Source organism: Lactuca serriola, chromosome 7, assembly GCF_051521515.1.
Source record: "Lactuca serriola cultivar US96UC23 chromosome 7, Lser_US96UC23_V15, whole genome shotgun sequence".
NCBI lineage: Eukaryota > Viridiplantae > Streptophyta > Magnoliopsida > Asterales > Asteraceae > Lactuca > Lactuca serriola.
The window spans coordinates 135,317,322-135,389,410 of NC_136414.1; the positions used below are offsets into that span (position 1 = coordinate 135,317,322).

General features: G+C 36.5%; 3 protein-coding genes across 4 annotated transcripts; 1 reads left to right on the forward strand and 2 right to left on the reverse strand.

Moving 5' to 3' along the window:
- Positions 1–18,321: 18,321 nt before the first annotated feature.
- LOC145061532 (putative ion channel SYM8) lies at positions 18,322–23,418 on the forward strand. 2 transcript variants are annotated; one of them, XM_079009043.1, is made up of 12 exons: positions 18,322–19,164; positions 19,427–19,495; positions 19,567–20,196; positions 20,275–20,457; positions 20,570–20,629; positions 20,708–20,911; positions 21,042–21,290; positions 21,975–22,073; positions 22,174–22,368; positions 22,434–22,526; positions 22,595–22,858; positions 22,927–23,418. In XM_079009043.1, exons 1-12 carry the CDS (start codon positions 18,505–18,507, stop codon positions 23,143–23,145), a joined length of 2,925 nt encoding a protein of 974 aa, XP_078865169.1. In that variant the 5' UTR covers positions 18,322–18,504; the 3' UTR covers positions 23,146–23,418. The 2 variants fall into 2 exon arrangements, with proteins under 2 accessions (XP_078865169.1, XP_078865170.1); XM_079009044.1 differs by having other exon boundaries at positions 19,025–19,164; positions 19,354–19,495.
- Positions 23,419–44,838: 21,420 nt separating this feature from the next.
- Positions 44,839–46,025, reverse strand: LOC145062166 (glyoxylase I 4-like). Its single transcript, XM_079009794.1, has 3 exons — positions 45,754–46,025; positions 45,249–45,583; positions 44,839–45,130 (listed from the first exon to the last, which is right to left on the reverse strand). The coding sequence occupies exons 1-3, from the start codon at positions 45,966–45,968 to the stop codon at positions 45,039–45,041; spliced, it is 642 nt and encodes a 213-aa protein (XP_078865920.1). The 5' UTR covers positions 45,969–46,025; the 3' UTR covers positions 44,839–45,038.
- Positions 46,026–54,861: 8,836 nt separating this feature from the next.
- LOC145063549 (glyoxylase I 4-like) lies at positions 54,862–56,115 on the reverse strand. Its single transcript, XM_079011144.1, has 3 exons — positions 55,825–56,115; positions 55,310–55,644; positions 54,862–55,184 (listed from the first exon to the last, which is right to left on the reverse strand). The coding sequence occupies exons 1-3, from the start codon at positions 56,034–56,036 to the stop codon at positions 55,093–55,095; spliced, it is 639 nt and encodes a 212-aa protein (XP_078867270.1). The 5' UTR covers positions 56,037–56,115; the 3' UTR covers positions 54,862–55,092.
- Between the last annotated feature and the right edge of the window lie 15,974 nt (positions 56,116–72,089).

A 72,089-nucleotide genomic window follows, 5' to 3' on the forward strand; every position in this document is an offset into this window, starting at 1 on the left:
TGTGTTGTGATACTTGACATGACGTCATCCACCCCAGAACGTTTTCGCCGTTCCGGTTTTGGGGTGTGACAGATTGGTATCAGAGCATTGTTTATAGCGAACTAAGTATATCAATTCATAAAAGATATACAACCTATAAACACAAAGGGATAAAACACTCTGACCAAGAATTATACTTTAAAATATAACCATATTTTACCAAAGTAAAATAACATCCAAAATCTAAACACTCGAACAAAAGTATCACAAGAAGAACAAGAATAAAAGTCTTCGGATGTTGAGCATTATCGTCAAACCTGGGCAGTTATGTAATCGTAATGCTAGGATAAATGTAACCTGATCAACTACATTTATCCGAGATGCAATGAACGTGTGCTTGGGAGTGATAGTGGTGTACAACAGGTCTGAAACTTACCAACTAGGAATGCTAGAGCCAAACATAAAGTTAAAATACTATAGGAGTATTTTAGAACACTAAAAGATCCACACTAATCCCATAATGAAACTCAGAAGATAAGAATCAAACAAGAATTAAAATACCATAGGGGTATTTTAGAGTCCATAAACAACCTTGCGTGAATAACTAAAAAGATCCTTATTGATATACCTACAACTACAGAGGGTGTACTCCCAAGGTTATATATAATAAGGATCCCATAGGCTAAGAATGTGTGGTTTCGCTCTATTTCCTTTTCCTCGTTGGGATGTGGTTCTAGAGTAGTATCACATATTCGAAGGCCTATCGGATCTAAGCTATATATGATTTGTATACCCTGTGTAATCATAGCAGGACTCGATATGGATCATCCAGTGAAATGTTAATAATCTCTTAGGATTCTTTAGACATTTCCATTCTCGCGCGAACCCTGTAGACAACCCTATCCACTTCAGTGCTCGGCAGATGAGTTGATTCAGACCTAGAGAAGGTTCATTGAGAAGATTTCCTGTTCGGGAATAAATGAACTGGGTCGAGACTATTGACCTCACCAAGTGCCTATATCTGTTAGGGACATCGGTGAGGAATTCGCCTAAACTTCGGAGATTCACAGTCATCCATCATGACGTGAGGACACCCAGAGTTGGAATCAGAAGGAAGGCGGGTAGAAATTCAATATGTCTTCACAAGAAAAGAACCCTAGGTAACTACCCGAAGGAAACCAACGCCGATTCCAGTCAAAGATACGAGGCAGACCGAGGGAGCCAGTACATGGAACCCGAGAAGTGTCTTTTCCTCGTGTTCGTCACGCTAATACACCCATAAAATAATACAATTTAGTGAGTTAGTGGTTACACTACTCACGCTATGTGTTAGGTAAATCGTCGTTTCCCGTTGCCAAATACACGATTAGGGCAGATCCCCGCATCTCTATTGAGAGAATTCTAGCCATCTTCCCTTGTGAGCCTTTCTTTCCGCAGTTTTGTTCCGAACCGTTCTCAAATCTCTCCAGGCCGGAGAGTGAAACCTTTCCCAGTATAAAGGTAACTTAGTAGGATAGACTCGCATCTTATGGCCTTTTTCCGATACTCATACACCCACTTCGATTACCAGGACTACATCATAGGGATGTAGGTCGACACTCAGACGACCAGTACCCGAGGCACGGGAAAATTTATGCCTAATACGTTCAGGACAGAAATGTCCAAGGTTAACTATCGTCTCTCATTACCTTGTATTCCTTTCTGTGTAGGAAAACCATGCCACCGAAGAAGCGTAACCAATCCACAAGCAAGAAACCTACTCTCTTATTCGATGAAGCTACGTTCCAAGCTGTAGTCTCAGTAGCCGTAGCAGCTGTCATGGCTCACCTGAATGCTAACACCGCCAATGTTAGCAAGGGCCCTGTCGGGATTTCCAATCCTGGCAATGGACAGCAGCAACCAACACTTCCATACTCAGCCACCCAAGAACCTCACTCAAACCTACTAAAGAGAAAACTCAAGATTAAGGAGGGAAGTACCTCGGCTCAAGGACCTTCCGAAGGGCAACGAGCTGAGGCAGGCTATACCCCTGTCAATCCTTCCCTCCCGACTCCAAGAAGACCGTACCTAGGAGACCTTCCCCACTGCATCAAGTGCAGCTACCATCATCATGGTGCCTATCGGGAACTCTATTGTGCTAGGTGCCACATGCTGGGGCATACCGCTCGCGTCTGCAGAACCCCGGTTGAGTTCATTACATCAACCACTAATGTGGCGACCCGCACAGTTTGCCACATATGTGGTGAAATGGGACCCTTCAAGAAGGACTGCCCAACCGAAGGAAAGACAAGGACACAGGAGGAGCCTAACTCTACTTCTTAGGGAGAAGCATCAAGACACTCGTTAGATTTTGGTACGTCTCTCGATCTCGGATAACAAAAATAACAATAAAAGACTAATTCAAATGTAAATTCTCCCCAGTAAGGCGAAAGTCGCAGCACTGTTATAAGATTTAAAAATTCATCAGGTAAAACTATAATGGATAAACATATATGTTACGGCCATGTATATTTAAGATGGACAAACCTAGAGTGAGCGAATGCCGCCTCATTTCCTGTTCCTCGTTTGGTTGTGGATTTAGGGCGGAGTCGCTCAGTCAACAGTCCTCCCCACCTTAAATATACATGACTAGTATATGTGAGGCGATTATAGAAATGCCTTGTGAGGATTCCTTCATGAAAAGATACTCTATTCGGAAACACTTAGAAATCTCTATAGTTCCACGTCGACTCTATCGGTCCAAGTATCTGCGGTAGTGATACATAGGACGAAACCCGAGATGCCTAGAACGTGTGTGCCTGTTCGGCACATGACTCTATTGACCTTCATTATATATCATGTCGGAGTGTGCCAACTTCGACGACTCTATTGGTCATGGTTTGACTTCGTGCAACCATGCGTACATCCTTAGTGCTGTGTAAAAAGAACTTTCTCCATAGCCATGTCAGCAAATAAAGGTTCTCCCGAACCTAAAACCTAACACAAATAATCTAAACTAATGCGATCCGTCAATCGTCCCTCTTATCTCAAACCTTCCGAAGTAACCAAGAGAGGGTACCACGCGCCGTCGACCAACCCCTCGTAGTCAGATGAACACCGAAGTGAACGACATTGCAGATACTCCAAAAGACAACAACTATCCGAAGCGTACTTCATAGTTTCCCCAAAAAGACCCTTCGCACCTCGCACGTCAGGTTCGTAAGCATAGAGATTAGAACTCATGAGACTGACCACTATAACTAGGTATATGCGTAAAGGTGGCATATAATTGAGATCAAAAAGATTTAAGGTGTGTGTTTCCTCCCTATTCCCTGTTCCTCATTGGGTTGTGGGTTTGGGGTGGAGTCGCACAGGTGAACATCCTGCCGAGCTCAATTGTATACTGCCTGCATACACCCGGTATTTGTGGTTAGATGAAGCATGAGCTCTACCACGAACCTCTTCGCAAGACACTTTCACCCTATTCCATAACCTAGGAGACGGAGTCAAGATAATCACTGCGGGTTAAGCTAGTAAAGTTCCGAGTGATGAGACCCTATACTCACTAGAATTGACCTAGACCGAGAAAACTCAGAACCTCCGGAAGAGTAGTTGCAGTAGATGTTCGCACTACTCAGGCACCTCGTCCACCCAGTTATAGACAAGTGGTGCTTATCATCCTCTACCCTCTCGCAAGGAGGAAATCGTCTTCGCTCGGTAGACGAAGAATCACACTTTCCAAAGTAAACACTAGAATACCGAGAACCACAGGATAACCTTCGCAGCCAAGAATACTTGATCAAAGAGCGAAAGTAGTTGTGTTAAGCCTCATGACCCTGATCCCGAAGAGGTTATAGACTTGACACCAGTCCTGGTGTTAGTCGAAGGGTTATGCAGGAGCATACACTTTCCACGCTAGAATAAACCACAGTCTTAGAGATTCACTGGACTATTAGGTGTTCCACGAATACTATCTCACGCAGAGATAGTAGAACCACCTCCCGAGATAGTCCAACACTCGTCTGGTGAAACCTTATATACCCGACCTCCAGGGTTTCCGCATCTCAAGCTTCGTTAGTGCAGATTCCTTTTGCACAAGCTTGAGATAGACACTCTACAGCAAACCGATAACCATAGTCACGCAACCCACTCGATGATCTAGAAAGTCTCTATCAGCCTGTTGAAAGAAAACACGAAACCAAAGACCACTCGAGATTCCTAAGAACCAACCTGAAGGACTACACGCACAGTACGAGCGAGGACGTTGGGAACTTCGGAATGGCGATCACGCCAGTGATGATCTTGCCATAGAAGTACACTATGTTCTGAGTACTGAAAAGCTCTACCATTCCGAGAGCTTAGGACCATATGAGAATTCTCATGGAGATTTGGTCCAATCCTATTCAGGCCGCTACTACCTTCGGATATACCACAAGATTCACACCCGGTCGATCCACTTCTTAGACTTGATATGTGATTTCCCGACAACACTCTTTGTGCCTCACTCATCTTGATAGAATCCATTGAGAACCCTAACCTTGTAGATACACCAGTTGGAACCCACTAGCTACACGAGACGGAATCTGCATACCGTACGTGAGGGTCTGTTGGAATGTCAAACACAAACCAGAGATCATTTGGGAATGCGAGGACAACCGTATAGGAAGTACTCTCTTACCTCTACTTGGCCATTCATACATACTTCCTTGCCTAGACCTGAATTTCGGGACGAAATTCCCTCTAACGGGGGAATGATGTGACAACCCAAGTTGTTCCGTTACATTTCCCCGTTACCGTTAACGGAATATTCCAGTTTATAAAAATTCCGTTAATAAGGGGTCGTCAAATAAATAAATGTTTCATTTATTTATGTCGTTAAGTCGTGATAAGAGAAATAAAAACTCAAAATACACATTTCCATTTAGTTGGAAAAGTTAGTTTTTATTATTACGACCACTAAATCGGGTGCGACCAAAAGCCCCGTATAACAACAGTATCGGGTAGAATCCCACTGAGCCCCAACTCCAACCCCTATATAAGGGTGAGTGGAGTCCATTGGAGACTTTTTACACTCTCCCCTATCTCTCTCTCTCTACAACTTAAATTTGAGCCAAAAATCGTCCGTTTCAAGCCCCAAACGAGTAGGTAAACTATCCTAACTCGTTGTATAACATATCTAGCATACAAATTCGAGTTTAAAACATAAAATAGGGACAACATCATGAGTTTACGGCCCAAGAACACTCTTGGGCCGTGAACACCAATTAATGGGGTTTTTAAGCCCCAAAACCCCTCCAAATTGTCCCTAAGGCTTAGATATGACTTGTAGGCTTATGGAATCGAACTTAGAACACCTTGAACTAGCATTTGGAAGAGTAAACAAGAGTTTACTGCCCAAGAACATGCTTGGGCCGTAAACTCCTCTTCATGGGGAGTAAACTCATTTTTGAGTGTTAAAAATGCCCTTAAACACACCAATGGCCTTAGATTAAATTCTAGAATTGACCAACAACAAGTTAGGGACCTTAAATGCAACTAAAACAACTCCATAAGGAGTTTACGACCGTAAACCCCTCATGGAAGGGTACCTGGGCCGTAAACTCCCACAAAGGGGTTATTTGGTGCCCTAAACTCCCCATTTGACTTGGAAAAATGCTTAGGAATTTACCCACTGCCACTTAAGCCCTTAAAACACCAAACGAAAGAGGGTATAGGAGCTTACGGCCGTAAGCTCCCTTGCTTATGGCCGTAAACTCCTCAAAGGGGCCATTTCATGCTTAAACTCAATCACACTTTATGGTTTTGGACTTAGGATAATTCCATGAGCAAGTAGAAGCCTTAAAACACCCTAGAACACCCTCACCATGAGTTTACGGCCGTAAACTCATGGGGAGTAGTCCCTGGGCCGTAAACTAAGTGTTAAGGGTTTACTCTCGGAGAGTAAACTCCATTCCTAAGCCATACACACCTTTAGACGCTACCCGGGACACCCAAACACTTATCTAAAGTGTTTTCTGCTCCTTTGAGTGCGTATATTTGTTTAATTAGTATTAAATATACTAATTGTATGTGAACCTATGCAGTTAATAGCGCGCTATAGCGGTGCTATAGCGCCGCTATAGCGGTTAGCGGACATACAAGAAACACAATTTCAATTTAGCGGTGTAAAATCGCGGTTCTGCTTTTAGCGCCGATATTTGTCGCTATATCACCGCTTTTTGAGTAGCGCTATATTAGTTTAGCGCCGCTATTTTCTAGATCTTCTATTTCTTTCACAATATGGCCCAAAGTAAGCCCAATACAATGTTTTTATCGTAACCTAATTAAATGTATCATAAAAAATTCATCCGTTTTTTTTTTGTTTACCTAATGATCTCATGTAGGTAAACGACACCCTCTCCTGGTATGACTTATCTCTTACTTATCTTTTGACTTTTTTTTTCTTTATGCTGCCTATTTTTGAGTAATACTAATAAACTAATTAAGGATTAAAGATTAAACTTAATAACTTTAACTATTACGATTTACGATGGTACGTGTAATCGATTAATAAATATTAAGTAAAGAATAAAGATTAATTAAACATTAACTAAAAGATATATATATATATATATATATATATATATATATATATATATATATATATATCACCGCTAAAGCATCGTGAAAACCGCTATTTCAAATAGTAGACCTCGACCGCTATTTGGTTTTCGACCGCAATAACTGCATAGATGTGAACATATGTTATCATATGTTAAATAGGTCATTGTGTGTGTTCGAGACCTTGCGTGACACCGAACGCCCAAACGGCACCTTCGTCGAACCTACTTACACCAGCTGAGTTCATACCCCTGAATGAACCTTTCAATGTTTTTACATGTTTTAAAGGGGGGAAATACAAGTTAAACATGCCAGTTATCATATCAATCACACGTGATTGATAACCCGCATGCACAAGTTTTTACCACTGTACACTGTTTTTACCGAGTAGGACACTATAATGGTTTTCAATTGTTTCAAACTCTTACTTATACTGTTTTATCTAAATTCATTCCAAACTGGTTTATGAAAGATTTTCTAAGGTTTTCAAACATATTTTACAAAACAATACAAATTGCGATATTCTCCGGATATAAAGATTTTCATCAAAGTTTCCCTTTTACGACGTATACTTTTACTTGTTAAATATTGCTGCTTCGCTAATATTTATTTTTTACTCCTACTCTGTAACACTTTCACTTATACTTGTAGTCGCTTATACCTGATGGACGCTTATACTTATTCATACTCTTACTTAGAGATACACTTCTACCTCACTTATACTTGATATCGCCTCTACTTCACTTATACTCGATACGCTCTTACTTCACTTATTGTCGTCTCTACTTCGTGATACGCTTATACTTGTTCGACACTCTTACTTCACTTGTGACCACTCCAACTTCACTTGTTAGACATTCCTACTTCACAAAGATCACTTCTACTTGATACACACTCAGTCGTAGTTAGATATATATCGGTGCTTATATAGGTACATATAAGTAATGATTGAAAGACTTAGGAAGGCTCGTCTGCCCTATTTCCTTTTCTTCGTTGAGATGTGGTCTGGTGGGATTGGATGGCCGTCTGAAGGTAGTTTGACTCATTAGTTATACATTATGTATATGAGCATGGACATATAGGAATTCTCTAGTCAGTTCAGTTAAGAGTCTCTACCTCTAGCTTACACTTACATTAGAAACCCACTACTGGGAAGTCTCTAGTTTAGCACTTACACACTACCCACTATTTGGAAGTCTCAACCCACTATTTGGGATGAATCTTCAGGACACGGCCTTCTCCTTCGTCTAGTCGGTAACCAGAATCTCCTGTAGGGAGGGCGGACATTGTGTGTATAGATCTATACGGGATTGACAACCCCGCACCCAGACTGCTAGCTACAGTCCCGGCCTACCAAGCTAATGGGTGACAAATGTCACATCTTATAGACGCTTGTAGGGCGTCTGGAACTCTAGTCAGTATGGTTATGAGTATCCCGAGTTACCTTATAATTCTTTGGCCTTAAGGTAACGGTATTTCGCCAGCAATTTACATTGTATGCTGGTAATTCATTTCGGAGTCACACTGTTTTGACCTTACGAGACGTATCTTTCATTTGATACTGTCTGGGGTCTGCCTCCTCTGTTTTGACCTTACAAGACGTATCTCTCATTTGATGTTGTCTGGGGTCTGTATCCACTGTATTCACAGAATCCACTTTATTCACTTTGTTTACTGTTTTTGACCTTGCTAGACATATCTTTCATTTGATACTGTCTGCGGTTTGTATTCACTGTTTTGGACCTTACCAGTTGTACCTTTCATTTGGTACCGCCTGGGGTCTGTGTCTCCACTTGATTAGACTAAACCAGGCGTGTCGTTCATTCGATACTCTCCTGGAGTCTATGATTCATTGCCTTAGTCAGCAGTCCTCACTGCTGAGGCGTATGTTATTCCCTGATGTCGTTGCTTTCTTTAATAATCGAATTCAGTATTTTGAATTTTTGATAATGATAGCAATTTAGGGAAAACTACTTTTTACCACATAACACTGACCAGTCTTGGTAGAAGGCTGCTTTATTTAAAGAAAATATAGGATTTTCTGGAAAGAACTCTAATACACAGTAAACACTTAACTACTACTTCATAAAGTTGTTTGACAAAATGACACTAAATACTTATGAACTCACCTGCATTGTAAAAATGCTGATACTCGCTTTTCAAATAACTTGTATTCTCAGGTTAGCATTAGACAGGTACATCCCCGGAGCAGTTGATGAAGATGGCTTAGTGCCTCGTTGTACTTACATATATCTATCTGTATTACTTGTATTACTTTGGTGTTTTTTAATTTAACCATGTAAAACTATTACTATTAATGCAATGTTTTGTTGTACTTTGATTACTATAATGCATGTGTTGTGATACTTGACATGAGGTCATCCACCCCAGAACGTTTCCGCCGTTCCAGTTTTGGGGTGTGACATATTATAAATTGCATGCCTCTATATGTATAGTTATATAAGTAATGTTTAAAAGACTTAGGAAGGCTATCCACCTTATTTCCTTTTCCTCGATTTGGATGTGGTCTGATAGGATATCGGGTACTCGTCCGAAGGTCGTTTAAATATTAGTTATATATCATGTGTACATATATAGTCATAAAAGGGTCCTTCCAGTTCATCCAATGCCCTTGGGTAGCAAGAGTATACATCCATATTCATACGTCCCAGTTAGATTACTAGTAAACTACCATATGGGTAGTTTAGTAAGATACTAGAACTATTACTAGAACGCGATACCATACAATGAGTCAGTTCATTCATGAGTCAATACTTTATAGCACATTACTATACTTGCTAGATAGAGAGCACGTACACTACATCTAGAACATTACAATACATTACTATACTTGCTAGATAGAGAGCACGTACACTACAGCTAGAACATTACAATACATTACTATACTTGCTAGATAGAGAGCACGTACACTACAGCTAGAACATTACAGTACATTACTATACTTGCTAGATAGAGAGCACGTACAGTACAGCTAGAACATTACAGTACATTACTATACTTGCTAGATAGAGAGCACGTACACTACAGCTAGAACATTACAGTACATTACCATACTATTACATAGATATGGTCACATGATCACATTTACATGAGTACACTTACAAGAATTACTAGTACATTTTATATGTATAGATTTTGTTATATAATCCTCATTCTTATCTTTACCTTGTGATTCAATCACATAATCGACAAGATAGATTGGATTTAATATCCTAGTACCCAATGATACGTTGCGGGACTGACCATTCCTAGAATCTCTGTTAGCTACAGAGGTAAAAGCACATCCACGGATGTCAACAGTTGATACCATTACATGTATACTTTTGGGGACTGACTATTCCTATACTCAGTTGTTAGCAACAGAGGTAAATGTACATCTACGGATGACTTCAGTTAACATTGTTAGTTGCCCTTGTTCCAAAGGGTAATACTAATACTGCTTGGTCTTGGTAGAAGACTACATCCAGAACAGTTAGGTCTTGGTAGAAGACTACATTCAGAACAGTTAGGTCTCGGTAGAAGACTACATTCAGAGCAGTTAGGTCTTGGTAGAAGGCTACATTGAGAACAGTTAAGTCTTGGTAGAAGACTCCTTTTTGTTACTAGTAGGAATCATAGGGATTTCTAGGGTTTTTCAAATGTTTACAGTTGTTTTACAAACATGTTCATACTTACAATTCATATACATTTTCATACTTACAGCTCATTTGCCTTTTCAATACTTACAATTCGTATACATACAAATACTTACATTTCAAATACATACAAGTATTTATATACAAATTAAGACACTAAAATACTTATGATCTCACCAGCTTCAAAGCTGATACTCGCTTTCAAAATTACTTGTATCCTCAGGTCATCATAGACAAGTACCGATGCAAGGTTCAGGAAGATGGTGCTCGATCAAGACGCATCTTTCATTTTGATTTATACTTTAGTGTTTATCAAAATTTGACAGAACACAATTGTATAATAATTATATTATTAATGCAATGGATGATGTTGTTGCTTGTTTACTACTTTTCATTGTTGTGATACTGTACATGACGTCCTCCGCCCCAGAACGTTTCCACTGTTCTTGGTTTTGGGGTGTGACATGGACTCTCGTGAACAAGCCTATGGGGGTGAAGCCAATTGGACTCAAGTGGGTGTTCAAATTGAAGAAAAATGCAGACGACACCATTAATAAATACAAGGCAAGGTTGGTTGCTAAAGCTTACATGCAACAGCCCGATATTGACTTTCAAGAAGTATTTGCTCCGGTAGCTCGAATCGAAACCATCCGGTTTCTTATAGCTTTAACTGCTACAAATGGGTAGGAGCTTCATCACTTAGATGTTAAAACGGTGTTCTTACATGGATAATTGAAGGAAACCATTTATGTATCGCAACTGGAAGGCTATATAAAGAAAGACAATGAGCATAAAGTATATCGCCTTACGAAAGCACTATATGGTCTAAGACAAGCACCTCAAGCATGGAACACGAAGCTTGACAGGATTTTGAAGAGTATGAAATTTCAAAAGTGCATGCAAGAACCATCAGTGTATCGGAAAAAATGAAGGATCTAACTTGCTAATTTTAGCAATTTATGTTGATGATTTATTTGTCACACGTACAAATTTGAGCATGATCAAGAGGTTCAAACTGACTATTTTCTTGTTTTTGGCTAGCGTGTTATATATACTGCCATTCAAAAAAAATTATGAAATTTTATGTTAAAAAAATGATGATATGCATTTATTTTTTATCATAAGACCATTCGTTATATCCACCACTAACCACTAAAGGGGTGAGTGTCACATCATCACCACACTCCTTACCACTAACACGAATACCTACCATTAAACAAACTAATCCACCTTATTTTTTTAATTAAATATAAATAAAAAATACATAAAAACCATATAAGTTTTTTAAATACTAGTTTATCATTAAATTAAAATACCAAATTAAATTAACTAAAAACTACATTAATTAAAATAAAAAAATAACATTAAAAATAAAAATAAAATTAAAAATAAAAAAACTAAAAATATTGTGACAACCCGAAATTTCTATTTTGTACAACCATTCAACTCAGTCAAAGTCAGACTTGTTTCGGCTAACTTTTAGCATTGTTTAGAGTCTGTTTAAACATTCTAAGCCTAGTACATCCAAGGAATGAGTGTTAGGATGTGTCAACTAAAGTTTAAAACTAAAAATCAAGCCATAAACCCCCTTAATAAGGAGTTTACGTCCAAGGCACATGAGTTTACGGCCGTAAACTCATGGTTGGTCGTAAACTCTTGGCTATATATATATATATATATATATATATATATATATATATATATATATATATATATGTTTCTTGGCCATTTGTCAACCCTTTTACCACTTCCAAGACAAGAACTCGGTTTTGCTCTCAACTATCATCAAGGATTCTTCACTTTTCTTCAAAAATGTAAGTGATTCCTTCCATCTATGTATTAATACATCTATTATTCTTGAATCGCCTTTGAATTCATCCATGAATTTAATCTTTTGAGTCTAGATCTTCAAGATCCTCAAGAACATCAAGAACACTCTTGCTCTTTGGGCCGAAAACTACCCTTTCTAGCTTCTACATTGTAACTATCCTCTTATATACTTACTACCTTGTAAAGACCCTTGAATTAATCCTTGAAATCAAGCATTTCCCAAGAACATGAGGTGTTTACGGCCAAGAGCATCTCCATTGTCCGTAAACCCTAATTAATGGTGCATGTGGACCATAACTTCTTCCTAAGGCTTGGATAAGAGACTAGAACACTTCCTTATGATTGTAAGACCTTTAATACACTCTTTGGAACTAAAATTTATGAGTTACGGTCGTAAACTCATAGGGACGTAAACCCTATGGTCGTAAACTCACAAGAAGCATACCACTTGGCCGTAAACACTAATGTGTGGCCATACACCCCTTAAATGCAACCCTTGGTACTTCTAGCACTTGAATCTAAGTGTTTTCTATGTCCTAGGGTGTCTTTCTTTGCATGATTAGTTGTTTAAACACTAATTGTTTACATATATGTGTCATTATATGCTAAATAGGATCTGTGTGTGTGCTTAAGTCTTCACTTGACACCTAGCATCCTATACCACTCTTTCATCCAAACCACACTGCAGGTGAGTTCATACCCTTTAACCTTCCTTTTAAATGATTTTAAATGCTTTTAGGGGGGGGGGGGGAATACAAGTTGAAACATTATAGTTATTATATCAATCACATGTGATTAATAACTATCAAGCAAATGGATTTACTATACTTTTAACTGTTTTATCAAACAAACTACTTCAAAATGTTTATCAAACTCTTTTACATGTTAAACTCTTTTTCAAACATGTTCTTATATGCCAAACCTTTTCTTTTAACTCTTTCAAACTTATATATTGTCAAAACCATGTCTAATGCATATATAGTTATATAAGTAAAGTTGGAAGGACTTAGGACTGATAACTCATTTTATTTCATGTTCCTTGTTTGGTTGTGGACTTAGAGTACCCTGTTGTTTGTCCAAGTGTCGTTTGATCCTTAGTTATATATTATGTATATATGTATAGACATAAAAGCTTTTATCTCAGTTCAACACACTCAGTCATACAGACAACTCTACTAGTAAACTATAATAGGTATAGTTTAGGAAGTCACTACTCACTATTTCTAGTACAACGAAACATACAAGAGTCAGTTCATTCATGAGTCAATACAAACTTACTATGATGAGAAACTAAGAGAACTTACTATTATGAGAAACAGAACGAATATACTATAATGAGAAACTAAGAGAACATACAATACACTACACTATACCAGAGAACCTACTATGATGAGAAACAAAGAGAACATACTACATGCTAGACAAAGAGAACATACACTACACTAGTACATACAATACATATACAAGAATACTATAACATAAATGTGAGTCACTACTTCGGGGAATGGCATCACTGTCATGGCTCGTTTTGTAACTAGAGTCTCCTGGAGGGAGAACGTGAATTTGCGTATAGATCTATACGGGACTGGCCGTCCTACACTTTGATGTTAGCTACAGTGGGACCTGCAGGTCTACAGGTGATGAATTTAATACAATTTTGACGTCTTCGAGCGTCGTGTTTTACTAGTCGATCAAGTATGGTTACAATTATATCACATTATACCTTAATTAACAATCGATTTAAGGTAGTTAGTACAACAGTAGTTACTATATACAACACTACAATACTTTATTATTTTCCCATTGCATTCACATACGGTAATGTAAAAACTATATTTTGTTAATGATAGTCACACTTGGGAAAAATACACACTTTTACAAGAAACAAACGTACAAAACATTTGATGCCTTGGTAGAAAGCTACGTGTAGTAGAAAATATAGGATTTTCTAGGAGATACAAATATTTACTATAAACTTTTACAAACTTATACATCAAACACTTACAAACATTTTCATACAAACAATGACACTAAAATGCTTATAAACTCACCAGCTTTAAAGCTGATAAACTCTTTCAAAATAACTTGTATTCTTAGGTCATTAGTAGACAGGTACCGAGGCCAGGCTTTGAGAAGACGGAGCGTTGAAGACTCATCTCTTATTTTGATTCATATTTTTGGTGTCTTATAACTATACAGAAAACACTTGTATTAAATTATATTATTAATGCAATGGATGATGTTGTTGCTTGTTTACTATTATGCTTTGTTGTGATGCTGTACATGACGTCCTCTGCCCCGGAACGTTTCCGCCGTTCAGGTTTTGGGGTGTGACAAATACAAGCATAACTAAAATAAACTACCCCAATTCCCATGTCGGACTCGAACCGACTCTTTCATCGTGAGGAAAAGCTCCAAATCTTCGTCGTTGAGTTCGTTCACTTTCATTTTTCAAGATTTCTATCGGTTTTTGTTTGAAGCGTCTCTTGTACCTCTTGAAATGACGTTTGTGCTTCAATCATTTTTTGTTCCATCCGAGTTATCATCTCCGCCTTCGTCTCTTGAACTTGCACATATCGATCAAATTTCTCTCCAAAATGATCCATAACACTAAAGCCCAAAGCCATTGAAGACGTTTTTTTTTTGCTTTATTTCTTCCAATGGCCTGATGAAGAGGTTGGTCGTATTCAATATCGAGCGGCTCATCGTTGATGTTGATGTGTGTTCGTCCGTCCGATTGTTGGGAAGTTGTATCAGGGTTTCTTGAACGCTTTGAACTGGAAGATTGTGGATTCTTTCCGTTTTCTCTATCAATTTTGGAGGATTTTTCAACTTTAGCCACGGTTTCACATACAAAAAACTTTGCGGGTTGACATTATTTTTTCAAATTGGTCCAAAGCCACCATGAAGACATCGAAATCGTTTGAACCGCTTTTTCGTATGTTTAGGAGGTTGTTGTAAATTCCTCAAAATTCGGTGCATTTTTGTCGAATATCGCACCACTTCGAGCTAATTTGATTGAGATTTTGTTTTTCACTTCCCGTTAAATCATAGAACATGGATCGAAGTTTCGCTCAAAAACAACCGAAGGTTTAACTATCTCCTTCAATTGGGTCTTGGGAAGCCGAAATCCATGCCTCTGCTAGCTTTTCTTTTTCATCTTTTGTCCACGGGACCCTTTCTTGGATGGTGGTGAGTTGGACCGATTTTTTTCTTTTTTGGTTGAGGAGGTGGTGGTGAAGGTTGAGTTTCCGAAACAAAATTCGGCGAATGAGGGGTTTGTGATGGTTGTGATTGTTGGAGTTGTTGTTGTTGGAAGGTTGGGAAAGGTTGATATGCTCATCACAAGCCATCTCGTGGTATACGTGGACCACAACCACGACCGTACACACCATCTCGGCCGGGCATTGTGTGTTCCACGAAATCAAACGGAAAAATCTATTGGTTGATGTTTGCAACGGCTAGTTTCTTTTGCAACGGAATTTTTTTGTTTTTTGTTTTTTGTTTTTTTGTTTTTTTTTTCTTTTTTACCTTTCAAGCATATTAATCTTTTTCTATAAATACCACACTTATATTAAACATACTCACACAATTTCTTCTTTCTTTTCTCACAAAATCACACACTTCTTTTGCATTTTTCCAAAACCAATGGCTCCTAAAAGGTTGAATTGGTCAGAAAATGAAGAAGGGAACTTAGCACGACGAGTATGGGTAGCGGCTTTAGAAGACCTAGTAACGCCTCCTAATTTTTGGATAAAGGTTGGAAACGTTTTCCATGATTTAATGGGTTGCCAAAATCGTAGTATTGATGAAATATGTTCGAAGTTTCGCGATATGAAAGTTAAATGCCTTGAATTGAATGATATTTATAACTTTGTTATAAACAACGTACACGAAGGCGACCCGTTTGCTGTGACCATGAACCAATATGAAGACACGAAACACATACCGTTTAAACACATCAAAGCTTGACGAAAATTAAGAGAGTGCCTAAAATTTAGCGAGTAAAAATAAGGTTTAAAAAGTAGTTTTAAGTTGTTTATGGTTGCATTTTTAAGGTTTTTTTTATGTTTTTTTTAATGTTGTTTGTTTTAAATTAATATAATCTTGTTTCATTGAATAAAAAACTAGTTTAATAAAAAAAATATGTTTTATTGTGTTTTTGAATTAAATTTAATTAAAAAAATGTGTTATTGTGTTTTAATGTATTTTTGAATTAAATTTAAATAAAAAATGAAGTTGAGCGGTAAGTTAGTGGTAGGTATCCCATGTTAGTGGTAGCAGAATGTGGTGGTGATTTGACACCCACCACATATGTGGTATGTGGTGTGTATAACGAATGGCCTGACCCACCACATACCACAGACCATTCGTTATACACACCACATACCACATATGTGGTGGGTGCCATATTCCCTACCACTAAACACACCACTCCATCTTATTTTTTATTTAAATTTAATTCAAAAATACATTAAAATCATTTTTTTAATACTAGTTTTCCATTAAATTAAAAGACCAAATTACATTAAATAAAAACTACATTAATTGAAATAAAAAAAATAAAAATAACAATAAAAATAAAAATTACATTACTTCAAATAAAAAAATTAAAAAAACATTAAAAAAACTAAAAATTCCAACCATAAATAAAATAAACTACCCCATACGCCTACGTCGGGCTCGAACCGACTCTTTCACCGCGAGGAAAAGTTTCAAGTCTTCGCCCTCGAGGTCGTCCGCTTTCATTTTCAAGATTTCCATATCGGTTTTTGTTTGTATCGTCGTTTGTGCCTCTTGAAATGATGTTTTGTGCTTCGATCATTATTTGCTCCATCCGAGTCATCACCTCGGCCTTCGTTTCTTTAAGTTGCACATATCGATCAAATTTATCGCCAAACATATCCATAACACTAGAATTCGAAGATGTTAAAACCGTTTTTTTTGCTTTATTTCTTCCAACGCACCGACGAAGAGGTTGATCGTTTTCAAGATCTAGCGGATCGTCGTTGATGTCGATGTGTGTTCGGCCGTCCGATTGTTGGGAAGTTGCATTGGGGTTTCTCGAACGCTTTGAACTGGAAGATTACGAAGTTCCTTCCGTTTGCTCTTTCCATTTTGGGGCGTCTTTCAATTTTAGCCATGGTTTCATATACGGAAAAGCTTTGCGTGTTGGCGTTGTTTTTTCAAATTGCTCCATTGCCGCCTTGAAAACATCAAAATCGTTCGAGCCACTTTTGCGTATGTTTAGGAGGTTGTTGTAGATTCTTCCAAACTCGGTGCATTTTAGTCGAATATCTCGCCATTTCGACGTAATTTTATCGGCGTTTCGAGTTTCACTTTCCATTAACTCGTAGAAAATGGCTCGGACTTTCTCCCAAAAACTTCCGTAAGGCTGACTATCTCTTACAATTGGATCTTCAGAAGTCGTCACCCATGCCTCCACTAACTTTTCTTCTTCTTCTTTTGTCCATGGGACCCTTTCTTTGGGCAGTAGTGGGTCGGACCGGTTTTTTTCCTTTTTTTTTGGTTGAGGTGGTGGTGAAGGTTGTGTTTCCGCAACAAAATCCGACGAAAATGGTGGTTGTGAAATTGGTGGTGGTTGTTGTTGTGACGATTGTTGTTGGAGTTATTGTAGTTGTTGGAATTGTTGGTATTGCTGTGAAATTTGTTGTTGTTGGAAAGTCGGAAAATGTTGATATTGTTGTTGGAACAATGATGTTTGTTGGATAGGAGAACCGGTTTGAAGTAGATTGATAAAACCGCCTTGAGGTGACTCCATAGTCGGAATTTGACGATGTGTTGTATCTAACGCAAAAGTATTACCGGGTTTGCGATTTCTGTAGTTTGGAGGGGTATTTTGGATGAGATCCATGATTTTTGGTTGTGAAGATGTTGTGTGTAGTTTGTGTATAGAGAAAGAAAAGAATGGTGTAAAAAATAAGGAGTAAAAATGTTGTATTTATAGGTAAATAAATTGTTTAATTTTTTTTTAAGAAACTAACCGTTCAACAACTATAGCAATGTTCAAATGGAATGCTTCGAGTTGATTGGTCGTGCATTTCCGTTGTACCGAGCACGAGAGACAACGACCACAAGCTACCACGTAACAACGGTGTACTGTACACACCCGTTGTTCGTGGCCAGCTCAATCACAAACGTCCTTGTGCTCGGTATACCACTTGGCCTAATGGCTAATGTGGACACCACGAGATGGCTAGTGGTATACATAAAGGAAGGTCTAAAGATGCTCTACCACCAATGCATATATAACTTACTAAAGTTGTAAAGCCAGCGGAATCTTAGAAACACGGCGGCACGTGCGTACCTTTCGCAACGGTGAAAAACAAACTGTAACACACCACTGGACAATTGGCCGGTCGATAAAACCTCGCTACCACCGTGTGTGTCAGAAAAAAAAAAGAGAGCCAATAGATTCCGGTGAAGATCCGGAAAAATTATGTCTAACATCAATGGAGATTCAATGGATTCCAAACGGAACCCCAACATTCCGCTACCAGAACGACGTCCTCTCCTGAAGAAATCAAGGACGATCGCTGATTCCAGCACTGCTCACTTCCCCGGTCCACTCTTCCCAGCCGTCCGCCGGCCCTCCTCCGATGAGTCAACTCCTCCTCTTCCACCATCTTCCTCCTCCACCTGGTCCCCCCGACGATCATTCGACTCATCCGACAGCTCCAGCACTACCACCAGCGACACTTTCCCCGGTCAAACCTTCGGGTTTGCTGATCGTGATTACGTTTATCCATCATTTCTTGGACCTAACACGACTCGAAACCGGGTGACAGTTGTTAAATCTTCTGCGTCTAAGTCACTGAGGAAACAACCGCCTGTTTCGTCTCCTTCTCCTTCTCCGGTTCGAAGCGCTTCGATGCCTAAGAGTTTGACTACCACAGGGGGAAGCGAAATGCAATCAGCTTCTGCGAGTGCGAGTACGTCACATTCACCGGCGCCGGGGTCAGATTCTAAATCGGAGAGAATCGTTCCGCCAGTGCTTGCTCAAGTTCCAGTTTCTAATTTGACTTCTTCGTCTTCCCTGACTTCATCTTCTCCTGCTCGCAAAAACGCCACGATCAGGAGTTCGTTGATACGTAACCTGGTGAATTATTCCTCTCTACTAGAATTTATATGTATACAGTCATAATCTGAGCGGGTATATAAAAACTAAACTGTGTTCCATTTCCTAATTTTCCATTGAAAATCAAATTTGTCTGTGTGAGTTAAAAGTACTGAACTTATCACTTGAATCCTGTTTATAAGTCTGTAATGTCATGTTGTTATTCTGCAGGGAGCCCTCAGAGCATCTATCCCGCATTTTAATCTTTAGTGTCTGATGATGCCACGTTTATTTCTTAATGCAGCTTGCACTTTTATGTGTAGTGTTTGCATCTTATGCAATAACATTAAGGAATGAAGTCAAGAAGCTTCAGGTATCAAGTTCTTTGACTCTGTACTCTTGCAAACAGATGATTTTGTTAAAGCCTGTTTATTCTCCATACAGGAAGAGAATTATGATCTTCATAGAACTTGTTTGAATAAAGACATTCCTCATGACGAAAGCACAGACATTTTCAAACATGAAAGTGACAATTCATTTGTGTATATTGGCAACACTGACACCCGAAACATTGCTCTCTACACTGTTCTGTTTACTCTTGTGACACCTTTTGTATTATTCAAATATCTTGATGATCTTCCCAAACTCAAGAACCTCTCAAAACGTTCAAAGAACAACAAAGAAGAGGTTCCATTAAAGAAAAGAATCGCATACATGGTGGATGTGTGCTTCTCTATCTACCCTTACGCAAAACTACTTGCCCTTCTCTTTGCAACTATCTTTCTCATTGCATTTGGTGGTTTAGCACTTTATGCTGTAAGTGATGGTAGTCTTGCAGAAGCCCTTTGGCTTTCTTGGACATTTGTAGCAGATTCAGGGAATCATGCAGATAGAGTTGGCACTGGATCAAGAATTGTTTCAGTCTCTATAAGTTCAGGAGGGATGCTGATATTTGCAATGATGCTAGGGCTTGTTTCAGATGCTATCTCAGAGAAAGTAGATTCATTACGAAAAGGGAAAAGTGAAGTCATTGAAAGCAACCACATACTTGTTCTTGGATGGAGTGACAAATTGGTAATAACTAATAAGTCTTGGTATTTAATTACTTTATGCACAAAGGTCAAAAGAAGATAATGTTTTGGTCAACTACAGGGTTCACTTTTGAAGCAGCTGGCAATAGCAAACAAGAGCATTGGTGGTGGTGTGGTGGTTGTCCTGGCGGAAAGAGACAAGGAGGAGATGGAGATGGATATAGCAAAACTTGAGTTCAGCTTCATGGGCACTTCAGTTATATGCAGAAGTGGTAGTCCTCTTATACTTGCTGACTTGAAAAAGGTAGTAGTATTTCTTGAAAATTGAAATCTTTTTTCTTTTATGATGTCAGATGTAAATGGGGCCCACAACATTCTTCAAATCTTTCTTGTTAACTTCTTTTGAATATGCTTAGGTTTCGGTTTCAAAAGCACGTGCTATAATAGTACTTGCAGCAGATGAAAATGCAGATCAAGTATGTCTCACTTCTTAAACATTTAACCATTTGACCATTTTACCCTTATTCAATTAACAAGATTCTTTATTTTTTTAGAGTGATGCACGAGCATTGAGGGTTGTGCTTAGTCTTACTGGAGTAAAAGAGGGGCTAAGAGGTCATGTGGTTGTAGAAATGAGTGATCTTGACAATGAACCCTTGGTGAAGCTTGTTGGAGGTGAACTCATTGAGACAGTTGTTGCACATGATGTGATTGGAAGGTTAATGATTCAATGTGCTCTTCAACCTGGTCTTGCACAGGTAGTTTAAACTTTAAATTAAATAAAATGAGTTTTCACTTTTCACAATCAGAATTATAAATTTATAATCTGTTTATAATGTTTTATATATGGTTGAAATTGAATTAAGTGTGAAATTGTTTTTGTTGCAGATATGGGAAGATATATTGGGGTTTGAAAATGCAGAATTTTATATCAAAAGGTGGCCACAGTTAGATGGTTTAAGGTTTGAAGATGTACTTATTTCGTTTCCAGATGCGATCCCTTGTGGAGTAAAGGTTGCTTCAGAAAGAGGGAAGATAATAATAAATCCCAAAGATGAGTATATATTAAAAGAAGGTGATGAGATACTTGTGATAGCTGAAGATGATGACACATATACCCCTGGCCCTTTACCAGAGGTCAGACTTTCAATTATTAAGTTTACAGCTTTCTTTTAAAGGGTATAATCACAAAAATGACCAAAATGGGTAAAACTCATTTAACAAATTCATCTTTGGGGAAGACTTTTTTAGTCTTTATATATTTTTCTTATTCAACTAAGTTCCAAAAAACCGACAATTGTATTCATTTTAACCCTTTTACCCGTTCGACAAATCATCCCACTTTCAAAAATTACACTTTTGGCCCAGATTTTAAATTTTATTACAAATTTGCCCAATATTTACACTTTTGGCCTAAATTTAGTTTTTTTTACATCTTCTTTTTCAAAATTTTGTTTCGAATATGTTTTTTTTTGCTTTATAAAATCATATTTATACAAAAAAAAACATAATTTAAAATAAAAACTTTCTTTTTTTCTATGTAAAAGCTTTTTCTTTAAACATTTTATATACAAAATACTTGTATATAAGGCCAAAATATAAGGGCTTTTAACAAAATGACCATCAATTTCGCATCAATATGATTGCGAACATTCTTTATAAGTGGCCCCCACCACAATAGAACTTTTAAAAATTTAAAAAATCGAAAAAAAAAAAATTTCTTTTTTGCAGCCTTTTTTCATTAAAAGTAATTTCACAATTGACCCATTATGTTTTTTTTTTTTTTTTTTTTTTTTTTTTTTTTTTTTTTTTCTGTTACAGGTACGAAGGGGTCTCTTTCCAAAAAAAGTCGACCCTCCAAAATTCCCAGAAAAGATATTATTTTGTGGTTGGCGACGTGATATTGATGATATGATTATGGTAATTGTAATTCACAGCTATTTATTAATCTCTAGATTTCAAGAATAATATAATAGTTAGTAAATAATAAATTCTATTTTTTTTTTTTGAAATCTACCAGGTTCTAGAAGCATTCTTGGCTCCAGGGTCAGAGTTATGGATGTTTAACGAGGTATTGGAGAAAGAAAGAGAGAGAAAATTAGTGGATGGTGGACTTGATATTTCAGGACTTGTTAACATTAAACTCGTCCACCGTGTTGGAAACGCAGTTATTAAAAAACATCTAGAAACTCTCCCTTTAGAAACCTTTGATTCTGTAAGTCTCCTCAATCATATATACATACAAAAATCCATGATTTATTACTAACTCCAATACAACAGATTCTAATTCTTGCAGATGAATCTGTAGAAGACTCAATTGTCCATTCAGACTCACGTTCTCTAGCCACCCTCCTTCTCATCCGAGACATTCAGGTCAAATTTTAACGTTAAACAAAAATGAATTTATTATTATTATTTTATTATTGACTTAATGGATACAGTCAAAGCGGCTTCCATATAAAGAAGACACTCACACAAGCTCAACAACCGCTTTCTCTCATAGTTCTTGGATACGTGAGATGCAACAAGCTTCTAATAAATCAATAATAATAAGTGAGATTTTGGATTCAAGAACTAGAAACCTTGTTTCTGTCACAAAAATTAGTGATTATGTTCTTTCAAATGAGCTTGTGAGCATGGCTTTAGCAATGGTGGCTGAAGATAAACAGATCAATCGTGTCCTTGAAGAACTTTTTGCAGAAGAGGTACTACCCAAACACTACTACTTACTTCCCAATTCAAACTTCCAAAACTAAAGTTAAAATTTTAACAGGGAAATGAGATGTGCATTAAACCAGGGGAATTCTATCTTTATGATCAAGAAGAACTCTGTTTTTACGACATCATGATAAGGGGTCGCGAAAGGCATGAAATTGTAATTGGCTATCGTTTAGCGACAGCTGAACGTGCAGTAATAAATCCTGTGGATAAAAATAAGCTTGTTAAATGGTCGCTAGATGACGTTTTTGTTGTCGTTGCATTAGGCGAATGAGATTCACTTCACATAGTGTCGTAAATAACCCTTGATAAGTGTTGGAAAAGGCAAATAGATTAATGGCTCACTTTTAGTGCTGTATATTACTAAAGTGTCGCGAAAAAGTCTTTTACCTTAAGTTTATTGTTTGTATAGGTGACGAAGACGTCCCATTTAAACAATTTTTTTTTTTTAATTTTGTTTATTTAAGGTCATGTGATTGTTTGAAGAGACAAATGTCGTATAAAATGCGCTACAAATTAATTCTTGAATAGTATCTGTGATTTTTGATATAGTTTGTGGGGTTCTATGTATTTGAATGTACTTTCAGCTGCTTTTGATTTGTACCTTACATAGTTTAATTTACTTTTTACCGGTTTGAAGATGGATATATTTGATAAAAATAGCTCATGTCGAAAGCTAGAATTTTCATTTTTATTTGTGTTGAAATGTTTAATAGAAGTTTTGAAATTTAAATGTGTATAAAACTAAAACCTAAAAGCACATAAAGGTGGTTGTGAAAAAACTATTTGAAGTAACTTTTAATTATAAAATAATAAAAGTTTTAGGTTGTAATTTCAAGTTAAACATTTTCTTAAATTCAAGAGTATTTTTAAAACTAAAAGTAGGGATGGGCAAAGGCCTAGACCCGGTTTGAATCGGACCACAAACCGGACTGTCATAGATTAAACCACTATGCCAAATTTCGGTTCCAAAACCGGGTTTTTACCCAAAGTGATCTTCAAGCGGTCTGTTCTTTTTATTTATTTATTTATTTTTATTATTTTTATTTTTAATTTAACTAATTTATTTATTTTTCGTTTTTAACTATCTTTTGTTACCGCCTCATGATTTCTTTATTCTCGATTGATGAGATATGTCCAGTTTGCCTTAAGGTATGTTTGGACATTTTTGGGGAATATGCGGTTAATTGTAGAGAGCTCCCTGGTTTCAAATACTGACATGATGTGGTTAGGGATGTTTTCTTTGATGCTTGTCGGCATGCTGATATTTCCGTGAAGAAAGAAGCACCAGTGAATTTTCACTCAGACGAGCTGACATTTTGGTCTTTAGATAAGTATGAGGGAAACATGCTTGTGTGGATCTTATTGGGGTCTCTCATCTCGTCGGTTTAAGGAGCCGGAGTTTCACAGCAGGACATGCAGTTTTGAAATCCGTTGCGTACAAAGTGGCAAAACATGAGAATGCATGCATAAAAAATAAATACGTGTTTATACCTTTTCCATTTGATACATTTGGTTTTTTTGCACCATAAGCGATGGAGCTCCTCAATAGAGTTTAACAAGTCATGCATTCAAATGTTCTCCTAGATCCATAAATGTTGTTTTTAAAATAATTAGTTTTGCCATCTAGAAAGAGCTAGCAACACAACTTGTTGCCCGTTTGCGGTTTGCATTCCGTTGATATGTATTGACTTTTTTATCATCAATATTGATAGATAAATACCAATAGTTTCATATTAAAAAAAATCAATTACTGATTTTTAAATAAAAAATAAAATAGACACTTACATATTTCAAATGACAATGATCTCATGTTCACTGAAGTTTTCTTTGATTTTATATGATTTTTAGAATACAACAACTACCAATTTCAACAACAATGACATTTTCCAACCTTCTATCCGAACATATTTTTAACTATTTTATATTAAAAACTAGTTTCTGACTTTTAAATAAGAAATAAAGTAGACAATTAGGTGATTAAAATGACACCAACCTCATATTTATTTGGATTTTCTATGCATTTATACGATTTTTACGATACAATAGATACTGCATTTCAACAACAATAACATTTTTCAGCCTTTAATTCAAGTGATTTATTAACCATTTTACATTCAAAATTAGTTTCTAACCTCTAAATAAGAAATAAAGTAGTCTCTTATATCCTTCAAATAACACCGACATAATGTTTACTGGATTTTTCAATGATTTTATAGGATTTCTACAACACAACATATTACACAGTTTTATGTCCAATTCTAAACCCGATCAAGTGTTGTTTTTTCGGTGGAATTGATGAAACTAGAACCGGTGGAACCGGGAACTGGAAAACCCAAAATCTAGGAACCTTGAATCATCTTAGTTGCTGAAAAATCAATTCAAGTCCAAACGGTCAAAATACTGATGCCAAGATAAAAGCTTTTAAAAGGTCTTAGGGAGGAGGGAGTCGTTCCCATTGAACCCACCGAACCTATTGAACCCACTGCCACATCAGCTTTTCTCTTTGATTTTTCTTCATCTTTCCGAACTCACAACACACAGAAATCCTATATTTCTCAACCCACTCAACCCATTCAATTAAAAAAAATATACAAAATAATCAAGGTAAAATCTTAATTAGCAATAGAGTTACCGCCGGTACTACTCCCTCTTCGGCGGGTTGTTTAATTGGTTTCACGAACCCACTTCATCCTCTCTCTCTACTTTGTCTCTCTCATTTTCTCTTGTACCATATGTTTTAAGACTTGTACCTTAGTTGTTTAGTATTTTTTTTTAATTGAGTGGGTTGAGTGGGTTGAAAAAGATAGGATTTCCGTGTGTTGTGGGTTCGGAAAGATGAAAAAAAATCAAAGAGAAAAGCTGATGTTACAATGGGTTCGGTGGGTTCAATGGGAACGACTCCCTCCTCCCTTATAAGTTTGTTGTCAAACACCCAAGTATAATTTAAATGGACCATGATGGTAAAAATAAAAAAAAAATCAATCCCTGATAAGATACATGTTTGAATAACACACATCTAAGTGTATAGTTTGGCCAATAGGTTTGCCATAGTAAATCAGGTTTTATCTATGAAATCATAATATTTATTGATGAGTTGATCACTTTATTAAGAATTAATGGACTTTTTTTAAAGAACCGAAATGTAATCCGAATTATTTATATTGGTTGCAAAATTGTCATGTATTTTGTAATGGTAGCTAAATAAACCACATAAAACGAAACCGTGAGGATGTCAGTCAACATTGGAACTAAAACTCTCATATCAGAACAATTGTGTAATTTTCCAGGGCAATTTAGTCTTTTTGGATTATATCGTAAGGATTAAGATGGAATTTACACAACCACATTTTTTTTATTAACAATTTTTCTCCATGATAGAACCTTCATCAAAGCCGCAAATAGTGAGACATGATGATCATTTTTCAACACTTCTTGTACCCATCGATTTTGACTTGGGCTATCAGACTCTTTCTTCAAAGATCCATAATTTTCCAAAACTAAATAAACAATATATTCCAAATAATAATCATTTAACCAATTTTAGGATTTAGAAGATCTAATATATATATATATATATATATATATATATATATATATATATATATATATATATATATATAGGATATAGATCCGGTAAGAATTTTTTTTTTGTAGGAAGGTAAGAAGTTTCTTTTGTACATATTTTTTTGACGAACAAAATAAATGAATCACTAGATGATTCATTTGTAAGATAATTCACAAGAAAACAATTTCAAAAAAACATTTTCATGATTCATATTTAAGTAAATTAAGAAAATATTTATTTTTATGACAATTTTAGTGAATAACAATAAAATCATTGTATAAATGAATCATCAACATGTTTTTTTGAGAATTTTTTCTTATTAATCATCTTACAAATGAATCATGTGATGATTCATTTTGTTTGTTTGCTAAAAAAATATATAGAAAAAAAACTTCTTATCTTCCTACCAAAATTTTCCTTCTTATTTGATCTTGACTCTCTCTCTCTCTCTCTCTCTCTCTCTATATATATATATATATATATATATATATATATATATATATATATATATATATATATATATATATATGGTTAGGTTATTTTGTTTTGACTATCTATTGTGTGCATGTATGATTGATTCTTGACCAATCATTTTAGTTATTTTAAGAAAGTAATTAATGCATATTACATGTTGAAGATATAATGGGTATTAATTACATCTTCAGCATTTAATATGCATTAATTACTTTCTTAAAATAACTAAAATGATTGGTCCAGATTTAATCATACATGCACACGATAGATAGTGAAAACATTTGAACCTAAGTCTCTCTCTCTCTCTTTCTCTCTCTCTATATATATATATATATATATATATATATATATATATATATATATATATATAAATGAGTTTTATTTCAAAAATAGATTCATAAACTAGAGAAATTGGCAAACAGAATACTTGATTTTCGAAAATAACATAAACTAATTTATACCCACCAAGGATCATCTTGCATGTTGTAGAGAGATTTAAACACCAACGAAAGAAGAGATGAAGAAATGATAACCTTTGTAGTTCTTTGGGTTCTCGTGGGAGGTTTGAAAGTTGATGAAGAATGATGAACTTTAGAGGCACCAATAATGACTTAACTTGATATAGAATGCTAGTTCTTTTGTATAAAACTCTTAAGACTCTTAAGCTTTATGTTCTTATCAAAATAAGCACTTAAAGAGAGTATCAAGAAGCAAGTAAACTCTTCATAAGATTAAGAAATGAAGTCATTATTTTGATCATCCTTTTATTAGATCTCTTCTCTTTAAAGTTTATGGCCATTATTAGCTTATTTTGGGGGTTAATCTTGGATTTGAGCATGTCATGAAGCTAAGACTTCAGATCTGGACATCTCATGGCCTCCATAGACTTAAAGTTGCCAACTTTATCAAGTCTTGGCCCTCCTTCATGCCCTAGGTTCCTTGATAAGCCTTATTTGAGTGTTTTATCCCCTTTGATGCCATGAATGGACATTAAGTTAGCAAATTTACGTGGTATCTTACCTCTAGGGGACCAAATCTGTAGTTTGGAGCATTCATAGCCGCTTGGAAGCGTCTGAATACATAAAAGCTAGGAAGAACCCGGCGAGTTACTCTTCCAACTCGACGGGTTGGATCGAGTTTTCTCGTCTTCTGGATGCTGAACGAACTCAACGAGTTGATGAAATAACTAGTCGAGTTGGCTAGGGTTTCTCCCAGTTTTTTGAACACTGAAGGAACTCAACGAGTTTCTAAATGCACTCGACGAGTTGGGTCAACATGGACTGTTGACTGTTGACTTTGACCATGGTTGACCAAGTTTGACTTAAAGGTGGTATTTTAGGTGTTTCAGGATTTTTATGAAGTAGTTATTGGTGATTGTAGGCTGTTGAGTTCGGAGCTGTGATTCGAGAGTTGGATCTTGTCAGTCAGTGCTTATTGTGAGGTGAGTTTTCCTCATTATACTCAAGGGTCGAAGGCACCAAGGCCGACCCTTTGGATTGTTATCCTGCTTTATTGCTGTTGTGATCTTTTAGATCAGTATCCTGGTAGATAGCATGTTTCTATGTGGATATGATCTGTTAGATCGGTATCCTGGTAGATAAGATGTTGCTATGCTTAGTGGTTTGTAGATCGGTTTGACTGTCTGTGGACTATTATGTGATTATCTGATATATATGCATATGTTTGATTGGTGGTTGAGGTTTTTCTGCTTTGTGCATGAGCCAACAGATCGGGGCATTCCAACCCGATGGTCGTGGGCCGAGAGTATTGCATCCTGAGGATGATTGGACTCATAGTATGTCGGCATTTTAACTCGATGGTTGTGGGCCGAGAGTATTCCATCCTAAGGATGATTGGACTCATAATATATGGGCATTCTAACCATATGCTTGTGGGCCGAGGGTATACCATCCCGAGGATGATTGGATCCGTAGTATGTTGGCATTCCAACCCAATGGTTGAGGGCCTGGGGCATTCCAACCCGATGGTTGATTGGGCCCATAGTATGCTATTATTATGTGTGTGTTATTGTCGTGTGAGTATTTTGGGGGAACTCACTAAGCTTCGCGCTTACAGTTTCGGTTTATGGTTTCAAGTACTTTAGATGATCGCAGGAAGGCGAAGGCTTGATCGTGCACCTCCTCACATTTTATGTTATTATTTCTGGGATTCTCTGATGTGATACTATTTTGAAAACAATTTGTAAACAATGAATGGTTTTTGTGATGTGTAAAAAGTTTAATTTTTTAATGAATTTTATGGATGTTACAGGATCTACAACCTTCCTCTCAATCAAACCTCATCAAACTCAAAGATCCTTCAAAAGATCACCAAAAAATCACTCCTCAAGCTTACACACACACACACACACGCACAAAGGGAGTGAATGCACGAATTAGGGTTTCTTTGGACAGAGGGGCGGAAAAAGAGGCCATCCAAAGGCGATAAGGTCTTTAAATAGGGTGAAACACCCTAAAAATTAGGTTTCGTAAACACCCGCCAACTCGTTGTGTTTTCCTCAACAACTCGTCGAGTTGGTCCAAAAACAAGCGCATCCCAAGAGCTTTTAACACGTAGAGTTGAGATTATCAAATCGACGAGTTCAAAAGGACAATTTGTCATTTAAGCCATAAATCTCATACCTGGGAGTCGGGATGTTACATAAATGCTGAAAATTATGCTTGTTTGGAGTAAAATAATGCAAAAATGTGGTGAAAAACTAAAAATGGTCTTGGCTTGGTGATGGATTGTTATGATCCAAAGTCAATTTGTTTCTTATTGAGACGTGAGTTAAAATCATAGAATTTTGGCTTAGTTATTTTATTACTTCATCAATTTTTTATCAGTTCTATGAACTTGATTTATGTATTCAGCTGTTAGTTAGACATTTTGAATAGTGTTGTATTTGACAATCGAAATATTTATTTTTTCTTTTTAAAAACATCAATAAGCCCCATTTTTATTTGACAAAAAATCATGTTGTTTAAAACTTAAAGAGTTATTAAGAATGTTCGCATTTTGATTAGAAGAACTAACCTTAACCATTTTCAACACACCATTAGAGATTTTCTCTCTAACAAACTGAAGATCTATTTCAAAATGTTTAGTGTGTTCATGAAAAATTGTATTAAGAGCCAATTTAATCATTGAATCATTGTCACAGAAAACAACAGATACAAGAGTAAGATTGTTTTTACCCAATTCAAACAAAATTTTAGAATCTAAATTATTTCACAAATAACGGAACCAAGGGTTCTATACAATGATTTAGTAGAAGAATTAGAAACATTAGACTATTTCTTACTCTTCCATGAAACCAATAGATTACTAAGGTAAATCATATAACCAATTATTGACCTCCTTGGGGGTAAACACTTAGTCCAATCTACAACCTCAAAACCTTTTAACTTAAACCCATCAGACATAGACAAAGCAATCTCTTTTCCTAAACTGTTTTTCAAATGTCTTAACAGTCTGAAAGCAATTTTCAAATTTGACTTTCTAGGTTTGTGCATATATTGACTAAGAACCTTAATAGCATAAGAAATATCGGGTCTAGTAATAGTGAGATATATTAACTTTCCAGTAAGTTTTTGAAATTCACTTTTATTTATCAATAACTCATCATTTTTAACAAAATCACAAGAAATAAGAACTAGATTAGTTTCTAAAGGTGTGATAACATGTCTGCACCCTAGAATACCATACTCATGAAGAAGCTCAAGACAATATTTCCTATGATTTAAACACAACCGATTATCGAAACTAACAACCTCAATTCCTAAAAAAATATTTAAGAATACCAAGTCTTTTTCTCAAAAATTGAGCTTTCATAAAATCTTTGACCTTTTGTAGGTTAGTCTCATGGCTTCCAGTCAGTATTATATTATCCACATATACTAATAAATTAGTAATAGAATCTTCAAAATTTCTAATAAACAAAGAATAATCACTAACACTTTGTTGGAAACAAAACATGAACAAAGAAGCATATAATTTTTCATTCCATTTCCTAGGAGATTTTTTAAAACATCCATAGGTTTGACAAGTTTACAAACCCTAGAGTCATTATTAGAATAATATCCACGTGGAAGAGTCATATATACATCTTTTGAAAGGTCTCCATAAAGAAATGCATTATTTATATCCAATTGATATAAAGACCATGAATTATGAATAGACAAGGAAATAACAATGTGAACAATAATAATTTTTGCTACTAGAGAAAAGTTTCTTCAAAATCGTACATTTCCTCTGATTATACCTTTTAGCAAATAAACGTTCCCTATACCTTTCTACTTCACCATTTGACTTATACTTAATTTTGTACACCCATTTACATCTAATGGATTTTCTATTCTTAGTTAAGCTTGTTATACCCAAGTGTGATTTCGAAGAAGAGCTTCCATCTCTTCATTCAACGCCATGATCCAATTGGGATCAGAAGAATCCTCATTATAATCTTTAGGTTCAACAATCTTATTAAGATTGGAGACAAAACATCTAGTTTCAGTATTAAGACATGAATAGTTAATACTTCTCTCTATACTATACTTATATTTTCCCTTTACTACATATGACATTCATATGTGACTTATGTCTAGATCTAGAGGACCCAATAAACTGATAAATTGAAGGATAAGTATGCAACCGACTACGTTCCTCAGAGACAATTGAGGAAGAAGGAAAAAATCCTCTAGTATGAGGCACAATTGCCTTGCCACTTTGGTTGCTAGCCTCACTAGTGTTGGCCTCATCCAGGTTGGTGGCTGCATCAACACCATCCCACTGAGGTTCTACTCTCAGCTCATCAAGATTAATAGAATCATTAGAATATTCATTAGTGTCAAAAACATCATAGGAAAAAGGATCATAAGGGTCATTTTTATTGGAAAATTGATCAACATAAGTTGACCTTAACTTGTATGGAAAGACGGATTCGTAAAATTTAACATCCTTGGATACAAAAGATAAATTAGTGGCAAGACTAAGAAGTTTATAAGCCTTTTTATCAGATGAATAACCAAGTAAAATACATTTCTCAGCTCGTTCAGAAAAACTATAAAATATATTTTGTTTAACGGCAAAACATAAGCAACAAAAAACTCTTTAATGATCAAAACTTGGAGTTCTTTTAAAAACAAGTTCAGAGGGAGATAATCCATTTAAAACAGAAGTTAGCATTCTACTGATTCAAAAAAAAAAGTCAAAACAACATCTCCCCAATATTTATTAGGAACTCCTGATTGGAAAAGAAGAGAACATGCTACATTGAGAATATGTTTGTGCTTCATTTCCACAACTCCATTCTGTTGTGGAGTGTAAGCACAATATGTTTGATGAACAACACCATTTTCAAAACAAAAATAATGCATCTGATTATTAATAAATTTAATTCCATTATCCGAATGAACCACTTTAATTTTAACACTAAATTGTTTTTAAAGAATATTGACAAAAGACCTATAACAATCAAAAAGTTCACTTTTAGATTTTAAAAGAAAAACCCAAGTGGCCCTTGTAAAATTATCAACAATATTCAAAAAAAGCTTAAAACCTTCAGTTCAAGCAACCCTACAACGTCGCCAAACATCTAGGTGAATTAGCCCGCCTAATTCAGTTGTGTTATGTTGACTTTAAGGAAAAGACTCCCTAGTTTGTTTTGTCTTATGGCAAACATCTCATGGAGGTAGGGACTCTTACCAAATTTTAGGTTTCCTTTTAAAGAACTCAAACCTTGGTCAGCAGGATGACCAAGTCTACTATCCCACGTAAGTTTAGAGACACAATATTTAGAACTAGTCATATTAGCATGAATACCTAAGGAGAAACAATCAATATAATACATCCCCCCAGATTCTCTACCGTTCTCCACCAACTCCTTTGACGTCCTAGATTTTACAAGTATGTTCAAAAAATGCAACTTCACAACCACTATCTTTACAAAGCTTAAGTACATACAAAAGATTAACATTGAAGTCTGGAACATCAAAACATCAAATAAGGTGAGCTGTGAAGACAACTGAAGATTTTGAATCTTATTTATCTGAGTAGAGGAACCATTTGGATGTTTGACAAGAAGATTAAGTCTAGATACATCCATTTTATCACTAATTTGGGACTCAGGAGCAAATCAAACTAATTTGGGACTCAGAAGCTATGATATGTTGATTTTCTCCTGAGTCAACAATCCACTCTCTGAGCGGACTTAGAATTAATAACAGAAGTACAACACCGAAACAAAGAAGTACCTACCATATTAGCAGTAGTAGTCACATCCTCATTAACAAATTTCTCATTAATGAGATGAAGAAACTTATTGTATTGCTCACTTATGAGATAGTAAGCATCCCTTCCATTAACAGACTCAGAAGTAATAGACAAGCTACTGCTAAAATTAATAGAAGAATAATTCACAAAAAAGGATTTACTTTAACTATTTTGATTATTAAACTCATTCCTGGGTTTAAAATCTTTGGGATAGCCAATCGACTTATAACACTTTTATATTAGATGACGTTTAAGACCATAATGTTTGTATTGTAGTCTTGATTCCTAAACCTATTTTGATTTTCCCCATTTAAAATCATTAACTTTACTATTAAATGACGAGGCCCGGGTCTTAGAAGTACCAATAGAAAATGGAGAACCATTCTTTAGATGTGACTCTTCTCTAGAAAGATAGAGAAAGAACTTTTAACATTGGGTAAGCTAGGGTTCTAACAAAAGAATATGAATTTTAACTTGATTATAGACATCATCAATACCACTAAGAAACTGCATTAGTTTCATTAGTTTAGAATGATCATTAAGCTTAGTAGCAGCATCACAAACACACTTAGTTAAACTAGCTATGTTTCCACAAGGAATCAAGTTTCACTACTAGAAAACAACCCTTTAATGATACGCAAATAATGACATGCATGGATTACGATACACATTTTTTGCGTGTCCTAAAAATAATGTCAGCTTTCTAAAATTTGAGGGATAGAGGACACACATTTGTGTATGCCCTAAAATTAGTGTCTCGCCACAAAAAAGCACAGAGGCTGCTTATCTTAAACACGTGTCCTCTACAAATGTCGTTTTATAATTACTCAAACTTGCATAGGATCTTATAAACAATTGCAAGGACCATTAATTCTAGGGATTTTTTTAAAGAGCATTCAAAACACTCATGCTCTCTACAATCCGTTTGGCGACCTTGCCTCGCCTCTCACTGTCGGCAACCTCAACCTCACTTCTCCTCCGTCGACCTCAAGCTCATTTCTCTTTATCGAGGACCTTGAGACACCTGACCTCATTGGAGTTATGACGACTACTCAAATTTACAACCTCTAGGTCTGATTAAGGCATGTTTTTTTTCTTCTCTTTTCCCAATGTGCGTAACTTCAGGTTTTTTCCTCTATCCGTCAATTTTGAGCAATCAAAAATTCAAGCAAATCTCACATAGCTCTAAAGTGAAATTAAATTAGCTACAAAATTTTCCTATATCACTTTTAATCTAAGTCTTGTGCATATTCTTGTTGATGTTATTCTTGAGGTAAGTAGTCATCATAGACTTAGTTTACAAGATTACTATTGGTTTCATTCTCTTACACTTCTACCTGGGAACCATAGCCCTCGTAAGTAAGAAGTGGTTCCAAATTTAACCCTAATTTCATATTTAATAGAACTCATTTGCATCTTTCTTTTACCAATTTATCCAAATTTAACCCCAATTTAGCCATTTGAAACAGAAGATTCAAATGTAGAGAACAAGCATGGTTTCTTCTTCTTCTTCTTCTCTGCGTGATACCTGTATTGCAGTTGGAGGTGGGTAAGCATAATAGTTTATTATTATTATTATTATTATTATTATTATTATTATTATTATTATTATTATTATTATTATTATTATTATTATCAACCAGAGAAGAAAAACGTTGCATGAATGGGGTTGAATATGCATAACTATTAGCAGAATTAAAGAAAATTTTTTCTTTAATTTTTCCATTGAATTGCCTCCTAGAAATTTTAGCAATATTTGGAATTATTTCAGACACTTCAGCAGCTGAAAACCAAAAACACTAGTATTTAGATTGAATTAAACATAGTTTGACCAAAAATATATCAAACACACCAATTCAAGACACCCAAACATTATTCGACTTGGTTAACTATTTTAAACACAAAAGTCATTTAAAAACTAAAATTAAGGGCTAAAATAGGTATTTAAGAAAATTTAGAAATAAAGGGACCAACTATTATTTCTTGTCTCTGATACAATGCATAAAAACATTTTTGTTGTTGTTCCAACTTACTCCCATTAATGTATTGTATCAAACCTTCTATCTTTGCTTACATTATATTGAAACTACTTGTAATATTTACTTAAATTCTAATGTTCAAAGTATGTTTAGTCTATTCATGTTGTTGATGTTGGTTTTTAGCATACAAGCTTCATAGTCAATGAGAGATTTGACGTGCTTGACCGTCCTTTGGTTTCACGTGAAGATGTTTAGTGAATAATTAAGGAATACAATGATGAATGATGATACCACCGTTCTTATTAGACTAATTTAACATCTTAGCACAAGTTGCTAGTTGGGGTGCTTATGTGATGATGAGAAATGTTTTAGCCATGCTATTTGCACCAAGGACAATCATGAAACACAAGTTTAATTTGCTTTAGATCATGGTAAATTTGTGAATCAGTGCCTCGAGTATGTAATAGTTTACCATTTATAGCATTATAATTTCTAATTGTTTATTAACATTAATTATGTCTTTGACAACACATGCATATAGTGTCTGATGTGAATGAAAACCTATATCTTAAATTTAAGCTTCTTTTGTTAAAATGCAAGAAATGACAGTATACTTTAATTGATTTGACTTGAAAAAATATAATTTACTCTTTTTACTACATAATTCATTTTATGTCCCCTCGTGCAGGAAACTTGTCGAAAAAGAGTCAACACTGGTTGAGTTGATGCATATTCAAGTGGTGAAGTTGTAAGGCTTAAAGCTGCCATTGAGACTATCAATGGAGAACTTACTCACGAGTTCCTTTTAATGTTGTGCTTTGTTTTTCTATAATAAATATTATGCAATATTAGAAATTTATTACCTTTTGTTACCATTAACGATTATTTGTAGTTGACATATTATATTTTGTGTAATGAATTATATTTTTTGTGTATGGTATTTTATTTTTTATTATGAGACTTTAAATGTAACATCCTAAGATTTGGTAGGTATTCCCAAACCCTCTTTTATCTTTACCTTGTCATTTATAGTCCTTAGGGTTGGAAGTGAAGAGCCAAGATAAGTTTAAGGGCCAAGTTTGCAAACTTGGGCCAAGAGGGAGTATGTTGCACGTACATAAGAGTACGCTAAGTGTACTAATGTCCGCCTTAGTACACTGCGCGTACACTTATGTACACTGGGCGTACTAATGTCAGGGTGAAAACCCTAATATTTAAGGTTTGGGGCCTATATAAGCAACATGTTGTGTATCAAGCCTCCCTTACCTCAGCCTCCACATATTACATTCGTCCTCCCCAAACCCTAGCCTTTCCTTTGTGTGTTTAAGCTTATTTGGTGTGTTCTTGAGTGCTTTAAGAGGAAGGTATTGCATCAAAGTGTTGGAGAAGAAGATCAAGCTTGTAGATCTGAAGTTAACTTGTGCTCAAGAAGCTCTAGAAGGTATAAAGTTCCAAACTTTATGCATATATGCATAGATCTCATCATTTTACTTTATTAGAAGCATTTCTAGTCCCAAAAGCCATAAGGTGGTGCATGTTGTGTTTTGGACGAAAAGGGCTGTCCTTCTAGACTCTTAGAGGGACCTTGAGTGATAAAATGTGGTCCCATTAGTTGTATGTGTCCCATTCATGAAGAAATAAGGTCTTAATGGATTAAGACAAAGCATTAAGAACTTTATGGACATCCAAAGTGATAAAGTTCACGACTTTATGGATCCTAGTCATGTTAGGTCTCTAGATCTGAAGTTTGGGCTTAGGTGCTTAAGCCATTAAGCACTTAATAAGGTTTTGGCAAACCGTTGAGTACACCCAGCGTAAATCCAGTACGCCCAGCGTACTGGGTCAACCACCCCAACGGTGGTCAACATCTGGTCGAGTACGCCCCGCGTACCAGAGGAGTACTCCCTGCGTACGTCCTCTGTTGGGCCTTTGTCAAGTGGGCTTCGGATGTTGGGTTGTTTATGGACTAAATGGAATTGGGCCTTTGCTGGACTTTGTAAATAAGATATTTTGGGCCCGGTAGTGATAGTGGATCATGGGGTGAGGCCCAATTAGGAAGTTGGGCCTAATTTCGTAAATTAGGCCAATAATGGGCTTTTATGTGGACTTTCAAGTTAAGGACTGAGTATTTAGGCCTTGGCCCAATAAAGGGAATGGACTTAATGAATGGTGTGGACATTTAGTCAAGAAGTTTATTTTGGGTATTTTTTTTGTGTTTATTGTGTAATAGTTTGGGATCCCCGGCGAGACAACAGTCAAAGATTTACAATATTTCAGCACTACTAGTTAGGGGTGTTCGTTTGGATGGATCGGTTTGATCCGATCCAATCAAGTGAATCCAAATTGATTTCGGTTTTCAAATCATGAATCCGAATAGTCCAAACTAAATTTAAATCCAATCCGATCCGATCCGATTACAATTCGGTTGGATTGGTTTTTATAATTCGGTTTTCAAAAATCGAAACATTTTAAAACGATAAATAATTATAATATTATTAAAAGTTACACAAGAAGCAAAAAAAATTACTTAGTTGTGATTTAAAATTTATAAACAACTAATAAGAAGATATATTATAGTTAAATGTTTTATAGATAGAAAACTTTTGATTGAAAATGCATATTAATGTTTTTTTATCGGGTGAAACGTTCCTATTTGACAAAATAAATTACAAAATTAATAAAATATATATATATATATATATATATATATATATATTATAAATAGATAAATAATAAATGTTTATTCGGTTTTTTTGGACTATTCGGTTCTTATTCTATAAACGAAAACCAATCCGAAATTGAAAATAATAATTCAGTTTTGTTGAAAACCAATCCAAAAATCCGAATATCCGAACTAAATAGTCCAATACAAATTGTCCAATTGGATAATTCAGTTTTATCCGAATAGTGAACAGTTCTACTACTAGTGACGTGAGTTATCCTTACTATATCAACAGGGTCTAAGGCACCAAGGCCGACCCTTAATGAATTGTATCTGGTTATGGCATGATATGTTTATTGGTTTGCATCCTGGTAGTTAGGATAAGGTTATGTTTATGCTTAGTGACCTGGTTAGGTCAGTGTCCTGGTTATAGAGTGGTATTATGTGATATGTTAGATTGGTATCCTGATAGATAGGATGGTATTATGTGTTATGTGGTATGACCTGTTTTGATCAGTTCATTGTCTATAGATTGTTATGTGATTATCTGTTATATGTGCACATGTTTGTTTGGCGGTTGAGGCTTATCTGCTTTGTGCGAAAGCCAATAGACTTGGGCATTCCAACCTGTTGGTTGTGGGTCGTGAGTATTCCATCTCGAGGATGATTGGACTCATAGTATGTGGGCATTCCAACCTGTTGGTTGTGGGCCTGGGGGTATTCCATCTCGAGGATGATTGGACCCATAGTATGTTGGCATTCCAAACGATTGGTTTATGGCCTGGGGTATTCCAACCCGATGGTTGACTGGGCCTATAGTATGCTCTTTATGATTATATGTGTATTGTCGTGGGTATAAGTATTTTGGGGGAACTCACTAAGCTTTCGAGATTACAGTTTCAATTTGTTGTTTCAGGTACTTCTGGAGATCGCGGGAAGGCGAAGGCATGGTTGTACTGCTCCTCCTGTTGTTATGATTTTATGATTTGATACTGGGATACTCTGATATTTATTATTTTGAAAACAAACTATTTAATGTTAAATTGTTTTACGTGTTTTGAAAGAGTTAAATTTGATATGATTTTATGGGTGTTACATTAAATGTGTTATTTAATTTTAAAATTAGTAAATCCATCATATATATATATATATATATATATATATATATATATATATATATATATATATATATATATATATATATATATATATAGGGGATAGTTCAAATAAAAACAGTAAATAGTGTGAGAACGTTAAAACACTTTTTTATGTTAGTATTCTGCAATGAATTTTGTATCGACGCCTTTATGTCATTATTCAGTAAAGAATAAATGAATAGTTAAAGGTTAAAATTAAAATTAGAATTTACTAAAAAAATGTGCATACATAAGTTTATAATAGAATAATAACATTATAATGAATATATGACTTGTCTAAAGTTAATATTTATATTAGAATTACTACAACAATACACATATAAAAAATTCATTACAGAATAATAACATAAAAATAATATTTTTACGTTCTCACGCTATTTATTGTTTTTATTTTAACTTACTTCTATATATATATATATATATATATATATATATATATATATATATATATATATATATATATATATATATATATATATATATATATCAAACATTGAAAATTATGACACAGAAAAATGTGTGTCGTGTTTCTTTATGACATGGGCTTTAATGATACATATTGCGTGTTGTAAATGCATGTCGTAAGCTTACCACATACAAATGCATGTCGTCTTCCTTTGTCACAGGGGCTTGCTTGACACGCATTTACGTGTCATCTGACCCTTTTATGACACACAATGCGTGTCATTAAAGGGTGTTATTGAAATATTCAGAAAGGAAGGTGCCATTTTGTTTTAAATTATTAATTTGTTGATGAATATTGAAAATAACTTACCCATCAGCCTTATTATATGTTTTAAACAACTCATTCCAAATGTCCTCATTTATCAGAATACATAAGAATAGAATATATAGACTCAGAAATTGACCCTAAGATCCAAGTACACACAACAACATTAACACGTTCCCATTTAGAGGTTTTAGATGATTCAGTTTTATCAAGAGTAAGAGTACAATCTACAAACCCTTGCTTATTTTGAGCTTTAAGACATCTTAACATAGCACTACATCATAATCAATAATTTTTATTTCCAGATAACTTTTAGTGATAATATAAGTTATAGCATTATCAGATAGATGAATATACAGAGAATCATCAAAATCTATAGGATTATCTTTACCACTACCACTACGAGTTTCACTAGTCATGATGAAAGAAAGCACACAACAGACACAACAAACAAATACACCGAGAAAATAGACAATTATGATAACTTAACGTCTAGATGGTTACTACGGTATGTTAGGGCCCAAGATAATCAACACAGAGTCGAGAAAACAATGTAAACAATAACTGGTGTACTCGACAACCAGGATCTCCCACATCTACAACTAAAGAAAAAGAGAAGTGAACAAGAAAACCCTTGCGGTGTAATTTTTATTTCCAGATAAATTTTAGTGATAATAGAAGTTATAGCATTATCAGATAGATGAATATACAGAGAATCATCAAAATCTATAGGATTATCTTTACCACTACCACTACGAGTTTCACTAGTTATGAAGAAAGAAAGCACACAACAGACACAACAAACAAATACACTGAGAAAACAGATAATTATGATAACTTAACGTCAAGATGGTTACTACGGTATGTTAGGGCCCAAGATAATCAACACAGAGTCGAGAAAACAATGTAAACAATAACCGGTGTACTCGACAACCAGGATCTCCCATATCTACAACTAAAGAAAAAGATAAGTGAACAAGAAAACCCTCGTGGTGTAAATATGCAGAGACAACCAATAATCGACTCCTTGTATCCATTCTCCACAAGATTTTATTGGTGACGAAATCCAACCTGTAGAGAGTTATTTCAAATTTTAGGGATTAATCGATTGAGTTTAGAAAGAAGAAAATGTTACAGATGGCGATACACCACCACAGGTTACGAGTCAGTAGATCTGCAAGATCAAATAAACTACTCGCGATACTAGAATCTTAAACAATAAAGCGATGTCGTTTCGATTTAGGAAAATAAAGCGAAAACCATAGATCAAAAAACGAAGAACCCTAGATTTTCACATATTAAGTCACAGATGTAGGGATTATAACTTAAATTTAGTTTGGACATAAAATTGTGAAGATCTACAAGGATCTATGAAAGAGCGAACGATACCTTTCAAAAACGATGAAACGTCGAAAGAGACATGTTGGAACACCTTCGGTCATCAGAAACAAGAATCGGAGAGCCATAATGCTCTGATACCATGTTAAAAAACGATAAACCAAAATTTCCCAATATCAACATTTTTATATCATTTGAGGATTAAGAAACAGAAGGTTTTCAAGTTACTTACAAGTGAAACCTCACTACAAAACCCTAATCTACTCTCAAAAGGAAACACTCAACCTACACTACAATGATCAAGAACAAAATGATGATCAAAATTTCAAAATATTACAAATGTGAAACCGTAACGAGAGAGAGAGAGCTTTGAATATTGGGAGCAAAATATGATATGAATTATGACAAAACCCTTCATCTCTCAACAATATATACTTCGGGTGATGGATACTATCCATGGATCAATAGCTTTTTTTTTGGAATCGGCAAATAATTTTATAAAAGAAAGCAACAACTCCATCAAGGTGCTAGGAGGGAGAGAGTACAATACATGAAAGAAAAATAAATTACATAATGGTAAAAGGACTAACACACCAATCTATCCAACTAATGTTGCATTGGTCTCTCCTATACTTAATCCATGTAAACACGATGGATTTCACCGAATCTACTAGTCTGGGTGGCGATGTTCTTTGTTTTTTAAAGATCCAATCACACCTAGCTTTCCAAATACTCCATGCAGTCCCATAACATATGCTAGTTAGGGTTTTTCTTTTCTTTGAACATGTACCCCATTGTGGTACATATTTCACGATTTCCTCAGCATTCTGAAATTGGAGATGGGGAATGTTGCACCATTGACCTACATATTCCCATACCTTTGAGGTCAATGGACACCGGAATAGCGCATGTGCTGTATCCTCCTCTTCCAACTCATAGTATGGACATAAGGTGGACATGAGATGGATTCCCCTGGTAGTTAGCGCACGTGCCGTTGGGAGTCGATCAAGCTTTGCCCTCTATATGAAACAGTTGACCTTCAAAGGGACTTCATGAGCCCACTTTATCGATACTTCCCCTGGCATCATGTTTCTCCAGTCAATCTGTGTTCTAAGAATATTAGCATGGAATACTCTGTCACTCGACAGATTACACAACCATCTATCACTTTGAGCCACTGACTGAAACGTATTGACTCCATTAGTGAGCATATGATACTCACAAAGTTGCTCCATAGTTGTTGGTGTTTCTTTCCAATTCCAATTACATCGCCCGTCATTTAACCGATCACTAATCTTGCAATGTTTATGACGTTCCAGTTTATACATCTCAGGGAAGGATGTTTTTAAGGTGTTGTCTCCAGTCCATCGATCAAGCCAGAACATAGTATCATCACCGGATCCAATCTTCTTCGATATTACGTCATTTAAATCAATTCCAATTTTTTCCAGCTCTCCTCTTACTCCAGCGATATTGCTCCATACTCCAGGTATGGTTTTTTTTGGAAATATGGTCTGTAGGTTTATTATACAGATTATGTATTCCTTTTATGACCTTGCTCCATAGACTCGAGCCATCCGTTTTCAATCTCCATAGCCATTTTACAATTAGTGATAAATTGAGTGCCTTTAAAGAACCCAAACCAAGGCCATCTGCTTCTCTAGGCGTTGTCACCTTTTCCCACGATACCCAATTGATTTTTTTTTCTATCAATCGATCCCCCCATAGAAATCTCCTTCTTGTTCTTTCCAGCTTCTTAGTGACACCTGCAGGGGCAACAAATAATGAAAAATAAAAGGTGGGGAGGCTGCCAAGGACAACCTTTGTTAGCGTTAATCTTCCCCCAAAGGAAAGAGTTTTCGACTTCCATATGTTCAGTCTTGATTGGAATTTTTCAATAACAGGAGTCCAGTGGCATTTTAGTTTCATATTTGCCCCTACCGGGACACCAAGATAGAAAAACGGCAGTCGGGAGGGTTCACAGCCAAGTGGCTCAGCCAAAGATATCACTTCTTGATGTTCAACACCGATTCCAAGTACTCTCGACTTTTTGAAATTTACTCTTAAGCCTGATGCTACATGAAAGCATCGAAGAATTCTTGCGAGATTTTTTATGTTTTCCTCACTCTATTCCCCCACGAAGAGTGTGTCATCTGCATAAAACAGATGAGAGACATACAAATCATTGTTTGGGAATTTTTTCCTTTAAAGATACCTTTATCGCAAGCCTCCTTCATCGCGATGTTCAACCCCTCCATCGCGATTATGAACAAAAGTGGCGATAAGGGATCACCTTGTCTTAATCCCCGCCTCATTTCAAACTCACTTGTTAGAGACCCATTACAAGGACTGATAACGTCGAGGATCTCAAGCAAGTTTTTATCCAGCCCCTCCATCGTTCCCCAAAGCCTAGCTGCATTCGAATATGATCTAGATATTCCCAATTCACCGTGTCGAAAGCTTTGTTGAAATCTACTTTAAAGAGTAGCATCTTGTCCTTTGTCTTCTTGACCCAAGAGCACATTTCATTGATTATTAGAGGCCCCTCCAAGATATTTCTCCCCTCGATGAAGGCTGCTTGAACTTCACCTATGCATTCCCCAATGACCTTTTTTAATCTGATGGACATCACCTTTGCAATTACCTTGTACATACAACCAATAAGACTTATTGGTCGGTAATCACTGATAGTAAGCGGGTCTTTTATCTTGGGAATAAGAGTGATAAAGGATGCATTACAACCTCTACCAATGTTCCCAGAGTTTTCAAAGTGTTTCAAAGCATTCATGATGTCATTTTTATGATATCCCAGTATCTTTTAATAAATTTGAATGAAAAACCATCGGGACCAGGGCTTTTTTCGTTTCCACAGGACCAGATGGTGTTTTTGACCTCTTCCAATGTGAACGGGGCTTCAAGACTTGCGCTTGTTTCGGTGTCAAGGGGTGAGAACTACATGCTGGAGAATTTTGGTCTACATGGCCACTTTTCTTGGAATTTCTTCCTATAGAAGTTGAGTATCTCGTCTTTTATGGGTTCTGGTTTGATGCCATGGATCAGTAGCTATCAGGAATAACCCCTTATAAGAAATTTATTTCATTGATAAGAGAAACCAAAAATTATAATATTGACACAAAACACCCAAGCTCTATAATTAATAAATATAAGATTGAATATTGAAAACACTTGTTATTTTCAACATCAACATTAACGACGATTGTATTATATAGAAACAATAATCTCTCAAACCTAACAATTAATATTGTAATTAAATAGTAACCAAAACAAATAATTTTTGGATGAGGGACTACATGACCAACGAATATCCTCCATAATAAATGAAAATAATTTTATCAGATGTCACTCTTTCATTAAATTGGACACATGTCATTTTTTGGTATTTTTGAATAAATGTTTTTTTTTCATTTGTCAATTTCTTATGTTTTTATTTTTTCTTAATTAACACGTCATATTTATATCTCAATTAATAAGTGTCTTAATTGAAAATAGACATTAAATTACAATATTACTACTCATATAGTATTTGATATGTTTCCTTTTAAATTCAAATTTTAAATTTTAAATTTCAAATTTAAATAAATTTTCGTTTAAATCTTGATATTTATTTTTTTGTTTTATCCAACCCATATAACATACGGGTTTCACAATATATACTTCACCAAAAAAAAAGGTTGACATAGCATATCCAAATCAATGATTTAAATAGCAGATGAAAAAAAAAGCTCACAAATTGTGAATCATAATTTCAGCTGTATAAAAAATCGATAATTACATCAACATTTACTTACGTATTGGATTCGAAGAAACAAATGCAATTTTTACATATGATTTTTCTTTCTTCTTCCACTAGTATTACACAATTACGTACACAAAGATTAATAACTCTCTAAAGAAACATTTAGCAAACGATACAAAAAATCATGCTCAATCCAGCTCACTCTATTTAATTTTCTTTTCTTTGATCTTAATTAAAAGGAGATATCCATCATGTCAATTAAAAAACTGTCCATCATCAACACTTCATCTTCTCCACAATAGTACTTCTTGGAGCTCATTTTCTCTGCATTATCAACAATATGCCCAATTCCAATTAGATATATACAAACTATGATTTTCGTATAAACAAATTGTATATCAAATCATAAAAGAAGTGTTTATGGTGAGCTTTTTGAACCTACCGTACAAGGAGGATTCGCCATTGTTGATATTTAAAGCTGCTGGGAGCTTTTTCAGGGAGCATGAGGTGATCGGAAGCACAGGAAGAACATGACAATTGCAGATCTCAATCATATAACCATCTGGATCATGGAAGAATAACTGGTTCACCTCCATGCCACCTTCTTTCACCATCGCTGTCACATACTTGATACCCAATCCCTCAAGTTTCTTGATTATGAGATCCATATCTGTACACTGAAACGAAATGTGGTTGTCTTTTGGATTGATAGCTCTTGTTTTTGTAGGAGTCGTGTCCACTTCTAGCAAATGTATGCCAATCCCATCGTTGAACAACCTTTATCAAATCATCAACATTATTTCAGCATTCAAACTACGAATTATCATTTGATTTGATCTAATTGTCCACTTAAATGTATCAGAAACTTATACCATTATTGGAAAAATGCATTATGCATGAAATGAACTAAAAACACGAATCATATTCAGGGAAGAGATCACACTCACCAAGCACCTTCGAAGTCGAAGGAGGTGGGACGTCTAATAAGAACGAATCCCAGGACGTCACTGTAAAACTTGACGGATCTACTAACGGATTTGCAGATGAAGGAGACGTGATTTAGAGATAAGAGAGGCATATTTTGCAATGAAGATGATGAAGTGATTAATGCATTCTCCTCCTCAATGATCTCTTTTCCGCCATTAACAATATGTTTCGTCATTAATGTCGACACTGAACCGAAAAGCAAAATGGTTTTGATTTTGGGAGTGGCAGTGTAGTTATTGTAGTTTGGGTTTGTTGAAAAAGCTCAGTGATTTATAGAAGGAGCTAGAGAGAGGAGAGCTGTCCACTATGGATAGAGATCAGATGTGTCCGTTCAGATCCTACGTGTCACACGTCATCCGTGTATATGATTTTTTTTGTTGTAATTACAAACCCACGTTCGAGACCCGAAAATATTTAAGGTCACGGAAAATGAGGATGCCTCTGGTATGATTAATTGATTAGTAAACTATCTTCTCAATTTTTATTTTATTATTTTTCATACGTTTCCACGTTTCATTTCTTATAAGACTAGGTGTAAGACCCGTGTATTACACGGGTTTATTAAAAATAAAATTTTAATATTAATATATAAATATAAAATATTTTATAATGTAATACTTTACATAAAATGATGTAATCTTCTGAAAATTTGCAAAAGAATCTAAATCGTTGGAGGTATTTACAAGAATTTATTACCAAATTAATAGGATGATTTTATTTCCTTATAGAATCTATCACAATTTTATGGAATTTTATTTTATAAAAATGAAAATCCCTAAAAATGACAAGTGGAAAATAATATTTGTAAAATTCTCACAAAATGACAAGTGTCACAATTAAGGAGAAGATGACATGTGGCAAAAAAAACCTTCATTTATTAAAGAGGATTAAACATGATATCGTCTATTTGATATATTACTAGGTATAAGACCCGTGTATTATACGAGTTTATTAAAAATAAAATTTTAATATTAATATATAAATATAAAATATTTTATAATGTAATCTCCCTACCTAATAAAAGAGTAGCACATTTGCCACATATCAATCAATTAGAGCTTTACATTAATTATTTGCCACTTGTCATTCTAAGGTTTTTCCTCATTAATTAAATTTCCACTAATTCACTCCTCCATTTTACACATATCAAACACGTCAACAAAAAAATTATTTATAATATCTATTGCCTATTTTTTTTTTATCATAGCTCAATAATTACCTTATAATTTAATTAAAATTATTTTTACCTTTCTAATCCGTGGTGCCCACGGGTTATAAACTAGTACTTTACATAAAGTGATGTAATCTTCTGAAAATTTGCAAAAGAATCTAAATCGTTTGAGTTATTTATGAGAATTTATTACCAAATTAATATGATGATTTTATTTCCTTATATAATCCATCACAATTTTATGGAATTTTATTTTATAAAAATGAAAATCCCTAAAAATGACAAGTGGAAAATAATATTTGTAAAATTCTCACAAAATGATAAGTGTCACAATTAAGGAGAAAATGACATGTGACAAAAAAACCTTCATTTATTAAAGAGGATATGAATTATTGGATTTATCTCATTTCTTATAACTTATAAGATATGAATTATTGGATTTATCTATCTAATACCTTTTAGGTAGGATGATCTTAATTACATATTATATCATGAACTTCATGATTTTTATAACTTATGATGTTCAATGTTTCCTTGGTCTATTATGTTAGAAAACCAGGGTATATATTGGATCAATAAGATTAGTGAAACATTTTTAGATTAAAGTATTTCGAGATACACTCGAAAACCTTTAATTGGATAAAACTCACTGTTTGCAAGAAAAGAGAATGTAGAAGATGTTATGAAAAATCTACACCCAAATGATTTCGAAATTGATCATATAACTGGAAACATATTTCCTGTTTTAAAACTGTCATATGGTAGTTGTAGGCAACGCAACTTTCTGTCCAAAAAACTGTCACATAACCTGTCATAAACCAACTTAAAAACAGGTATAGAACCAGGATCCCAAAACCGTTTATTCCGAAAAAGCGGATTTTTAATGCATTTTTTATATAACAACTTAACATAGCCAGAGGCTCTGCCCCTTGGACCCTGCGAAGGTAAGCTCGACCTCAGCTAGAGGCTCTGTCCCTTCGACCTCTCCAGGGGTTGCTGACCCTTCGATCCTGCTCCAAAGAGCGTTGTCCCGGGACCCCAGTCAGTTCAAAGGTTTTGCCTCTAAATAGCAGTATACTTTCAACACAGAAAAAATTAAATAAATATACACTCCTCATCATCCTAATTTGTTCAATAATTATCAAAGAGATATTGATCATCAAATTAAATTTCATTACATTTAAATAATATTAATGATATAAATATCACCGACATATTTGATTTACTCAAAAGGTGTCATTTCAGCTCCTTAAGAATATATTTGAAATGTTTGTCCAAATTTATTGCATTTGTCTATACAACATGGGTTTTTAGGTCATGTGTTGTAGTTGAAGGTTAACTATTTTTTTTTTTGTTTTTGTTTCTGTGAAATTCATCTCTTGTGAGAGAAAGAATGTGTCACTACTATAATTTGAGGTATTTGTGACGAAATTTCCTTTAGAAATGCGTTGTACACAAAAATCCAACAAAATATTAGCTACGGAAACTGGCCGACGAAAAAACCTTTGTCGTTGAATGCTAGCGACATATTAGGGATGAAATTAGCAATAAGTTAGCGTTAGATTAGCTTAACGCAAACCGGTTTATTCCATCGCAATTCCGTCAATAGCATATCTAGCCATAATATATTAGATGTCCACTACAAGAAAAAAGGGTATTAGTGGCGACAAAAGTCTATTGCTCACCCAAGTCGCCGCTAATAGCTTTACCGGCGACAAGTCACCGTTATTGAGTCGCCGCTACTGCCTCGTCGCTATTGCTCAAAAAGTCGCCGCTAATGCTATGTGTCGCCGCTAATGATAATGCCGCCGCTAATGCTACGTGTCGCCGCTAATGCTCCAGTCGCCGCTAATGCCCTATGTCGCCGCTAATAGTGTTGCCGGTATTGCCGTTTTTTATTTTTTTTAAAAGCAGCCAATCTCGGCTGTCCGAAAACCGATACAAAATGACGTTAAATGCAAAAAAACCGATATATTAAATGCAGAAACACGATTACATAACATCCAAGTTTTATAATATCATACATACACCAAAATAAATAACAAAATTCTTATAAATTTATGTCATACTACAAATGCTAATAAAAGATAAAACTAATATGACGTGTCATCATCCCCGCCACCGTTGTTCCATCCTATAAGCTCCACAGTTGACTCCGGATTGTTGGACATTGATCGAAGATTCTCCAACTACATAATAAATAACAACTTATAAACTTGTAAGTTAACCTATTAACTTTAACCAAACTAAAAATTACCAAATGACATTGTAGCATCCTACTTGTTTTTTGTTTCTTTTTTTCCATTATGACATTGTAGTTTTCATATTTCACACAAAATACAAATACACACATACATACAATATACACATATATACATACTTTTGATACACATAAAACAACCATGAACATAATCCAAATTGCATACAAATACATACATACATTAATCACATATACACGTATTTTTTATACACACATATATGAAATACACACAATTTTCACACACATATATATGAAATACCCACACATATAACATATTTCACACACATATGAAATACACACATATATACAAAATACACACACAAATGCACACATATACACAAAATACCCACAAATATACAAAATACCCAGTCACAATAAATAGAAGTAATAGAACCTATGGTGGCGTATGGTGGCGTGTGGTGGTCCAGTGGTGGCGGTAGTGGCGGGTGGTGGTCGGGAACACAATCAACAAAACTGAAATTGTAATTTTTTTACAATTAACCACTCCAATAAGCTTAAAATCAATGTTACAAGAGAAAATGGACTGGAAATTTACCTGGAAAAGCTTGGTTTCGCCGGAAAATCCTTGGTCTCGCCGGAAAAAGCTTGGTCCTCACCGGAAAATCCTTGCCCACCAATGGTATCTTCACCCAAAATTGCTAACTGTGACAATATCTCACTCTAATCGACGAAAGTGCTGAAGGAAGCGATGTAGACGAGAGAAAGAAACGAGATTTGCAGTGAAACAGAAAAGAAAATGGGAAAAGATTGACGTTTTTGGGGTTAAGTGCGTCGACCTTTAGCGGCGACGCCTTTACCAGCGACAATTTTGGCTTTAGCGGCGATTTCCTTCAATACCGGCGACACTTAGGAGGGAAACATTACCACGCGATTTTTTTCGACAATTAGCGGCGACTCGGTTAGGTCTTTAGCGGCGACTTTTGTCACCGGTATTGCTTTTATGTATTCTTCGATTATCCTCGCCGTTGGATTAGAAACACGATCGAACGTTCTTAATTTACCAGAACGTGAAAGCGCGGATCCGTGTCTACAGTCATTAGCGGTGACGCCAATAGCGGCGACGCTTACTTTTAGCGGCGACAATTTGATGTGTCGCCGCTAAAAGTAGTTGTCGCCGCTATTGGCGTCGCCGCTAATGACTGTATTTCTTGTAGTGGTCATATATGTCGATAGTCCATAACCAAATTAATTCACAAAATGAAAATCAATTTTTATACCCCAAAATCTAACACTAAAATTTAAAACTCAATTAACAAGATAAATATTAATATTGGACTAGCAAAATAAATAGTCATATTTGATTTCAAAGTACCCAAATCAACTCACAAAAATCAAGTGTCAAAGTTTAATTTGATTTTCAGTTTATCTAAACTAAATCACAAAATCAAGTGTCAAAATCTAATTCCATTTCAATGTATCAAAACTAAATCATAAAAATCAAGGGTCAAACTCTAACTAAATGAGTAAGTTATTTTTTTGGGTGAGCTTTAATTAGGATTTAGTTATAGATCCTTGTGATACCTTTTTTTTGGCTTGATTTCTTCTCACCCGCTTAAGCTCTTTCTTCATTATGTCATGAATAAGATCAACAATAACCAAGTTTACAATGAATTAAACGTCAAATCATTTTCATTCAAATAAAAACATACTTTCAACTTGAACAAATAACAAGAAACAAATAATAGCAAAATACTATCAACTTAAATAAAAAAACTTGCAAAAATTTATAGCAACTTACTTCCAACTTGAAAAAAATGAACCATAAAAATTTCATAGCAACATATTATCAATGACGTGAAAAAACAACTATAAACAGTTAAAAAAACAGCTATTACCAAGTTTACATCTATTTAAACATCAAGTCATATCATTTAGTGAACAACAACATACTTCCAATCAACAATTAACGTGCTATCAACTAAAAAAAATTATAAACAATTAAAAGCAAAAATAACCAAATTTATACCTAATTAAACATCAAGAAATATCATTCAATTAAAAACAACATACTTTCAACTTAAAAATAAACTAGAAACAATCAATGGCAAAGAACTTCAAGTTAAATAAAAAAATTAGAAACAATCAATGGCAACAATTAATAATAATATATTGTCAACTTGAAAAAAGAAGTATAAACAATTAATAGCAACGTATTTTCAACTTAAAGAAAACTAGATATAATTAAAAGGAACAATTACCAAGTTTACACCTATTTAGACATCAAGCCATATCATTCGATTAATAAGGATATGCTTCCAACTTGAAAAAAATCTATTAATATATAATAACAACTTATTTTCAACTAGAAAAAAAAAATTCTAAAAACACCTAAAAGCAACAATAACCAAGTTTAAACCTGATTAAACATAAAGCCATATGATTCTAATAGCAATGTACTTTCAACTTGAATTCCAACAACTTGGTTATAGTTTTCACAAAGATGTAACAAAGTGAGTACGACATGTATAGTAGATAGATGGTGAAAAAGTAAAAAGAAACCTCTAAACTTTATGGACTTGTACTTCGGGTTACTTGTAGGAGGCACCAAATTTTTTTATGAATCAAACACAAAACTAAATCCAAGAACTCTTTCTTTCTTGATCCTTCTAATTTTTTTAGAAGCAACCAACATTGTATTAAAAAACTCTAGCAACAAGCTAAAAAGAACAAAAAAAAAAAATACAAGGAATTCAAAGGACATTGCAGCCAACAAGTCCATGTAAAAGAACAATTGTTATTTCTATTTGTCAACCATAAAAAGGAAAACTCTTAAATAATGTCTAAAATATCACCTCTTTTCAGCTTATCACCATCAAAAACCTTATCATTTCTAAACCTCCAAATATACCACAAGGTAGTACCCACAATTGCATCAATAACATTCTTATCATTCTATTAATTTCAAGTCGTAATTCATGATCATAAGGAGGTTGGCTATTACTATCATCTCCATATATCTTCACCATATCATTCTTATATGCATCCTATTTTATCATAAAATGATTAACACCAATGTTCTAAAAAGCTCGACGTAGCTTGTCATGGCTTCAAAGCTTGTATTTGCCGCTAATCTTTGACAAAATTTCGCCTTAAGTCACATATGTATAAAAAATGAATAACATTAGAAAAAATATAAAATTATTAATTATATAAAAAATTACTGTCTTAATTCACGCTTTAGAAACGATGTGACTCGTCATGGTTTAAAAAAGCTTGAAGCTTGACATTGCTGTTAAATCATGCCTTACATTGCTGTTAAATCATGCCTTACATTATTTAGAACCGTGATTAATACTAATTCAAAATGAATATATACAACATTATCTACTCTAATAAATGAATTATTTTTGCCACATATTATACTCTCATTAATTTGGCCACATGTCATTTTGTGGTTATTTTCAATTAAATTTTTTCCACATGACATTTCTTAATTTTTTCCATTTTATTAAATTCTACATAATTTTTAAATTTATTAATCTACTCTAATAAATGAAATTTTTTTTGCCACATGTCACACTGTTATTGATTTGGCCACATGTTATTTTGTGGTTATTTTCAATTAAATTTTTTCCACATGATATTTCTTAATTTTTTTCATTTTATTAAATTCTACATAATGTTTAAATTTAATAATTGGAATAAAGGTAATAATAAATGCATATCAATTTCAATAAATGATTTTCCTTCTATTTTGAACATTTCTAAACTAAAACTTCATTAGTTTCATTTGTTTATTTATAATCTAAATTATTTATATAAATTTAAAAAAAAAATTAATTTAATTTTAATAATTTAATATTTTTCTAATTTTTTTTATAATCTCAAACTTTTTTAAATATTTGGAATTTTAATATTTTTTTTAAATGAACTCATGTAATACATGAGTCTTATGCTAGTACTTTAATTATTTATTAAGGAGTCAAAAATACCACAATTATCGTAGCTTTGGGTTTAACATAGCCAATGTTTGAAGTTCCTTCTTGCGATTTTTAAGTTTGATGTTTTTTTTTTCAAAATGTTCAACGTGAGTAGGTGAGCGCTTTTTATTCCTACAAAATTTGCAAGAAATGACATATAGTACAAAACGCTATGATGAGAAATCGAAAGTAAATCGCAACCAACCAACAAAACCCTACGACAGGAAATTGGAATAGAAACCCAATGGTGTCTAGAAATTGAGACATTTTCCACTTGCTTCTGTTTTGCTTTCCAGACTCTGATTTATGTTTCCGTTTGTCTGTGTTACAATTTTTACGGAATGCAGTTATGATACTTTAGTTAATTTTTTATGAAAACCAAAATGTACGTCCACTATAATGAATCCATGCATATTTGTATGTGACATACTAATATAAAAACATTCAAAATGTTAGAGTTAGCAATCTACTAATAGCATACATTCATTAAAAAACGAGTTAATAATCTACTAAAAAGCATAAACTTACCACTACTAATCATCATTTTGAGGGATTTTTAATTATGATTCTATTTTGGTTTTATGCTTTGGAATATAATTTAACCAAAAAACCCAACTGGAACTGAAACCGATTAGTTGTATTCAGTCTGGTTTCTTACACAAATTCATCATCTTCGATTCTTCTGTTTCCAGCCCAGTTCCATTACCGTACACATTCTTAGATAATAACAACCTAGTAGAGCCGAATTGGAACCAGTTATTGGTATTTGGCTCGATTGTCGGTTCTTTGTTCCTTAACCGGTTTTCAATTCTTCCAGTTCTGGTCCGGTTCAGGCCGGTTTACATCCCTAGACTTTGGAGAGATCGGGACTTTTTATGGTTGAAGGTTAAGAACAAAATCGATGGAAGCTGAAGGGTTTAAGGGTAATTAATCATATGTTTTTCATATTAACTAAAAAAACATATGAATCTCTATCGTTTCTAACACATGTATGAAACTATATCGTTTATAACACATGCCATATAGGTGCTGTGTGAAGGCATGGCAACTGGGAATACGGTGAGGGGGAACCATAAAACAAAATGAGAAACTTCATTTAGTACCTAAATGCATGCATAATAGTTAGTTGCTGAAACTAGGTGTAACCAAACCCGAATGCATTGGTTTTGCTATCGGCTTGGGTTCGGTTTTAAGCCAAAACCAACCATGCATACCCCTAGAATGCGTAAACCCTATTTTCAAAGATACTGACAAGTCTATTCATACATTGCTAGAAGTAATATTTTTAAATTTTTAACATTCTCGGAAAAAAATAGCTAATCTATAAAAAATAAAAAACGGAAGAGACGACAGAAGTTTTTTAAGATTATCATAAACCAACACAATATTCCCCACCAGGAGCCATATTTCTATTCAACGTACACTCAATCGTCAACACTGTTTGTCTTCTTGTTAGTTCTGAAATGTATCTTTCATTTATTAGAGTGGTTATGATATCATTTAATATTGTAATAATCAAAACAAATAATTAATGGATGGGGGACTACATGATCTATGATGATTGTATAATATAGAAACAATAATCGATCGCTCAAACCTAACGATTAATTAATCAAATGTATATAATATAGTTCACCAAAGGAGAAAAACAAGTCCAACAGGCATAGCATATTTATATCAATGACTTAAATAGGTGTGATAAAAAAAAATATATACATTAACATTTACTTACGTATTTGATTCGAAGAAAACAAATGCAATTTTTACAGAAGGGTTTGTGTTTCTTCTTCCACCATATATATTACACAATTACATACACAAATATTAAATTGATAACTCTCAATTTCTAAAGAAACATTCGGCAAACGATACAAAATTTCTTCCTCAAATCCAACTCACCCTTTAATTAATTTGATTTGGTTTGATCTTACAAGGAGATACCCATCATGTCTATTAAAAAGTTGTCCATCATCAACACTTCATCTTCTTCACAATTGTAATTCTTGGAGCTAATTTTCTCTGCATTTTTAATAATATGCCGAATTCAAATTAGATGTCATATATATACAAACAAGGTTTTACCGGTATTAACAAATATATATCAAACAATAGAGAAGTGTTTATTGTGAGGTTTTTGAAAGTACCATAGAAGGAGGATTCGCCATTTTTGATCTTTGAAGCTGCTGGGAGCTTCTTGAGGGGGCATGAGGTGATGGGAAGTACAGGAAGAACATGGCAGTTGCAGATCTCAATCATGTAACCATCTGGATCATGGAAGAATAACTGGTTCACCTCCACACCACCTTCTTTCACCACCGCTGTCACATACTTGATACCCAATCCCTCAAGTTTCTTGATTATGATATCCATATCTGTGCACTGAAACGAAATGTGGTTGTCTTTTGGATTGATCGCTGTTATTTTTGTAGGAGTCGTCTCCACTTCTAACAAATGTATTCCAATCCCATCGTTGAACAACCTTAATCACATCATCAACATTATTTGAGCATTCAAGGGTTTTTATAAAGATTTACATTTCAAACTATGACTTATCATGCATTTCAATTGATCCACTTAAATGTATCAGAAACTTCTACTAGATCCATGCATGAAATGAACTAAAAACAGGAATCATATTTACGGAAGAGATAATACTCACCAAGCACCTTCGAAGTCAAAGGAGGAAGGACGTCTAATAAGAACGAAACCCAGGACGTCACTGTAAAACTTGACGGATTTACGAACGGATTTGCAGATGAAGGAGACGTGATTTAGAGATAAAAGAGGCATCTTCTGCAATGAAGATGATGAAGCAAATAATGCGTCCTCCTCAATTATCTCTTTTCCACCATTAACAATATGTTTCGCCATTAGTGTTGACACTGACCCAAAAAGCAAATTGGTTTTGATTTTCGGAGTTGTAGTAGTTGTTGTCGTTGGGCTTGTTGAGAAAGCTCAGCGATTTATAGAAGAAATGTAAGTGGAGTGAACTGTCTACTATGGATAAAGATAAGATCTGTACGGTCAAATCCTACGTGTCGACACGTCATCCGTTTCTATGATTTTATATGACGTAATTACAAACCCACGTTGATTTCATGTTCAAATGCCGAGAGTATTGATGTTCATGGAAAATGAGGATGCGTTTGGTATGATTAGTAAATCAGCTTATCAACTTTTACTTTCTTATTGTTCATACGTTTCCACGTTTAATTTTTTATAATGAAGTTTTCTGGATTTTCTTATTTGTTGCTCAAGCGAGCACATTGCTCATCCATTTACATTAAATAAAGAGAAATTAAATATCCTTCTATCTTTATTCCTACAAATCCTTTTATTCAATTAAATGATGATACCTGTGATTTCAGTAAATTAAAATATCATTAAATACACATTAAATTTGACACATGTCATCATTTAATTTGGTAACAAGATTTGTAGGAACAAAAAGTACGAGAATATTTAATTTCTCATAAATATATGATTAGATATGAATTGTTAGATTTATCTATCTAATACCTCTTAGGTAAGATGAAAGTTCATTTATTGGATGATCTTAATTAGATATCATATAATATGAACTTCAGGATTTTTAGAACTTATGACATTCAATGTTGTCTTGATCTATTCGATTTACTCAAAAGGTTTATTTTATCTCTTTTAAAATATATTCCAATTCTTTGTCTGGATTTTGTATTATATTTGTAGTAGTTTGTAAAATTGATTGCATTGGATAGAGAAATCCAACGTGTGGCAAAAACAAAAATAATAATGTATTTTCTGTATTTGATATACATACACAACCATAAACACATGACAAAGTCACATATAGCCACACAAACACACACATCAACAACAGACAACATCACACATACTTAATAGACACACAAATTGCTGCAATAAGTTAAAGTAAGGCGTTAAAATGTTTGAAGTAGAGGGTCAAGTGCTGCGCCACGCAGCACACGTGCAACAGTTTTTAAGTCAGAACTCTTCTGAAAAACAAACAACTACGAAGGACCAAGTGTTGCGTGTGTGCTGCACGACGCAACAATAAGTGGTTAGAAGAAGTTTTTTTAAAAAACAAACAACATCTTGATTTTTCCTAGTTCATCAGAGTCATGGATGGGCAAAGTTTTGCAAAAAGACTATCTTCCATCACAATTAGTGTTAAAAGTTTGTTTGTTTCCATAGTTAAATTTGGAAGAATAAAAATGTCACACCCCCGAACCCGGACGACAGAAATGTCCGGGACGGATGATGTCATTGTATAGTATCATAATAATTAAATATAAATGAAACATAGCAACCAAACAACATACATTTAGATTTCAAACTTACATAGTTTACATAATTTGTTTGTTCATAAGTCACGCAAAAATGACAAAAAGGTAAATTCCATAATGCTGCATCACTTGATCTCAAAAGTGTTGAATTACCTGTTACTGATTCTCTGAGTATACAAGTCGTTTTGAAAATCGTCAACAATGAATGTTTGTGAGTTCATAAACATTTTTTTATGTAAAACGGCTTGTATCTGTTTTGGTTAAAAAGTTTTGTATGATTCTAGAAAATCTGATATTTTCTATAAAAGTGAGTTGTAAGTCTTACACCAAAGACTAGTAATGTATGTATGCATGACCTTTGTTTCCCTTACTTGTAATTGTAAATGCATGTTCCCAAAAAATCCAATATTTTATGACATATGAAAGACTGTATTCTTAAAAGCCCTAAGACCAGAAATGTAAGCCATAGTGTACTGAAAAATAGTATGTAGTTTTATTTTTAATAAAACAGGTGAATTGTAAGCTTCACGTAAACCAAGATAGTATTGTTAATCCCTATGTGAGTTATTATAACCATGTTTGATGTGACTGTTCTGCCTGTACGACGTTCTTCAGGCATCGAAATAGGTAAGATATTTGTCACCCTAGACCGGCCCCGTCTACTTGTAGCGAACAACTTAGGTATGGGGTTGTCAATCCCCGTATAGATCTATACACAACTATCTCGCTCTCCCTCCAAAAGACTCTAGTTATAATACATGACTTAAAATGTATGCTCGGTAGGTACGATGAAGTGAATGTGCACTAGAGCATTAACCGATTTATGCGAACTACGAATCCCTTTTTGTTGTATAACAAAATGATTTCACTATTTGAAATTTATGACAGTTATTTTATGACACGTGTTTTATGAGTTTCATGACATACGTTTTATCACATGTTTCTTATGGCACGCGAGCTAAACTGTCTCAATTTGTTTTGTATACCGTTTTGTGTAAACTATTTATAAAGCTTTATATAAATAGTCAATAATAAATATGCCTAGTAGTAACATATGTTGTGAAAATAACATAATATCCTTGGGCTTTAAACCATCAAAAATAGCGACAACATAGTTATGACTATTTTTACTAGAAAAGTTTATTTTCGGTAATAAAATCTCCAAAAATGTTGTGGTTTTGCATATCTCATATTTTTCTGGTTAAACTTTGCAAGTACAAAATTATTTACTTTGACCTACATTAATTAGTCACGATTTTTATGAAAAACATATGATGACTTTAAAATTTTTACAGTTATACAACTTTCATTTGTAATAGTAAAACATGTAAATACTCAATGAACACAACATTATGAACTTCTATACACATGTATTCTGATTTTTATGCGTGTAACAATTGATATCAACCATTATGTACACGAAATTGTTCCATAATCAACATAAAATCATGGTGCATGAAATTGTCCAATGGACAAACGCCTTTTAACTTGTAACAAGTTTATAAAACATGATTTTTATTTGTGTAAGCATGAAGTTTTCGACATCATATGCACAAATAATTCCATAAACAAGTTGGTGCATGTAAATATCCAAAGCGTAAATGAAACTTGACTTGTATTCCCCCCCCCCCCCCCCCCACCCCACCTCTCGCGCACCGCCGCCGAAAAGCATGAAAAACACGATAAAAAACTTGGGGGTATGAAGCTCACCTTGGTTATCTCGTGGATGGTAGAAGGAAAGAAAGGAGAAGTGGTTTCGAGCCTAGCCTTGCCCAAGCTTGAAGGACACTCGAAAATTGCTAGTGTTCTAAGGTAGTACACACAAAAATCTATGTGTAAACATGATGATCTTAACTTTTATATGTATTAAATCACTTGAGTTTTACAAGAAACTTACCAAAAATTCCTAGGACCAACCTTGAGTTAGCGTGCTTGGAAGAAAATGAGTTTTTTCTCGAGAGAAAAGGAGCTTGGAGTAAAAATGAAGTGGCAAGAGTGGGATATACCACTCTTCGGCCGCAAGTATTAATGGGAAAGGGGAAGAAAGGTGCATTGTTGCATGGGAGGTAATCTAGTGCATTTCATGGATGCATGGAAGGTAATTGCCCGTGTAGTGTTGAAATATGGTGGGTAATGCAATGTAAAGCTATTAGGTGGCACCATTTAGTCAAACTTTGGGTCTAATACCCCAAAACCGATTCTACATAACCAAGGGAGGGGTTTTCGGTTTTAGGGTGGCCGAAAACACCCTTCCTTAGGGTTTTCTGTCCATGTGATGTGGGCTTTCGGGTTTACTATGGCCCATTAGGGAGGGTTTTCAGCCTCAATATGGTCCAATAGAGGAGTTTTCGGCTAGAGGAAGCCCAAAGAAAAGGGTTTTCGGCCTACGGTAATTGTCTAAGAACTCTAAGCAAAGGGCCAAAAACTTGTTTTTGTTTAGCTACTGGATCAAATTTGGGCTTACATGAGGTTATTACAACTTGATTCTTATTGTATGCCTGCATGTACATATAACATTGCCATTTTTGAATTTCAATAGTTTAACGCAACAAGGTTACATAGAGGAATTGTTTGTACATGAATCACAATCTCAACCCTAAATTTGCTAGTTGTGACATCATCCCCCCGTTAGAGGGAATTTCATCCCGAAATCCATTCTAAATCGACTTTGAAGAAGTAGGGAAAAGATGTGGGTATTCTGCATCATCTAGTCTTCGCATTCCCAGGTGAACTCAAGTCCTCATTTGGCACTCCAACGGACCTTCACAATGGGGATGCGACTTTGTTTTGTTCGTTTCACTTCCCTGTCCATAATTTGAACCGGTTCCTCAACGAAGTGGATGTTCTCATTTATCGCAATCTCATCAAGTGGGATAATGAGATTTTTGTCAGATAGGCATTCCTTCAGGTTCGACACATGAAAGATAGGGTGTACATAGCTGAGCTCTAGTGGTAACTCATATCAAGATGAGTTCCCAATGACCTCTGAAGGGACTGCCAAAATCAAGAGGTAAATATATTATCCCTGTCAGAGATAATACATATCAGCACTCGGGTATTGCTGGTTGTTGTAGTAGACCCTAGGGCTTCTGATACTCTACCTTGACTTTGGCTCAAGTCAGACACTTGCTCACGTAGGTAGCAGTTTTAGCTTTCATATTTTCCCACCAATAATGTTGTTTGAGATCCAAGTACATTTTATCCGATCCTGGATGGACGGAGTACTTCGTTTTGTGGGCTTCATTCATGACCACGTCTCTGAAACCACCAAATTTTGGGGTCCAGATTCGGTCCATGAGGTAGTAAGCTCCGTCTTCTTTGATCATAAGGTTCTTATCCATCCACACAAGGCTTTGTTTTCCATATTTTATGGCTTTAGGGATTCTAGTTGAGCCTCTTTAATTTGCGAAGACAAGTGGGAATGGATGGTCATTGTTAGCGTTCTTACTCGGCGACCCGAGTATTCCTTCCAACTTAGGTCATCTGCCACTACGTTGGCTTTGCCCGAATGGTAACGGATCTCGCACTCATAATCGTTCAGCAACTCAACCCATCTCTGCAACCTCATATTTAGATCCTCCTGGTTTAGAATATGCTACAGACTTTTATGATCGGTATAGATGGTGTACTTCGTACCGTAGAGGTAGTGCCTCCAAATTTTCAGTGTGAATACGACTGCTCCCAGCTCCAGATCATGCGTGGTATAGTTCACCTCGTGGTTCTTTAGTTGTCTTGACGCGTAGGCTATGACTTTTCCGCGCTGCTTGAGTACACAACCTAATCCCAGATTAGATGCGTCACAATAAACCACAAAGTCTTCTGTTCCTTCTAGGAGTGTCAAGAAAGGGGCACTGTACAGAGCTTGTTTCAAGGTTTAGAAGGCAGGCTCTTGTTTCTTCGCCTAGATGAAGGGTACACCCTTCTGCGTTAAGGCGGTGAGTGGCTTGGTGATCATTGAGAAATTTTGTATGAACCTCCTATAGTAACCAACGAGACTTAAGAATTGTCTAATCTCCGTTAGGGTTCTTGGAGTTGTCCAGCCTTGAATTGCTTTGACCTTGGAGGGGTCCACATGTATTTCCTCTTCACTGACCACATGACCTAAAAAATCCACTCTGTGGATCTAGAACTCGCATTTGAAGAACTATGCGTACAACTTCTCCACCCTTAGTGTTTCCAGAACCTACCACAGTTGCTGATTATGTTCTTCCTTGCTTTGTGAACAGACGATTATATTATCGATAAATACAATCACGAAGTTGTCAAGATAGGGTCAACATAATCGGTTCATCAGGTCAATAAATGTTGCAGGTGCATTCGTCAGACCGAAAGGCATTACCACAAACTCATAAGGACCGTAGCAAGTTCGGAAGGCAGTCTTGGGAATATCTTCTTCTCAGACCCATAGTTGGTGGTACCCAGGCCTTAAATCTATCTTTGAGAAGTAACTTGCTCCTTGTAACAGGTCAAATAGATCATCGATCCGGGGAAGAGGGTATTGATTCTTGACGGTGAGCTTGTTAAGTTCGCAGTAATCGATGCACATGTGAAACGACCCATCTTTCTTCTTTACGAATAAGACCAGAGCTCCCCAAGGAAAGAAGCTTGACCTTATAAACCCCTTGTCCAGGAATTCACTCAATTGACTGGAAAGCTCTTGCATTTCTGCAGGAGCTAATCTATATGGCGTTTTGGCGATTGGTGTGGCTCCGGGTATCAAGTCAATTCGAAATTCGACTTGTCATTCGGGAGGTATTCCTAGAAGGTATTCAGGAAACACGTCTGAAAAATCGCACACTTCCAAGATGTCCTTGATGTTCTTTTCCTCTTTCTTCTTATCTACTACATGAGCTAAGAAGGCGCAATTCTTCTTGTGTAAACACCTTTGTGCCTTGATACACGAGATGAGGCAAAGGTTCACACCGGGATTGTTGCCATATATAACTAGGGTTTCATTGTTGGATAGGTGAAGGAGAATGACCTTCTTATAGCATATAATATCAGTATGGTGAGGGCTTAACCAATCCATGCCAATGATCACATCAAAACTCCTTATGTTAACTTGCATTAAGTCGATTTTAAAGGAGTGGTTATTTAAGGTTAATGTGCACCCTATGAATATGTTGTTTGTTTTTATGTTTTCCCATTATCCATTTCCACAGTAAATGTTTCGTTTAATGTTTGAGGATTTTGGTTGAGCAGGGGTTTAAACTTATGACTCACAAAGCATCTTTCTGCCCCAGTATCAAATAATATGCATGCATAAGTGTTTTTGAGGAGAAACGTACCAGTGACCACTGCGGGATCCTTCACTGCCTCCTCATGTCTTATTGCTAGGACTCTTTCCATTCCTCCTGTGTTTTTGTTGTTGGACTTTGAACAATTTCTTTTGTAGTGACCTGTTTCTCCACACCTATTGTAACAACGTAAATTTTCAAAACAATTTTTTTTATTTCTTTAAAACATAATTACATTCAAGACAAACCATAAAATCCAATGTAACATAGTCATAATACAAAACATATCAATCCCAAGATCAAGCATATCCAAATCCACCTGTGTGTGTGTGTGTACGAGTCATGCCGGCGCCTTCCCACGGTCCTCACTAGTACCTGAAACACATTACATATAAACACTATAAGCAAGAAGCTTAGTGAGTTCCCCAATATACCACTTACACACATACGCCTTTCCAGTCCATACTCCACACGACCTTCCGGTCCATGTGTCTCAGGGGACTTCCGTCCCAACCCGGTAAACCTTTCGGTCCTCACCGTGTCGACCTTCCGATCCATAAATCCCCGACTTTTCGCTCCACATCATAATGCCTTACGACCCATATCAAGCATAGCATACATATCACATACATAGCGCATACGAAACAGGAAACTCATATCATACAATGCATATATCTCATAGCATACCAGACCTTCCGGTCACACATAGGTACCCTTCCAGGTACAATATAGTGAGAAGACTCACCTCGTATGATGTCTAGAATCTCACGTACTAGATATCTCTGAATCTCGAAACGACGACCTAGCCTCGCCTAATCACAACAAATAATCATTCCAAATCATTAGCGGCTCTCAAGGCTATGCTACACCCCTTTCTACAATCCCACAGAAGGGTAAACGACCATTTTACCCCTCCCTGACTCATGTAACGACCATAAAATTCCAACCAATTTAAACTTTTTAAAAACAACCCATTTTCTTAATATTATTACAAAAAGGTTTTCAATATAATTATGATCAGAGTCTTCCCAGAATCACATCATAAAACATATTCATGAGGAGCGATACGATCACGCCTTCGCCTTGCCATGGTCTCCTGAAGAACCTGAAAAACATTAAACCACGACTGTAAGACCGAAAGCTTAGTGAGATATCCCCAAAATACCAACCACATATACCATACACGCATAACATGCCCTATCATATCCGATCACAGAACAACCATGCACTTCGGGTCTACTGTGTGACTGGTCCGCCGCACCGGCCAACAGTCCACCTGGTCCACCCTCCAAGTCTAGCCATATATATCGAGTCTACAGTGTGATTGGTCCTTCCGCTCCGGGCCTTCAATCCACCTGGTCCACTCTCTGAGTCTACAGTATGACTGGTCCGCCTGCACCGGGCCTTCAGTCGGCCTGGTCCACTCTCTGAGCCTCGACACGTCTGGTCCGCCCTCTTGGGGCCTACAGCATATCCCGACCGCTCGCTAGGCCTTCGGGACAACCGGTCCACCCTGGGTATCTTGGCCTACAACACAAAGCAGGACCGGCCTCAACCCAACTCCAGTCCAACAACCATGTGCACATAAACATACAATCATATAACAATTCACAGTCAACAAGCCGATCTAGCAGATCACATAACATATCATCATCCTAACCAGGATACTGACCTAACCGGTCACTAGCATAGCATCATCCTACATAACAGGATACCGACCTTAACCAGGTCTCTAACATAGCATCATCCTACATAGCAGGATACCGACCTTAACCAGGTCCCTAACATATACCATCCTAGCTACCAGGATGCAACCATATCAAAGCAATAACATAACAACAAATACCCGGATCTCAATCTGATAAAGGGCCGGCCTTGGTGCCTTAGACCCTGTTGATATAGTGGAGGATAACTCACCTTGCCACTGCCGAAACTCTGAACTGAAGAAGCAGATTCTCGAATCACCGACTTACCGAAAATCCCGAACTAGCCAACATAGCACAAATAATCATTAGGCTAAGCACAATACCCTTCCAAGGATAAATTGACCAATTTACCCTTAACTAATTCCGGACCAACACTGGATAAGCTCTCGAGCCCACTAATGGCTCAAAGACCAAAAGTCCGAAGCAAAGCCCACTATTGGCCCAATTTACTAAATTGGACCCACCTCACCAAATGGGCCTAGACCCATGGTCCATAACAACTAATGGCCCCCCAATACTCTATCCATAATGTCCAGTCACGGCCCAAAATCCAGCAGCCCAATCCCTAAGGCCCAATAATGAAAAACCCAACAGAGGGAGTACGCTGGGCGTACCCTCCTTTGTACGCGGAGCGTACACGCTGACTCGCAACTGGGGATCGGGGCACTGACCCACTACGTGGGGCGTACTCCTAAGTTACGCGGGGTGTAACTTCGCTGCTCATTAAGTCCACATAACTTCTTAATGGCTTAAGCTCTTAAGCCCAAACTTCAGATCCTTAGGCCAAATATGCCTAAGATTCATAAAGTCTCAAACTTTATCACTTAGGACGTCCATAAAGCTCTTAATCCAAGGTCTTAATCCATTAAGACCTACATATCTCACACATGGAACAACCACAGCCCTTGGGACCTCATTTTTCTCACTCAAGACCTCTCCAAAGGTCTGAAAGGACAGATAATCTCGACCAACTCAAAACATGCATCAAGATGAGGAATTTTGGGACAAGAATGATGTCAAAACTTCACAACACTTAGATCTATGCAATATAAATGACAAGCAAGAAGCTTTATACCTCAGATAGGCTCCAAAGGATGATATCTTTCCAGATCTATAAGCTCCAGCCACTCAACTCCTTCTTTGAAAACTTCCTCTTTCTTCTTCTAGCCTCTCATTTGCCAAAATAAGCTTTCCTAGGCCAAACACACCCAACAATGGAGGTGGAACGGCTATCTAGGGTTTCTGAGGTTAAGAGAGAGCTTATGGAGGCTAGGGTATGAACCAACATGTTCCTTATATAGTGGCTGACCCTAATTTTAGGGTTTTAGAACTCTGAGAGTACGCTGGGCGTACTCAACCTTGCACCCGCGTCACTCACTCAATTACGCTGGGCGTACTCGGCGTGTCCCCAAATTTCATATTTGGCCCTCTTTTTCCACTTTTCCCACAAGATGACCAAAATACCCTTCCTCTTAACTCCCGGGGACTCACAATTAAGTACTCTTAGGAACGGGACGTTACAATTCTCCCCCGCTTAAATTAGGCTTCGCCCTCGAAGCCTGCGACAACTCTACTCCAGGACTTCTCCCACAATGCACCACCTGGCATTAACCAATCCAGGTTCCTTAAGACACACCCTTCGAAGTCCGAAACTCAACCTTCCCTTTTCTTGCGGTGTTCTGACCACTGCCTTAAGCCGACCACCGACTTCACCCTTTGATAACCACACTTATCAGATTCTACACTTATCAACCGAGTACCACTCCATGGAACTTTTCTCGATCCTGATCACAACAATCACTTGACTCTTACGAGCTAGATATAACCCTGAACCACCGGGTTCCCGATCCGAGTCGAACTCTATCCACTCCATACTGACAGAATGACACATTCTTCAGCCTTAGAGCAACTCCCATGAGTTCTCCTCTAGAAATCGCATGCACATGCTGAACTAGCTCTAGCACCCTCGGGATGGGAAAACCCATCAGACTAACGACACCTCCAAACATCCCCCAGGATGAATCATCACTACATACACAATTCCTTGATCAGAATCAACTGGGAATCCAAGACTCCATCCCAGCATCCTTTCCGAGCCTCTTGGCTCTACCCCCGCGGAAATCCTTCTGCAACCTCAATAGACATCCCATCCGGATGTGATTTCATACCACTGCCGCAATCACGCTGCTCAATGACCATAATTGGATCACTCCAATCATAACTCTGCACTGCCGCTTTCACTTCCGTGAATTTACACTCCCTCTCGGAGCTACATTCCTCTCTCTTTCCTTATCAAGGAAATCCACTTGGCCGCCTTGTCACTACGACATGTGCCACGGTGCTCGCCCAACGCTACACCACTTCCCTATAGCATAATCGCTATCCATGCAACACACATGCTCTGAATCTGCTCGCAAGGACTCTCGAGTCCATGCACTATCTCCACTAATCGAGATCAATACATGGGGCCAGACCTTCTAATGCTAACACATCGCGACATACTCAATCCATTTCCTCGAACCGATCTAACAATACCCGCAGAGTCTTTAGCATGACTGGACCGCCTTACCAGGCCTTCAGCCAATCTGGACCACTCTCAGAACCTTCAGCCAATCTGGACCGCCCTCCAGGGCCTTCAGCCTGGCTGGACCGTTCTCCGAGCCTTCAGCCTGATTGGTACGCCTACTGGCCTTCAGTCTACCCGGACCGCTCAACTAGCATTCATCCTTCCGAGTTATCTTTCCGGGAAATCCTCCCATGCATAGTCTTCTAGCCGCCTAGGGGTTCCGAACTCTATCTCCATCATACATACTCAATCCCGGCCTGGTCCCAGGCACTCTACAATCAAATACCCTTGGTCTGTATCCCACCCCGCAAGCCTGCCACTTACTCATACCAGCCTACGCTCTTGGCTGACAGAAACACTACTGAATCCCAAGCAGCTAAACAACCTCCAATGCTCATCGATCTTCCGGAGAATTTTCCACTTCTCCCCCACTTATAACACTGACTATCAACCACCGGTCGTCATCACCGACCTCCCTCAACAACCCTACACAACACAAACACAAACACGCGAACTGATTCCCACTAGCACTAGCAACCTTCACAAAATCACATATCAACACTGATCATCCCGAGCTCGAAAGAAACTCGATCTTCAGCTAACCCCTCCTCAGACTGCAGATGCTACCCGACATTCAGACCAAACGCCATATTTCCACTAATAACCCTCAAAGAACAACGAATACCACACCGAAAACCACACAATGAGACTAGCAGATAAATAATACTCCACAATAATCACAAGATAACAAGATATCAAGAAGGAAACATACCCGCAGCTGCATCCGGCACTGCTCTGACCTCCTCTGCTGTAAGCTGAAAAGCACGACCCTGAGCCCTTGGGGGCTCTGCTCCACCCTGACCTCCACCCGTGATCCTCAAAGTGGCCGGTGCTGGAGCCTGCACCGGTCCTGCAGCAAGCTGTGGACAGTTGACCCTCAAATGTCCAACCTGATGACAATGATAACAAATCCTCAAATCTCGAACCGGCGCTGACTACCGACAATCCCTCTCATAATGCCCCTCCTTTCCGCACTTGCGACATGCACCACCGGACCTACAAACTCCGGTGTGACCCTTCCCACAAGCGTGGCTGCTCTGATCTCCCACCCTAGAATCAACGGTCTTGGACCGTTTCGGTGCCGACTGCGACTGCACCGGAGCCTGCCTTAGCTTACGCAACTGCAACTCAATCTCCAACTCACGCCGCCTGGCGGCCTCCTGCAACTCCAACAAAGTCTCGCACCTCTGCGTAGACACAGACTGTCTGATATCTCTCTTGAGCATACTCAGATATCGAGACATCTGAGCCTGCTTGGTAGCGAACTCAGGGCAAAACATCGCCCTCTCAGTGAACATCCTGGTGATCTCCGTCACCGACTCCGAACCCTGCTTCAGCTCAAGGAACTCCTGAGCCAATCTCTCCCTCTCAACCCACGGAACATAACGAGTGCTGAACATTTCTCTGAACTGATACCATGAAACCACAGCCCTCTGCGCATCTGAATATGACCCCGTGGTCAATCTCCACCAATCCTTCTCCCCGAGCCTCAACAGGTTCAGAGCACACCTCACCCTCTAATCAGCAGGGCATGAACACGTGAAGAAACACCCCTCCACGTCCGACAACCACCTCATAGCAACAATCAGGTCCTGAACCCCATGAAAGGTAGGAGGATTCGTATTATCAAAGTCCCGATACTGAAAACCTCGACCAGCTCCTCCCCCTGCCGCTGCTACAGCTGTTGTAGCCGCCGTGGCAGCCGTCTCAGTGAGAGCCGCATAGCGCTCATCAAAATACTCAACCATGGCGGTCTTGATCGACCCAAACAGTTCTGGCAACTCAGCCCGGAACAACGCATCAACCTCATCATGCAGGATCTCAAGAATCCTCGCATCCAACTCGCACGTGCTCATCTGACCAATAACCTCGGGTGGTACTGACCTGCCCGGAACTCCCTCTCCTGCTCCCGATCCTGACCCGGATCCACTCCCAGCATGCCTCGGAATCTCCATACTGAAAAACACCACAAAATCTCAGATTCTTCCCACTATCCCGGGAACCAACTCTCAATCCAACCTTAGAGGTCATGGTTTCCCTGATACGTGTATGGGTCCTGTGCTTTCAGTAGTATGGGCCCATACTACCTTCCACACCTACTCATATTTGTATGAAGTACTACCACAACACCCTAGTGAAAACATACAAAACAAGCGCTCAACCCTCACTACTAGAGGAACACTGGAGATCTCCCACAAGGAAACCCTAGGCTAACAGGCATCATAAATCAGGTAACATTATCATGAAATCCTGAAGATCCCTAGCCTAGCACTAGCATGCTGTTCTATCAAAGCTCAAAAACAAATATCATGTATGGTATTTTGGGGTTACTTACTGGCTCCAGCTGATCGTACCTCCGCATCCTCCTTTACCCATTTTGAAAACCATTTTAAATTCTCTTTTGAAAACCCTCCTCGATTTGAGACTGGAGTCACACGAATGTTCCTCCAATTCACTCAAACCAAGGTTCTGATACCAACTTGTAACGACCATAAAATTACAACCAATTTAAGCTTTTTAAAAACAACCCATTTTCTTAATATTATTACAAAAAGGTTTTCAATACAATTATTATCGGAGTCTTCTCAGAATCACATCATAAAACATATTCATGAGGAGCGGTACGATCACGCCTTCGCCTTGCCACAGTCTCCTGAAGAACCTGAAAAACATAAAACCACAACTGTAAGACCGAAAGCTTAGTGAGATACCCCCAAAATACCAACCACATATACCATACACGCATAACATGCCATATCATATCCGATCACAAAACAGCCATGCACTTCGGGTCTACTGTGTGACTGGTCTGCCGCACCGGCCAACAGTCCACCTGGTCCACCCTCCGAGTCTAGCCATATACATCAAGTCTACAGTGTGATTGGTCCGCCCGCTCCGGGCCTTCAATCCACCTGGTCCACTCTCTAAGTCTACAGTATGACTGGTCCGCCCGCACTGGGCCTTCAGTCGGCCTGGTCCACTCTCCGAGCCTTGGCACGTCTGGTCCGCTCTCTTGGGGCCTACAGTATATCCGGACCCCTCGCTGGGCCTTCAGGACAACCGGTTTGCCCTGGGTATCTTGGCCTATAGCACAAAGCAGGACCCGCCTCAACCCAACCCCAGTCCAATAACCATGTGCACATAAACATACAATCATATAACAATTCACAGTCAACAAGCCGATCTATCAGATCACATAACATATCATCATCCTAACCAGGATACCGACCTAACTGGTCACTAGCATAGCATCATCCTACATAACAGGATACCGACCTTAACCAGGTCTCTAACATAGCATCATCCTACATAACAGGATACCGACCTGAACCAGGTCTCTAACATATACCATCCTAGCTACCAGGATGCAACCATATCAAAGCAATAACATAACAACAAATACCCGAATCTCAATCCGATAAAGGGCCAGCCTTGGTGCCTTAGACCCTGTTGATATATTGGATGATAACTCACCTTGCCACTGCCGAAACTCTGAACTGAAGAAGCAGATTCTGGAATCTCCGACTCACCGAAAATCCCAAACTAGCCAACATAGCACAAATAATCATTAGGCTAAGCACAATACCCTTCCAAGGATAAATTGACCAATTTACCCTTAACTCATTCCGGCCCAACACTGGATAAGCTCTTGAGCCCACTAATGGCTCAAAGACCAAAAGTCCGAAGCAAAGCCACTATTGGCCCAATTTACTAAATTGGGCCCACCTCACCAAATGGGCCTAGACCCATGGTCCATAACAACTAATGGGTCCCCAATACTCTATCCATAATGTCCAGTCACAGCCCAAAATCCAGCAGCCCAATAACAGCCCAATCCCTAAGGCCCAATAATGAAAAACCCAACTGAGGGAGTACGCTGGGCGTACCCTCCTTGGTACATGGGGCGTACACGCTGACTCGCAACTGGGGATCGGGGCACTGACCCGCTATGCGGGGCGTACTCCTAAGTTACGCGGGGTGTAACTTCGCTGCTCATTAAGTCCACATAACTTCTCAATGGCTTAATCTCTTAAGCCCAAACTTCAGATCCTTAGGCCAAATATGCCTGATATGTGCATAATTAGTTCATATTAAGTATACATTTTTATTTATTTATTAGCTAAATTATTGCATTTTATGGACAAAAGGTACTTAAAAGTGTTTGAATTATGTTTTCAGTCCAAAAATGAAGCCCGGAAGCGAAAGGAAGCGGGAGAAACAGTTAGGAGTTCGAGAATGGAACAAAGAAGAAAAACATTGAAAAAAGCACCTACTCGGCGAGTAGGGTCGACTACTCGGCGAGTCCGATTGAAGAATCGAGAAGATAAAGACTCGGGATCCCAGAGAGTTATCACAATACGGGGAATGTGAGATGGACTCGACGAGTCGCCACCTGACTCGACGAGTCGATTCGTATATATAAAGATAACTCCACAGAACGATATGGAGGAATTCTTGGACGATTCAGAAGAGTTTTGCTGCGATTATGAAGTCAGAAAAAACCCTAGAAGACGAAGTCATAAGCTAGAATTCAACCCCAAAGGAGAATTGAGGCAAATTTCATCATTCCACTTACTCTTTTGTTTTGTCATTATGGTTAAACAATTAGACTCTGTTTGTTTGTTGTTATTTACTTCAATTATGAGCTAAAACCTTTAGACTTCTGTTTTGGGAAACAAAATTGATAATATGGTTTGATTGATTGGTAGGATTAATTCTAAGTTGGTGAATTTTGTTATTTTAGCTTGCTAAAGAACCTTGTGTGTGAATAATAATTAATTTTCTGTTAATAGGGAGATAATTGATTAGCATGAACATCTATTGATTATCAACCTCATATGCTATGTGATCACTATGCCATATGTCTAGGATTAATGAACATGAAACTAGAGTTAATAAGAAAATTGAGTAAATTCATGTGCAAGCTTGTGTGATGACCATCAACAAGAAGTTAATTAAAAGATTAAATTAGTTAACTATTGTAAGTCTAAAATAATCCGAATAATTAATCTAGTAAATCTAATTAAATTAGACAACTGGCCACTGTTTAAGTTAGTTTATTTGCTAAGGAT

Coding starts and splice junctions, on each gene's coding strand:
- LOC145061532 (XM_079009043.1), top strand. CDS start 18,505: ATGTCTAACATCAATGGAGATTCAATGGATTCCAAACGGAACCCCAAC. Junction 20,197..20,274: donor TTGGATGGAGTGACAAATTG/GTAATAACTAAT, acceptor GGTCAACTACAG/GGTTCACTTTTGAAGCAGCT. Junction 22,369..22,433: donor CTTTAGAAACCTTTGATTCT/GTAAGTCTCCTC, acceptor CCAATACAACAG/ATTCTAATTCTTGCAGATGA.
- LOC145062166 (XM_079009794.1), bottom strand. CDS start 45,968: ATGACGAAACATATTGTTAATGGCGGAAAAGAGATCATTGAGGAGGAG. Junction 45,584..45,753: donor TTCGACTTCGAAGGTGCTTG/GTGAGTGTGATC, acceptor GATTTGATAAAG/GTTGTTCAACGATGGGATTG. Junction 45,131..45,248: donor TGGCGAATCCTCCTTGTACG/GTAGGTTCAAAA, acceptor TTGATAATGCAG/AGAAAATGAGCTCCAAGAAG.
- LOC145063549 (XM_079011144.1), bottom strand. CDS start 56,036: ATGGCGAAACATATTGTTAATGGTGGAAAAGAGATAATTGAGGAGGAC. Junction 55,645..55,824: donor TTTGACTTCGAAGGTGCTTG/GTGAGTATTATC, acceptor GATGTGATTAAG/GTTGTTCAACGATGGGATTG. Junction 55,185..55,309: donor TGGCGAATCCTCCTTCTATG/GTACTTTCAAAA, acceptor TTAAAAATGCAG/AGAAAATTAGCTCCAAGAAT.